Below are 72089 nucleotides of genomic sequence, written 5' to 3'. Positions count from 1 at the left end.
TGACTTATTTTGAGGCAAATCAAGTGACAATTAGTCAGACTAACTGAAATAAGCCTGGCTTATTAGGTAAACTTGTTTTATAAAACCCTCCAAATCGTGACGTAAGGGCAAACCCTCTGTTGTTGGCATACCCTAGCGAATCTGGATAAAGCAAGAATATGATTTTGAAAATGGATTTTTTTATGTACTAGCTCAGTAATACAATTTTATGAGTAAGAATGTGGGACAAAGCAAAAACAATAACCGCTAACCATAAAAAAAGTATCAGAAATTATGAAGATTTTAATGTGAACTTCATGTAAAAATGACATTAGTTTGTTTTAATAAAAGTCAAACTTTTTGTCATAAAGTCCCCATAGATAGCATCATCTTTAATTCTGCGAACGACTTTATCACTTTGATAGCTCAACAGAAAAAAACAGTGACAAACAAGTGCACTACATCACTTCTGCTGGAACGTCTGGCATTTCTATTAACATCCTCATCGTTTCACAGTTTCCCCCGATGTCCGGCCCTCTCTAATCAGGAGGGCCTCATGATCACTTGCAGTTTTGCAGTGGAACTAGCACGGGCATAAATAAGGCTATGCTAATAGAGCTCGGCAAGGCATGTCATTTATTATCAAGGATTTGTTTACAGGAGGATAATTGATGGTGCCTGCGGGACAGTGGAGAGTCGGACATGAATCACGGGCCAGACGAGGCTCTTGATAAGGCGCTGAGAGTCGCTCGTAATTAAGCGGGGCACTAGAGACCAATTGTTTGTGGAATGATTTGGCCGGGGCTAATTGACACTAATTGTTTAATCTGATTTTCTTGCCTTCCACTGTGATTCTAAGTCAGGCCCTGTAGAGCAGTCATCCACAACACTGTATTAATGAGCTCTGGGAGGATATTAGTGCCTGTATGGATGTGTGTGTGCAGTCGAGGTTCATGCATATGGAAAGGAATTAGTTCTTGGAACGTCTGACGGTTCTCGAGGGAGAATCTGGAGAAGAATATGGTAAATGCATACGGAATATTTCACGTTCGCAGTGTTTGCGTTCAAAATGAATGAATCGCTATTTGTCTTAACTACTGATCTTGGTGGGTTACTTTCTCCTCTAAGCTGTAAATGAAACTTCCAACTCTGGTCAGCCCCACACACCTTCAGTCAGGTTATCACACAGTGCTAACAGCGGGGCTGCTTCAGTCGATCTGATTTACCAGTGCTCTTCAAACCCCTCTGAGAGCAGTTCAACCCCACTCTGTTCCAGCTGACTGACACATAATGGCTTTTAATAGCCATATTACTTAAAATTACTAGGTCAACAGTAGCAAATGTGTTTCATGGCTCATTAGCCAAAAATGTTAGACAAACAGTGCCTCTATATTTAACATTAGCGAAGATGCAGGAGAAATGTTTTCATGCTGTTGATATGGAGTCTCACCGAGTCTAATTCTGGGGCTTTTTGGCAAAAGCAATGAGCTCCTGGAGAATGTGCAGGGTTAATTTTTTTTCTCATATGTCAGTGATTTTTACAATGTTATGACTGTATATTAATTTAGATCGCTGAGGTCTTCCCTTTTCTTTTCATAAATCATGTAAGAACCTGTGCAGAGTTGAAAATTTAACCATAATAATAAGTCATAGTGACAGTATCAAGGAAAAATAATGAAACTGTTTTTGTTAAATTCCTTCTGATATATGGAATAAATGCACATCATTTTTGTTTTTATGATATACTTAATTATTAACTGATATTCAGTATATCGATAATAATAGTAATGATTATTTTTTTTCATTTGCATTTTTAAATTTGTATGTATCATTTGTATTTAGATGCCAAATCTATACAGCCTTATGTTGTAGTCTGATATTAAATAATAAATATTTTGAAATTGAGATGTATTTCATCTCCCGAAAACTGAATAAATAGCTTTCCACTGATGTATGGTTTGTTAGGATATGACAGTATTTGGCGAATACAACTATTTGAAAATCTGGAATCCGAGGGTGCAAAAAAAAAAAAATCAAAAGTTGTCCAAATGAAGTTCTTGGTAATGTATATTACTAATGAAAAAATAAGTTTTGATATATTTACAGTAGAAAATTTACAAAATATCTTCATGGAACATGATCTTTACTTAATATTCTAATGATTTTTGGCATAAAAGAAAAATTGATAATTTTGACCCATACAGTGTATTTTTTGGCTATTGCTACAAATACACCCGTGCTGCCTAAGAGTGGTTTTGTGGTCCAGGGTCACATGTGTTTTTATTCCCGATGCTTTCTGGGTAGGTAACATCATTAAATGCTAAATCTAACTTTTATATTATAATTTGATGGAAAATCAGAACTGCAGTGTAGGTTAAATAATTTTCCAAAACATGTGTAGATGATAATGATGATCTTGTCCTAGCTGTTAAATTAACTGTTGTTCTTTCGTGCGTTCTTCAGCGTAGCTTAATAGTTTGTTAAAAAAAAGTTTCTAAACAAAGTCATCCTGCTTTATCTGATTACATTTGGCACATTTATAAAATCACTTAAAGATGGGACGAGCCGAACCAATGAACATTAGATCACATTTAACACTCATCAGCCTTGTAGCTTTTTTAATTAACACAAACCGTGATGAGATATTAATGATGATTAGAATGGGAGATGTAGTGTGTTATCAAGATCACTCGTGGTGCAGGGTGAAATTTCGCTGCACTCTTGCCAGAATCACAGCTCGGTAATAGTTGGCATGCATGCAGCAGTTAGAGCAGCATATTTTCATTATTTTAGGCTTAGAGTTTTGAAGTTTTCATTTTTGATCATCTGATTCATCTCATATTTGAAAATTTCTTTTTGACTCTCACTGGTCATGATGTAGCTTATCTGAAGACTGAATTATTTGCATTTCAATTAACATTTATCTTGTCAGTGTCTTTTCAATGAAGTATTTGTGATTTATCAGGCATGGCTGCCTTTACTTTGTGCTAATAATTGGATGCTATTGAAAGGATGAGTTTCATTGATTTTGTCGATGACTGCGGACATTACTGGCGCAAACCCTAGATTGTCAGCATGGTCTGTGTTGAGCCGCGATCAATGGTGGTGAATCTTCCCCCCCTGCTTTTTTATTTACTCCAGCCTGCATTGATTGAAACATGCTATAGTTCAAAGAGATATTGTCACGACACTGGAAAGTTTCAGAATCTGGGCCTCTGAAAGCTCAATTTTGATTTTTAACATCTAAAAGGTTTATATAAAGATGATGATGATGATGGCTGCACTCTGATCCTGACAATGTCAAATGCTGAAAGACCAATACAGATTGGAAAAATCTTTTTTTTTTTCACTGACAGAGTATGTGAAAAAAAATTAAGTTTTAAAAATAGTATCAGTACATAGACTATCCTAAAAAATAGAAAATAAAAGAATACCATGGTGAAACACTCAGAAATTTTACAAGTTCTTACAAAGAAATGACAAATGGGTCAATCCATGAAATCGGTGCCTTTTGCGTCCCTAAGAAATAATCAAACATACATTTAATATAACAACAAATAAATGTGCAATTTAAAAACATAACAATACTATGTATGCTTTCATCAATATTACATAAAGTCATGAAATATTATGTAAAATATTTCATATTTAAATAGCATATAAATAGCTGGTAAGTTTAAGGTTTTTGGCCTGTCCCTCACTGTGATTTTTCTTTTTCAACAGGACTTTTAATTTTCAAAATGAAGGCAGAATGATATATAAATCACATTTGCATATTGTTCTAAATATGGTCTCATTAAGCAATGTTTTTGGCATAAGTATGCATTTTTCCTATAAAATATAAATTATTTTATTGGTCATGTCAGCCCTGTTACCCTCATCAAAAATAAAAAAGTGACATTTCTAAAAACGTAAGCATGTTTTTCTCACTCCTCTATAATGTTCCATTTTTTTATGATTTATGAGGCTTGACTGAGGGGGGACATCATGCAATGTCAATACTGGTACTATTTTCAAAATGTAAATTTAAACAGTTATTTATTACATTTAATGTAATCAATATCTACAAGTAAAATCCTTTCAAAGTGTACAATGTGTGTTTTTGTGGACTTAGCAATTAGCAAATTTGTTTGAATTCATCAAACCTGTTACTGTCAACCTGTTGCATTTTAGAGGAACAGGTTTTGACGTGGGTAACAGGGATGACATTGATTTTAAAGATTGTCTGTGTAAAATTCAAACATTTTAATGGTCACCCACTTTATGTTATTGAGATAATGTCTATATCATTAAGTGGCATATCAGTTCTAATTAAACTATAGTATCTAGTAATGCTTGTGTCGGTAACAGGGTTGAAAAAATACCAAAACATGAGATAGAAAAATAGTCATAAAATAATAACATAGCCTGAGGTGGCCCAATACAATTTCCTGTCATTTAAGTGTCTTCATTTCGTGGATATTTAAATCCAGTCATCTTTGTTCTGTCAAACAAACAAAACAAAAAAGGAAGTAGAAAAAAAACATTCTAAGTAAGTTTTTTTTTTTTTTTTTTAAGAAATGAACTGTCATTCAGCAAGGATATGGTGAATTAATAAATGAAAAAATGTCTATTTCAAATAAATGCTGTTTTGAACTTTCTGTTCACCAAAGAATCCGTTTTCCTCAAAAATATCAAGAAACACAACAATTTTCAACACTGATAATAATAAGACATTTTTCTGGAGCATATTAGATCTATCATCATATTAGAGTGATTTCTGAAGGATCATGTGACACTGAAAACTGCAGTAATGATGCTGAAAATTCAGCTTTGCATCACAGGAATAAATTACATTTGAAAATATATTAAAAAAAAAAAAACAGCTATTTTAAATTGTAATAATATTTTCACCACATTTTTAATCAAATAAATGCAGCCTTTGTGAGTATAAGAGACTTCTTTTAAAAACATCAAAATATCTTACCGTCCCCAAACTTTTGTATTTTGTATTGTATTTCAAAGTTTTATTTGATAAGCAGGATATTTCTTCTGTAAAGATTTACATATATTCCAAGCACATATATCAGCAGTTTCAGCCAAACCTGAAGCATTTTAATCTAATAACAGTGAGAAAATCTTCTCAAAGAGAGTAAAAAAATGTAGAGTTTCATGTTTAAAGTCTTCCATTTTGAGCTGAGCAAAGACAATAGCATCAGTCCAGCGGATTAATCTCAGTCTAAATATCAGACAAACTCAAAACAACAAAACAGAATAGAAAACGTGTTGTGCATTCACTGCAGTCATGCAATTCATTCAAGTATTTTCAGTGGAAAAACAAAATCCTACTCCTCATTTCATCCCCAAAAAGTGGTCAAACACTGACAAATGAACAATTCCTACAATCCACCTTGTGTTTCTTGCCTTCTTCTATTACTTTACCCATAAATACCATCTCGCATTTGCTGTCTGCGCATTGACGTTTGCATATCCCATTTTTGTAGGAGCTTAGAGAAAGGTCACTTGTTGTAACCCATCTGGGACTCACCGGGTTGAATGTAATCAGTATGCACTTGTTATTCCGGGTGCCTGTGCATTCTCTTTTTATCTGCTTGTTGGAGAGAAGTTAATTTCCCTTGTGACCTTTGTGTAATAAAACAGCATTATCTGTTGCACTAGGGAAGAAGCAAATTAGCTTTCTCAGTAGTGTTTTGTCACAGAGGTGATCACTTATAAAGTTATTTACTTAATTAGATTAAGAGCGCTGTAAAGGCCCCGTCTAGAGTGAGGAGGCGTATCTTGTCTGTCCATATTATCTCATGGCCTCTCCAGCCCGGAGAGCACAACGTCTGGGCATCTCCGCTACGTTCCTCATGTTCCCGAGGAGGATTAGGATGATACCGACGGCTGGCGCTTCCTAGCGGCCGTGTCTAATTTTGATGAGTCGCACTTAGTATCTGAAGTAGGCCGCCGAAGGAGGTTGGATGACAACCATTTTAACACCCGGCTCCAATGTGGCCGCTTTGGAATCACCTGAACTGAACGGAATGACAAAAGCTCCATACTAAAAGCATTATAAGCGCCAATTCCCCTGTCTAAAGCTCTTAATGTGGCTATTTTGCACAGCGCTGCACGAACATGTGCTATTTGATAGCCTTGAGTTTCTTTCAGCCATTCATTTCGGCTAATCCTTCCCCTTGCGCTTAGACTGCGGCCTGATTTGTCGGTTAAACTGGATCTGCCACACTTTGTCCTAAACAGCATGATGGCAATCTGTCAGTGCGGAAAAGCAGTCCAAAATTTTGTTTTTCCTTTCGCAGATTGCAGGTACGTGCCGCGTGGGCTCGTCCTGCAAGTCGCTGCTTGTTTTTACTGCATTTGGTTACAGTGCAAGGAGTTCGTTCAAATAAACGTGGAAAATAAGCCAAGGAGGTGCCTCGCATGAGCATCTTTTTTGAGGGGGGAACTTTCTCACACGGCCGTTTTGTGAATGAAGAGCGGGCGCCGAGAGTCCCACAGGTATCTGCGTGCGTATCTGTGTGTGTGAACCTCTGAAGGTGAATGCAATGCTTTGCTGACCCGTGGAATCTACCTCATTATCTGGCCCATTGTGCTATTCTCCTTCCTTGGCCCCTTTCACACCCTGTCACCCAGCCACCTCCACTGCCACCGGCCTGGCCAGCTCATTCATGTCCCTTCAGCCCATTGTGAGGCCCCTGGAACCCAGGGCCCTGTAGCGAGCAGGGGGAAAGGGCGGCCCCTGCTTTGTGTTTCCCTTGCCGCTCTTCACACGCACGGCGGGGAACTTCCTTTCTCATGTCACCGAAACCGGCATGGCCTAATCCGCCTGGCCACACCACCCGCCGAGCATGCTGGGAAGGGGCATTTATAAAGCAGTCCCTAATGGTTCGTTAATAAATCGCTTCCATTTTACGCTCGACTCTTCACACCAGCGCAGAGGAGGATAACGCCGGGCCGGAGTATCCGTCGTTACGCATGTCGGCAAACAAGCTCGCCGACGCCCTTGGATGGAATCACGGAATCTCGCGTGTCAGAAGATGAACGTATGAGTTTTTTGACCTGAAATGGCTCGTAACAAGCTGTGATTGTGCCGAGGTGTGAGTTTCGCTCAAGGGTTAATGGTTAGAGCACTGCCCTGCTGACCGTTTGCAGCCCCTCACGGGTCTCTAGAGAATCTATTACCCATCATCCTCTGTCTTTAAAGAGGTGACTTTGGTTAAAGCACTCTGGCTAAGAGGTTAGACAGGAGCTCCATATTGACTTCGACGGTAACCAAGATGCGTACGCTCTGTGATCTGAATGGCCCCCGTGTGAGGCGTAGAGGGGGCTGCTTGTGTGAATGGGACCATGGGTGATTGGCTCAGCGGGAGCGGTCAGGGGTGTTAGGGGTGTCGGGAGCCCACAGGGCTAATCTTGTTAAGTGTGACACACAGCCAGGGGGAGTGGAGGGGTGGTCCCAGAAAGACAAACACACACACATACACTAACAAGTGCGTTATGCACAAAGACGAATATGATTTTTGTTGTTTGAGTATGATAAGGTATAATTAGCTTATTTAACTGTTTGATTTCAGGGTCAGTGATATGTATATTTTTTTTGGTCTGTCTGTTAATTCTTTGAATATAAAATAAGTATATTTCATATAAAGTATATATATTTCAGTGAAGCGGTTTCACTGAAATTTAAGAACATTTGAGAAACTTTTGTTAGTCAAATCAGTGTCATGTGGTTCGACCAACATGCTGAAAAAATGTAAAACTGGAAATTTGATACGATAGAGAACCTCATGACTGTGTGTCAAGGTCAGTTTGTTATCAATTTTCACATAATTTGACCATTTGAAACGCTGAAAAATGTCATGTGGTGCGACCCCTCGAATCCCGTTTCCGCCACTAAATAAAAAATTTTAAAAAAGGTAATTGCGACTTTTAATCTCACAATTTCTTACAACTTGTAATTCTGAAATTTTTTTGCAGAATTGCGAGATATAAACTCGCAGTTGCGAGTTACAAAGTCAGTGTTGCGTGATATAAACTCATTGCGAATTGTGAGAAAAAAATTTTAACTCGCAGTTCTGACCTGTGAGAAATAAACTTACAAATTGCAAATTTTCTCAGAATTGCAACTTCTGCCTAATTCTGTAATATTCGCTATTCTGTCTTTATAACACACAATTGCAAGTTATTAAGTCAGAATTGTGAGATATAAACAATTTTGAAAACATACCTGTTTTTTTTCCCCCGTCAGAACTGGACTTTATGACTTGCAATTGCATGTTTATATCTCACAATTCTAAGAAAAAGTAGTGCGAGAAAAAAATCTGAATTGCGAGCTATAAAGTTGCAACTGTGAGAAAAACTTGCAATTCTGACTTTTTTTCTCAAAAATGCAAGTTTGTATTACGCAATTCTGTAAAAAGAAGTCAGAATTGTGAGATATAAACTGGCAAATGCAAGAAAAAAGTCAGCAAATTCACATGAGAAAAAGTCAGAATTGTAAGTTTGTATTACGCAATTCTAAGAAAAAAGTCAGAATTGCGAGATGTAAACTGAAGTCAGAATTGAAATAAAAACTAGCAATTAACTTTTTTAAAAAAAATTCAGTGGCAGACATGGGCTTCCACAGTTTATATTCAATGTTTAAGGGAATTTATTTATTTTTATTTTTTATAATACTTACACCACATGACATTTTCAGAATTATTTATTTGAAATTGAAAAGTACATGAAACTAACATGAACACAAAGAGTACATATCTAAGAACTTGGCATATGTATTTTAAACTAGATTTTTAAAAGATTTATCGTTGACACTTTCATACATCAGTGACCCTTTAACCTGATGGTAGTCAGCGATATTGATTACATTGATTTGCAGTCAAGCACAAAAATATTGGCCATCAAAAAATGAGTTAATTATTTTAAAGAAGCTGAGCGCTCATTTGTGCTCATTTAGAGCTGTTGTTGCAAAACTAATCCTGCAACTTTTTTGTGTCAATGAAATTAAAGTCAAACTTCATGAGTGCGTGAGCATGGCATAAGTGGATTAAAGTAGCAATTAGTTCTTTTTTTAGGTTTCACAGTCAAAGTAGTAATTTCAGAGGCCATGGGGTCATGTTGTTTGTCACGAGAAACTGAGATTGGGTCAATTAGAGTGTAGGAGGATGTGTTCAGTTCATCTGACAGCTGCATGCGGCGCAAAACTTACCGATTAGTGAACATTTAGAAGAGAGAAAAAACAAAACTGAAAGAGCAAACGGTGTACTATAATCTGCCCACAACATCGCACCGAGAGCCGAGACATAATGGACCTTTTTCATTTTGGCCGAAAACAAATGCAATTATTACACCATCGATTCCTCATATAGACAGAGCACTTAATAATGTGCGATTTGAGATTCGAAGTGATTTGGATGATGTGTTGCAGTTTTTAATGCATGGAGGAGCAGAACCATTACAGGCACTTCTCACCTCCAGCAATCTGCGTTGAACCCTCTGTCAGTCAATCAATGCTCTCGGTTATCCAGAGAGGCATAAATTGGGTGGTTATAACAAACAAAAAGCTATCAGTGGCTATGAATAGAGAGCAACTACTGAGCAGGGTCAAGCGTCAAAAGCTCTGACTAACCGTGAGCGAGCTGCTGTCATCAATAATATGGAAAGAGAAAGAAAAACAGCCAGGAGAGTATGAGTAACTCGAGATAATGGCGGAGCAGGTCTAAATCTATAGGTTATGAAACACACTTTTTACCTGGATTGCATTTCCTGTGATTCTCTACATAATTCCTGCACAGAAATGGCAAAGAAAAAACAAAAAACAATGCTCTTTCCTGTTGTGGTATGCGTGGCGGGTTTGATGCTCTGTATATTGCATGCATTATCCTGAATGTCTCAGCGGGACGCTCGGAGAGGTTAAGGTCATGCTGGTTTACGTGGCTAGTCCTGGTAGCAAACATAATTGGCAGCATGTTTTTTCAGGTATAAACACCTCATCTTGTCAGACGGTGGCATAGCATGTAATTACCGCTCTTCCTCTTGCTAAGTGGGCTCTGTATTCGTGTTGTGGGGATTTCCACTGTCTTTCCATAACAACTCCAATCAGAGAAGAAAGTGAAGGGGTGTTTAGTTCTTCTCCAGAAGTGTTTTGCAAACTTGCCTTGTAACGTTAGACGCGGAAGTCAAGGCGAGACTTGGCGAAAAGTGCTTAGAAGGTATTAGGGTAGAGTTTTATTTAAGGGCACAGAGAATGCAAAATTATAAATGGACCAGAAAAGCACTTTTGAAAAAATGCAAAATACAGTTGTAAACGTTTTTAAGTTTCCAGTTAAATCAACTGCTAGAAAAATTTTGTGCATGAGAAGAATAAATAATACTTAAAGGATTAGTTCACTTCCAGAATAAAAAGAAATCCTGATAATTTACTCACGGCGATGCCATCCAAGATCATGTCAGCCAAGATCAACCAAGTGCATGACTCAAAGAAAGCAAAAAACATCCCAGGATTTTTCTCTATATAGGGACTTTCATGGGAATCAGCAGGTTGAAGGCCCAAATTGCAGTTTCAATGCACCTTCAAAGGGCTCTACACAATCCCAGCCGATATATATATATATATATATATAACCTCTAGCTAGTTGCACTAGCTCTGTGATGCTCGTCCATGACTTCACGCGTTATGTAATCACGTTGGAAGTGTTACACATGGTTAGTTCTTCTGTGTATTTCAGTTTAAAAAGGTAGGGAAGGTGAAGAACTCCATCTCATTTTCTACTCCAACTTCAAAATCAGACGACATCGTTGTTTTACCTTTTTTTTTAAAAATGCATTTGACTTTCTTTGCATGTGCACCGTGTAAACACTGGTTCGGTACTTCCACCTACTACATCACGTGTAGGGCTGCAACAATTCCTCGATTCTATTCAAGTATTAGATTAAAAAAAAAAATCCTCGATTGCATTTTGCATTTTTGTCGAGTAATCGCGCATTCTGAATGTAGTGAATGCAGTGATGGTGCATTCCACATATTAAACCCATTTAAAAATAATAATAAAGCATAATGGTATTAAGAAATCACAAACGCTATGATTTAGTTAAATAAATATATGCGATGCAGGTTACATGTAGGTTACCCACATGTGTCTCAGAGCAGCTGTTCACATTAACTTAAACTACATGTGGAGCGTCTCAAACTCCATCTCGGCATGCTGTTGTGAGTTTGGGTTTATAATGACATTCATCTGGGAACGCAAAGTGCACCACGTCATCAGATTTCTAAGGTAAATCATTCATAAACCTACACAAACACAAGAGAATACACAATTATCTTTCTCAATATGTTAGCAAACTGTTAAGTGATTTCAAAATAAAAGCTCAAACCCTCACTCTTTACACGTTTTGATGCCCACATATTCAGTAAATTACAGTGGTTGTAGCAATTCTGTCATAAAGAAATGGCCAAATATTAAAGATTAAGCGGACATTTGAGTTAAATGTTGTTTAGTCAATATTAAACACGCATTACATTGCACAATAACGGGTAAAAACAATCGTCAGGCGGTTGACGCCCTCCGCAGGCATTTGTTATAATGAGTAATGTTTTTAAAGGCTATTGCTTTAGCTCTATTTTTATTACTACAAAAATGAATAATAATTATCTGATTAATGGATTACCCAAAAAATTGTTAGTGACAGCCCTAGTTATGCATAACCTTTTCAACTTGATTATGTAATGCGTGAAGTTGAGCTAGTGCAAAATGCACATTTGTGGTTAAACAGTATATAATATATATATATATTTTTTTTAAATGACATATCATTTTGCTAGATAAAAATGTTATTTTTCGCCTGGGATCATGTAGAGCCCTTTGAAGCTGCATTGAAACTACAATTTGGGCCTTCAACCCGTTGGTTCCCACTATATGGAGAAAAATCCTGGAATGTTTTTCTCAAAAACCTTAATTTCTTTTCGACTGAAGAAATAAAGATATGACATCTTGGATGTTATGGGTTGAGTGAATTATCAGGAATTTTTTATTCTGGAAGTGAACTAATCCTTTAAGAGGTTTCCTCCGGCTCTTACTAGTTCTAAAGTTCCATCAAAATAAAAAGCAGAAAGAAAAATACAAGGCCATTGTCATTGTTTATCTGGCTGCCTTTTCTTGTCTCGCCATTGGTTTCCTCTTCAGAAATTGATGCCTTTTTAAATTGAAGCAGAGGAACCGACAGGTAATGGTTAGCACGATAACTACTAACTGATTTCATCAGTCAGAGCTTTTCCCCTGGCTTTCTTTACACTCTACAAGTGCAATTGTTGGAAGTTGGAGAGAGATTAACTGTCAGACACATCAGATAAACAAGCAAGAGAACACCAGCAGTTCTGATATGGCAGTCGAGGAAGTGGTGGGTGGTCAGAGAGACATTTTTCATACCCGATGTGTGTTGTCTTCTCATCTTCTCAAAGATGCTCTCAGTATTATTTTTTATTTATGTTGCGTTAGCTGATAAGATAATCACCTTGGACATTGTACTGACACCTAGTGATGTGGATGTAAATCAGTTGCTGGTGCTATTGTTGAAATACATTTGCAGTGAGGCATGATTAATTAGCTCCATGAATGAAAGTGTCCAATTACAAAAGAATATAAAGCCAGACATATGATCTCAAAATGGCCACCTCCATTAGGCAACCGGAGCTTTGTAAAATAAAACCGCTTTTTTAGGCCACTGAAGTCTTCATTTCTTGTAAGTGTACATGGAATTAAACACACTTTTAAATTTTCACTTTTTTGTGTAAAACGTTGATTAAAGGGTTAGTTCACCCAAAAATGGAAATTATGTCATTAAATACTCACACTTATGTTGTTACAAACTGGTAAGACTTTTGTTTATTTTCAGAACACAAATTAGGATATTTCCTATTAAATTTGACAGCTTTCTGACCCTGCATAGACAGCAACAGAACTGAAACGTTCAAGACCCAGAAAAGAAGTAAGGACATCATTAAAATAGTCCATGTGACGAGTGGTTCAAAAGTGGTCAGAAAGCTCTCGGATTTTATTAAAAATATATTCATTTGTGTTTCGAAGATAAGCAAAGGTCTTGGAGCGACATGAGGGTGAGTAATTAAATCCAGAATTTTCATTTTAGGGTGAACTGTCCCTTTAAGGAAAGATGACTGCACTTACATTGCATTTGTCATTTGTATTCAGTTTGTAAACGGGTTTTGAATAATCTGCACTGGATCCAGTTTGCCTAAGCCACTTTTTTTTTAAATCATAGTACTGTAGGACATTTTTTTCCTCAGAAAAACTGTTCAACACCTCTAGTATCTAGTAAGAGTGAGCAGCGAAGCTGAAATCTTTGGCACCTGCAGTGCTGTTACCGCACTATAGCATTATGACATTATAAACACCCTGTTTGAATTAAATAAAGCACACTTTGCTTTTGACAATGAGTTTCTCTCTTTCTCTCCCTTTCTCTCTCTCTCTCTCTCTCACTGTCTTTCTCTCTCTATGTCTCTGCTAAGCAAAACAGCTGTGCTGGCCTTACAATGCATTAAGTCTCTCGTTCCTTTTAGATAGTTAAATTGTGCATGAAATGTAGCTGGCGCGGAGAGCTTCGAAGCTGGACTGATTAGGCAACATCTGTTACATTGGGGAGAAATCCGTGTCTGTCCTAATTAGCTGTCAGACGGGGATACGGTGTACCGGATGGCGCAGGGGGCTGCCACAGGTTCCTCTCCCCCATCCCGTCACCTGCCCGACTGCCCGGGTCCTCCCTCCCTCCCCCTGCTACCACCACTCATCAGATGTAATTATGGAGAACGCTGACACAAAAGAGCAGAATGGAGGGGAACAAGCCATGTCCATCTGTACAGGCACATTTACACATACTAACCCTGAAACATGGGAACTGTGGGTACCGTGTTGACCCATCGCAACTTTGGAATCGTTTGATCTGAGCTGAATATATATTTTTCAGCATGTAAGAGCTGATTTGTAGGTGTGTAATTATTCTAGTCTGTTGAAAACGGCATTAGGGTCAGTGACTTTTTTTCTGCATCTATTCATTTATTAAAAAATACAAAAATACATTTAAAATGCAGTACATTTCTGATATGCATGTCTTAAAATTCTGTATTAAAGTACATTTTGATTGTTTTGGATGTGCCGGGGGGAGGGGGTGTAAAGTAAATAATGTGATGCCAATGTTCGGATATAATAAGGAAGAAAAAAGTTTCAGATTTTTTATGTTATTGAAATATAAAAAGAATTATTTTATATAGAGTATTTTGACAAAACTGCTTATTTTTTAATATTTTGTCCACAGAATCATGTGGTGCATACAACAAAATTTGCATCACCTATGATTTCTGCGATACAGAAAATGCGGATGGAATCGTACAGTCATAAAACTGTATAACACGGAATGTCACGGAATTAGCTGAATTTTGGAGGAATAAATCAAAACTAGGTCAGTACACTTAATGCATGTCTGTGAATATTAAGCCGCAAAAAGACTTTTAAATATGAAATTTGCATGTTCTATGTGTCTCTGTGTGAATGAATGGCGCAGACACGTGGTTTCGACACGTGGTTTCATTTTGTCATAAAACAGAAACTTAAAAGGTCTTCACAGCAACCTGTCAAAATAAAAGTTCGGTTTAACTTGAAACTGTGACAGAAATATATTACTTAATGTAATGATAGTACTACTACTACTAATAAGATTATATATATATATATATATATATATATAATCTTATTATTAGTAGTAGTACTATCACTTCAATATATATATATATATATATATATATATATATATTAGTAAAACAGTATTTTTTAATGAAATATTTACCATAAAAATTTAAATACCCAACACAGTATTTCTGAATAAATAAAGAAATAAATAATTCATAATTAAAATAATATTTAAAAAAATAAAATCTATTAATTTGAATTTTTTTAATTATTAATTATTAAATTATTAATCATTAATTATTAATCATTATTCATTATTTCATTAAATGTAATAAAACATTAAAATGAAATAAAAAAAAATTAAAGGAAAATGCAAACAAATTTGGTGAAAATAAAACTGAATTTTAGTAAATTGCTGTTACATTGAGTACATTTCATGATTTCAATTAATTAGACACTTTTTGATTATTTGTCTTAATTTAACCATTAAAACAAAGTCATGTACAGTCATGTCTTTTGGACAGTATAAATTTTAATGTTTTTTTTAAGAATTCTCTACTGCTCACCAAACCTGCATTTATTTGATCCAAAGTACAGCAAAAATAAAATAAAAAAATAATAATTAAGCTTTTTGAATATATTATAAAATGTAATTTATTCCTGTGATTTCAAAGCTGAATTTTTAGCATCATTACTCCAGTCACATGGTCCTTCAGAAATTATTCTAATATTCTGATTTGCTGCTCAAAAAACATTTCTTTTTATTCTTTTTATTATTAGAATTTTTCATTGATGCTGAAAATTTAGCTTTAATCACAACAATAAATTACATTTTCAAATATATTCAAATAAAAAGCAGGTATTTTAAGTAGTAAAAATATTTCACAATATTACCGCTTTTGCTGTATTTTAGATAAAAAAATGCAGGCTTGGTGAGCAGAAGAGACTTCAAAAAAACAAAAAACAAACATAAATCTTACTGTTCAAAAACTTTTGAGTGGTAGTTAAAACTGAAAAAAAAAAACATAATTTGGGAAAATGGATTTCATAGGGCCCTGCATTAGATTCACATATGAAACCAGCATGAACACAAAGAGAACATTGCGCGTTTTAAACTCTCTTTATTCCTCATCTTTATTGTGGACACTCTTATGCGTCATTGCCCAGTAACACCCCACTATAGCAGGTTTGTAGCTTCTGCCATAATTCATTATCTGAAACACACAAACATACCTCCTCCTATTGATGACTCTTGATTCTTACTGTAAATCCATATGTTTTAATCAAGGACCCTCAGTAGGCAGATTTCTGTACCAGGGCCAAGTGGACCACTAACCCCTGCAAGATACACACACTGATAATCCTCCACTAGCAGTTATTAGATTGAGAAAAAAAAAAATAAGTTGATGAAGAGAACTGTTGTTCTGTAATTGTAGCACTGCCCACGCTTGCTTTTAAATTCACCATGACACGAGTCAAGACCTCCTACTTGGCTCACGTAAGGCTCGAATCTCTAACCGCTGAAACATAATTACAGCAAAGCTATTAGGGCCATCTTAGGCATTTATGCTCTGTGCTGGCACTGTGGAGAATGTCAATAAGAACGCATTCGAAGCTTCAAGGTCCGTGTCAAGCAGACCTGACACACATGGATGAGGATATGCACATGAGTGTAAATACTCAATTTATGTCACAATATTGTGTACATCTTCACCCTAATCATTTTGAACAGGTTTTAAACTGTGGCTATGCTGCTGACGTGATGGACAGGTTTCAGTGGCACATTGCGCACTGATTGACAGACCATAATCAGTCCATGGAGATGTTAAAGATGTTACCTAAACTATGAAAAATTGACATGATGCCATCTCTGGCATCTGAAATAATGTACTTTAGAATTTGTACAAAGTCTCTTCTGTAATTGTTCCTGAGATTATGGACTGTAACAAATTAGTTGTTTTACAGTGCAACAGTTTTACTGGCCTTTTTATATTAATTAATCTTCCATAAATGTATTTATTGAAGCTTAAACATTAAGTTGCCATGATTAAATATTTGGCATCATTGTAAATGAAGTAAATGAAGATTTATTAGTTTGACTTAAAAATTAAAAGGAAAGCCGAACCATGCATTAAATGTTTGATTTTTAAAATTGTATTCCTAGTGAAAAATAAATATACTAAAATGTATTTAAAATACATTTATTTCATGCTAAGTATACTACAAATACATGTACGTATTATGTACTTAAAGGAGAAGTCCACTTCCAGAACAACAATACACAAATAATTTACTCACCCCCTTGTCATCCAAGATGTTCATGTCTTTCTGTCTTCAGTCATAAAGTAATTATAGTTTTTGAGGAAAGCATTTTAGGATTTTTCTTCATATAATGGAGTTCAATTGTGCCCCCGATTTTGAACTTCCAAAATGTAGTTTAAATGCAGCTTCAGAGGACTCTATACGATCCCAGCCGAGGAAGAAAGGTCTTATCTAGCGAAACGATTGGTCATTTTTTTCGGAAAATAAAAATTTGTATACTTTTCAAGCACAAAAGCTTGTGTAGCACAGGTTCTGGGATGCACGTTCACGTACTATTGAATCATGTCGAAAGGTCACGCTGAACGTAGGTGGAACCACAGACCCAGTGTTTACAAAGCAAACGTGCAAAGACTAAGAAAGTCAAACACTATTTACAAACAAAAAGGTACAACGTGTTGGACAATTCTGAAGTTGTAGAAGAAAATAAGATGGAGTTTTTCACCATACTCTACCTTTTTGAGCCGGAGTACACAGACGATGAACTTGATGTGATTCGTAGTAGTGATGGGAAGTTCGGATCATTTTACCGACTCAGACCTTTGAGTCTCATTCAGCAAAATGAATGAATCTTTTTTCGAGTCATTTTGTTCATTTTGTTAATATAATTAAAATGTTACGTGTTACTTCTCAAACACATCTACTGCTTACACAAACGTTGATCACACTACAAACAAGACAAAACTATAATGCTATAAGAAACAGAAAAGATTCATTCATTGTTTACCTGGGTCTTTAGTCTATGATTAGCTCACCTCACCTCTTATCTGACAAGTTTTCAGGTTTGAGTCGTTCATTCTTCACGTGACAGCACCATAAGTTGAACAAAAATCTCGAAAAACTCGAAGACTCGAAACAGGTGAACTAATTCCAGTACAGAACCTAATAGGATGTTAGGCATGCGCAACTGAACGAATCACTCCCCGAGACGACTCGTTCTTCCCGAGTCACATTAAAAATGAACGAATCGTTCAAGAGCGACCCATCACTAATTCATAGCATTGTGAACGCGCATCCTAGAGCCTGTGCTCTATGCAGGGTCTCGGATTTCATCAAAAAAAAAAATAAAAAAAACTTAATTTGTGTTCCAAAGATGAACGAAGGTCTTAAGGGTTTGGAACGACATGAGAGTAATTGATGACAGGATTTTCATTTTTTGGTGAACTATGTCTTTAACCACACATTATTTTAGGCATTTAACCAAAAAAAAAAAAATTAACTTCCAGACCACTGGAAATGCAAAAACTTGAACTCATTTTCAGGGTTTGACCTGCAGCACTCTATGCCAAAAATGCTGCTTCAAAGCTAATAGTCTTATGGTAGCTTTTTGGACGACTTGATTTTCCTATCTGAATGAATAAAAAAATCATAAAAATGCATTGTCTAAGGTGGGTTTATCACTAACATAGTAACTTCTGGTGTTTCTGCTAATCCCAAAGCTCTGTTATATCATAACGTCCTGTTGCCGTATATTCCTCTGTTAAGAATAAGATAAACTTGCAGGTGTGAACAAAACTACAATTACGCATAATAGGGAATAGAATGACATTTTAGAAGCTTAAAATAAAAATGAGCTTAAATGCTTAATCGTACAGCTCACAAGTGGCCTAGTGTCACCACTGTGATCCCTATATTTCTATGAACTAAAACCGGCAAAGATTCTGCATTGTTTCCTGAGGCACAGAAGTGCTGAAGTGTCACACGTCGCAGTGGAAGTTTTGGACATTTATAGCCACAAATGTGGGAAAGGGCTTCCGAAGCGTCCGTGCATTCACAATTATGTGGGGTAATTCTGCAGCAAAAGAAAACAGGAAAGCGTCAGCTAGAAAGACCGAACGGAAGAGAAAAAAAACGTGAGTGGCAGAGAATGACAGCCAGCGATGAGTAGAATGTCACGACAATTGCGGGCCCATCACGGCTAACCGCATGATGGGTGATTGCCTCATGTGTTTCCCGCGAGTCCATCGGAGAGGACGCGGTGCTCTCTCGTCTGTCCCTGGCCCAAACCTCCGCCACTGCCTCAGTGGCTGACATTTAAAATGTTGCTTCCTAACCACTTATGCTAATTGTTGTAATTTTCCTGATGAAGCGGCGTCCTGATACCTTGATGCAGCCAAGATAGTTTTACATTTTCTCTGCGCGCGCCGCTCGGCCATTTGGTCCGTGTAGTGTCAGCTTGGAGTGCTACTGAAAGCCGGCAAAATTGCAAGCAAATTGCATCAGATTGCCAACATTGTGAAAAGGTAAATTGCTTGCAAATCTATTTAAACCACTGGCCTATTTTCATCAGCCACAGTACTTGGTATTCATGATTGCTTAATTGGTGACCTTTTCTATTGTGTAGTGCTTTATGGTGTAATGGAAAGCGATCTTTACCAAACCAATTATGCCTTTTTTTCTCGCCCCACACCCATACATTATAGCTGTGATTGCGATGGCTAGTCCTTTGTAAATGAACTTTCAGATTCCAATTATTTCTTTATATAACTGATGGAGGATAAAGAGTCATTTGTTTGCTATGATGTTGCATTTGAAAGCTCTTTGAGGCTGAGACTGTCAAAGCAAATGGAGGCGCAAAAGCCACAAAGTCGTGCCCCGCTTTTGACTGACCCCTCATTTAGCGCCGCTTTCCCTCGCCGGGGACCAATTACGGCCTCAGCTGGTGAAATATTTTGTCAGATTCTTGAAAACAAGTATATTAGCTCGGGATTCAAATGAATGTTTTATCTATGGTAAAGCGTGCGTTTAATTTACTCTCAGACTGTTTTCTGTCTCATATTTATGTATGCTGTAAATAAAGCACTTGCTGTAAATCAAGACCCATAATTATTAAGATTTTTTAAAAGTGCAAACGTTATAAATTTATCAAAGATACATGTTATTTATGTAAACTTTAATATTTAAACACACTTTGCTAAAGTCGTGGTAAGATGCTTCTGTCCAGTCAACTCAGAGTGAGCATATATGGGCAGAATTGTGCTAATTATGTTTTATGAAATGAACAATTCTGCTTCTTGTTACTGATTGGTCAATACAGCATATAGTAACAGCTTTGACCTTTCTATTGTATCACTGCACAGCTTCCATAGCAGACTATTGTTTCAGCAACTGTATCTTCATGCAGAAAGGACAAGTGCACCTAAAAATTTGAATTCTTTACTCAGTCATGTCGTTCCAAACATTTATGCGTTTCTTTCTACTGTGGATTTCAAAAAAAGAGACTTTAAAAATGCTTCAGTGTTTTGTCTAAAAGTATTGTCGTTGGTTTTGCAGAAGAATGAACAGTGTTTGGACGAACGTAAGGAAAAAGCAAATGCTGACACTAAAAATATGATTTAAAAAAGGATGAAAATGTCTCCTTAATATACAGTAGTCAAAAGTTTACATACACCTTACAGAATCTGCAAAACGTATTTTGCCAAAATAAGATGGCTCATAAAATGTTTTTTTTATTTAGTACTGACCTGAATAAGATATTTCACATAATAAGACATTTACATATAGTCCACAAGAGAAAATAATAGCTGAATTTATAAAAAAATGTTTTGTTTAGTGATAGTTGTTGATGAGTCCCTTGTTTGTCCTGAACAGTTAAACCGCCCGCTGTTTTTCCGAAAACTCTTTCAGGTCCCACAAATACTTTGGTTTTTCAGTATTTTTGTGTATTTGAACCTTTTACAACAATGACTGCATGATTTTGAGATTCATCTTTTCACACTGAGGACAACTGAGGGACTCATACGCAACTATTACAAAAGGTTCAAACACTCACTGATCCTTGAGAAGAAAACAATGCATTAAGAGTCTTGAATTTGAAAAATCAGGGTAAATTTCACTTGTTTTGTCTTCTGGGAAACATAAATATCTTCTGGAGCTTCTGAAAGGCAGTACTACATTTAAAAAAAAAAAAAAAAAAAAAAAAGATGTTTAGGCAAAACAAGAAAAATGTACACATCTTCATTTTTTCAAAGGTTTACACCCCTGGCTGTGTATTATTTGTATGTACAACTGTATGTTTTATGGGGTAACCATTTTATGACAGCAGTAAGCCACTCAAGGTCATGTTGTGATTGTGAATATATTCACTTTTAGCATCACTTTGGGATGCCCAGCATGCAAAACGTTCCTCTAACAAGTGTAAGAAAGTAGCTTGAACAAGGAATTTTTTAGTAAGAGCCAGTTTATTTAGTTTGAACTGAACATGAATTCTCTAAACATGTTTCTAACAAAAGTTGTTTCGTTTACGTTACTTACAGTAGTAAGAAAAACTTGGCAAAATGTTGTCTCAACTTTGCAAATTGAACAATTTTACCTCACAGCAGCTTGGGAAAAAAGTAAATAAAATAAAATAAAATAATTAATTAAAAAATATGTGGTGACCATTATAAAAATATTGTAGCATTTTACTGGCTTAATTTATACTACTGCTGCTGTCATCACTAGCGGTTTCATCACCCTGTTTTTATCTTCATTTTGATGTAAATGAGTAATGGAAATGCCAAGTTTCTATTTTTTTCTTCTCGAAAAAAAATAGTTAATCCGAACAATGGGAGATGGAAACGCCTTTGCCGAATACATTCCTCTACATCAAAAAAGTAATGTGACTTTGCACTATGGGACGGCATAACCTGACTAACCAGCGGACTGATCTCATTGTACAACTTCTGAAGTGTTATGGTCGTTCTGAAATTCCCAAGCAAAGTCTGCCATCAAAGTATTTCTATATAATTGCCTCCCAGAATTGTCTTACACAACTGTGGCATCCACCTCTGAAAGCAATGACCACACGTGTTTCATCTGCTTGCTCTGATGCGCAAGTAATTTATTATATATGAAAATGATTATATTCAGCTTCTCCTTCTGTTCTTAGTGATATTTAGCGCCAGCTTATCAAGAAGTGATGATTTTGTTCTGTTTGACTCACTCGTTGGATGGAAACGGTGCTTATTCGCAAATGTTATGCAACATTCCAATTTTGTGCATAAGTTTAAGCACTAATTTGCAGCTTTAGATGGAAACCCAGCTGCTGTTAGTTATCTGTCATATGACGCAAAGTTCATATTTTTACTGAATTAACATTTGTTGATTATCACCCTGTTTGCAATATGTGTGTTGAGGTATATATGCATTACAACTGTTGAGTTTAAAATATTCGCCTATTAGGGTTAACATATTAAACCCCATAGTTATAAGAGGCATATAATCCCTATATCATGTGGTGTGGTTGGGAAACAAAATGTAAAAAGGGAAACAAAAGTTGCCCATTGCACATGCTAAGTTAGTTATATAATGTTGCATGCTGTCTATTCATAAAGTAATTTTTGTTTATGTTGCAGAAGTGTGAAGCTGAGCCAGACTGCTGTGAAAACATAATGAATTGTAAAGGGAAGAGATGAGAGCTTCAATAACTGTTCTGCAATGGCATGAACGATATGCTGTGTGTGTGTCTATTTGTGAGTTTGTGTGATTGATAGAGGGGCTGTCTGCGCATGGGTGTTTTCCTGCAGGCTGAACCCTAGAGCAACAGATTCCTTCACTCAGATTAGCTAATTTTGATTTGTTTTCAGACAGGGTGTGTGTGTATGTGTCTGGGCTTCAGGGACTAGACTGTAAATTTTGCCTGCTGCGGGGTAGAAGCTGATTGATCTCTCAGTGTAAAATCGATAAGAAGACACTGTCATTTTTGTAACGAATGAGCTGCTCTGAGGAGATAGATTAAGACTCCACAGATCTCACCCTGCCTCTCTTTCATCAATCCCAGGCCTGCCCAGGTTCGACTAGCAGAACCTGGAGCCGACTTCAATCTCTGGCATGCTGTATTAGCCCGGGCCTCTTCATTATACCGTGTATATTTCATCCGTATCAGCCGACGTGTTAAAATCAAATATTTGCCCCTTTCCCCTCTCATGTCTGATCGTTCTTGATTGATCTGTTTTATCATTTCCCGAAATACATCACACCGAGGGGTTGATTAAATCAAAAATTGAGGGCCATTGTCTTTCTCGCGCGTCCTTTATCCGAACTAATGTAACGAGCACGCTCATTTGTCTCCGGTTGTTACATGGAATAAAGTCAGCGCTGCTTTTCGGCTGTCGGCGAGGCCCGAGATTAGGAGAAGATTAATATAGTGCCTCTCGTCTCTCTCCTCTTCCGCTCTCTGTCTGCTCTGTCGCCTCTTGTATCGCTGCGTCGGAGGTGCGCCGCGCTCCCTCGTGGGCCCCTGTTTAACCTTCACCGGCTCATCTATTATAGCGCACCTCCACCCGGGACGCACGTGCTAAACGCGCTCGTCATGCCTTCGCTGGATTGATGGTGGGAGAAAACCATTGCATAATCTCAACTTTTTCCGAGCCATTTTTCACCCATTGCCTCTGCTGGTTCTTCTGATGTGGACTCATCTTGGGAGTGTGTTTGTGTGGGAGTGTGTGCTCGGAAGAGCGTCGCTCATTTATCAAATATTAATACACGCATGCTTATGCAATATACAGTGACAAGTGAATGAATAAATCTCCCTGACATTCCACATGGATGAGCTTTCACTTCTATTAGTTCAGGATTTTTTGTAATTCATGGAATTTATTCAACAAAATCATGAATACACACAATTGTTATTGCTTAATTAACTTTGTTTAAACTTTATTAGTATTATTTTTTATGTGTGGCCTATTTTTCCACTCTTTTCCATTTGTTTTAAGAATTATGGAGCTGTTTTTCAAGGGACTAATGTGGCCCTGGACCACAAAACCAGTCATAAGGGTCACTTTTTTGAAATTGAAATTTATACATATTGAATAATTAAGCTTTCCATTGATTTGTGGTTTGTTAGGATATACAACTATTTAAAAATCTGGAACCTAAGGGTGCAGAAAAATCTAAATATTGAGAAAATCGCCTTTAAAGTTGTCAAAATGAAGTTTTTAACAATACATATTACTAATCAGAAATTAAGTTTTGATATACTTACAGTAGGAATTTTACAAAATATCTTCATGGAACATGATCTTTACTTAATATCCTAATGATTTTTGGTATAAAAGAAAAAACGATAATTTTGACCCATACAATGTATTGTTGGCTATTGCTACAATTATTCCCGTGCTACTTAGGACTGGTTTTGTGGCCCAGGGTCACAAATTTTTCTCTGGGTACTTTATGTTATGTATGGAAGCCCGTTTCCTCCACTGAATAAAAAATTAAAAAGCTAATTGCTTTTTATCTTACAATTCTGACTTTTTCTCAAAATTTTGCAATTTTGACTACTTTTCTCAGAATTGTGAGTTATAAAGTCAAAATTGTGAGATATAAACTAGCAAATATGACTTTTTTTTTACTCAGAATTTTGAGACATAAACTCGCAATTCTGAGAAATAAACTCATATAATCATATCTGTCTTTTTTGTCTTAAAATTGGACTTCATAACTCACAGCGGCGAGTTTATATCTCACAATTCTGAGAAAAAAAGTCAGAATTGTGGGATATATTCTGATATAATATCTTGTAATTGTGAGTTTATATCTTGCAATTCCGGCTTCAGTTCTCAGAATTGCGAGTTTGTATCACTCAATTCTCAATTTTTTAATCAGTGGCTTTCATACTTTTGAATCATGAAAACTTCTTAAATATACAGGCATTCTTCAGGGTAGCTTAACAGTTCAGGACCCCAAAAAATACTGATCGACTGCAGATGTTTTCGAAAAAAAAAAAAAATATATATATATATATAGAGAGAGAGAGAGAGAGAGAGAGAGAGAGAGTTCACTGTATTAATTACAGATTTTGTTTTAACCTTGTCCCAGATGCAGACTTTCAGTCTCAAGAAAAGTATAAGCCCATCATAAAGATATGAACTTAAAAAGTCAAAAATTCCAACTCTCCTATTAAGTAATTTAACAGAATGTTTGCATTTTGCTTCATTTTCAGTAAAGTCAAAATATACAAAAATTGTATTATTAAAAATCATAAAATTAATTGTGTATTCAGGATATACAAAATCCAAGCTATTAAGTTAATTCTCAGCATTGTTAATTGATAAATTAGACACATTAGTGGCAGGGCGAAGTGTTTGTTTTCAGTTTCAGAATGTTTGCCCTTGATATTTAATACCTGGTATATACACTACAAAAATGATCCTCTTTGAATGGAACTGTATGAAAAGTTTTGTGCTTTTGTACTTTTGACATTGAGTCTCCGGGGAGTGCAGATCAAATACAAATGTAATTCCCTCTTGTACTCTCTCATAATCTTGTAACAATTGGTGCTTGTGTTCAGTAGATTATTTATGACCATCACCAGCATGTGTTAATCACAAGGACAAGCCCCCTCAAGAGTTTGTGGAGAGAGAGAGAGGGATGCGGATAAACGGCGAGTGAGCAAGAGTTGCGGCGTGTAATACTTGTTTAATTCCCATTGGGTGTGCTTCTTATCAAATTAAAGTGGGGGGGGTTCTGTCAGGACTGATGGCCGTTCCTTTTGGACTGGGCAGCATGTGTAAAATCGGCCAACAAGAGATTTGGGGTGGTGCTGGTTAGGGATAGCACCGCACGCCCCTGTCACTTCACTCCCCCTTTCCCGACGCGCCGTTCCCTCCCCGGGGTCAGCTGTCCCAGAGCGCCGGCTACAAGGACTGGCGCAGGGAGACGGGGGCCCACTACATCACCTCCAGCTGGGAGACTTATTACTCCCACCCCTCCTCACCTGGCCCAGCCATTCATAACATCATCAGCCTATTAAATATTCATGAGGTTCAGGACAGGAGGGAGGGGGATTGGCTGGTGGGGTGAGGAGGGGTGGCGTACAAGGGGTTTTGATTCTGCAGGTGGCTGTTAGGTCTGTAATTGGTCCCCACTTGCCTCAGCAGCGTAAAATTGTTTTCATTATGCGTTCACACGCAGGCCGTGCGGGGACTTCCCACAGGATCCAAAAAGAGAAATTTTACTTAAACAAGCCTGCAAAATGAGAGAAAAACAAGAGAAAGAGATGGTTTCCAGAGAGAAAACATGACGGGAAGGCTAATAATTAACTAGCTTTGTGCGAACAATAGCAGAGAGTGGGATGAAGAGAAAGAAAGACAGAGGAAAACAGAATGAGATTACTCCGAAATAGAAAAAAAAATCAATCCGGCAGTTGGGGGGACGTTACCCCCTCACCCTTGTGGCCCTTGAGAACATCCATAGTCACCAGGGGAGGAGGGGAGGGATGTCGGGGGGAGAGAAAAAGCGAGAAAGAGAGAAAAGTTTCCACCTGACTGGAGTTCCCATGGTTTGCCATGCAGGAGGGTAAGCAGGTTTCTGCAATAAACTCAGCCCATTGTCCCCCTAGAAAGGCCAGTCAGGTCCCTCCATTTGGATTCAAGAGTGTCTCTTTCTGTGCTCCTTGTGCTGAACTAATCACCACCGTACTTTGTTTAATTGCAGCCAAAGGGAGAGATGCGTTCAAGAAGTCATTCTGATCCCACACACCCCCTCGAGTCCATTTCCTACACCCCCGTTCCTCTCTCGCTCAGCCTCCTTTTCCTTTTATTGAGTTGCACAGTTATGCAAAGACAACAAACAGGGTTGCGCATTCAATGCGGTTTTGGTTGAGGAGGTGGAGTAGGTAAATGCTGGAGGCGACGCATGGAGAAACGCTTCCGACCTGGGAGAAAGCAACAGGTCTTGCTGGGAAGGACGACTGGAGTAGTCAAACGGCCAGTAAGCCTATTGGGCGGGAAGCTCACTATAATCAGGTGCATGTCAAAGCCACTATAATGGACTCAAATTCACTGCTCCTCATTTTAAAATGGACATTCGGAGGGAGAAGGTGCAGGGCTTTGTGTGTGATGACTCTGGGGTCAGTTGCTTTGTGCAGGATGGGGGTGTAGGGTGTTCGGATTTATGGGACAGGACCTCCACTTCAACACACACTTATATCCCATCCTAGTGCGTGAAGAAACCAAGCAGTTGTCTTTCCACTCAGGCTTTTCATCTTCATTAGATCCACATTTGTCTTCCTTTCCCTTGTTCCCCTTTTAGAGGATGCAAGCACACCTGAACCATACCAAAACTATGTAGCTGAGACCAAATAAATTAGAGCAGGGGTCTTCAAATTTAGTCCTGTAGATTAAACACACCTGAACCAGCCAATGAAGGTCTTACTAGGCATGCTAGAAACTTCCAGAGAAGTTGGAGGTAAACTCTGCAGAACACCGGCCCTCCAGGACCAAGTTTGGAGACCCCTGAATTAGAGACTTTCGAAAAAACGATAGGATCACACATGAGAATGGAGACCAATAATGATCGGAGATCATTTACAATTGCCCATAAGTTGTCTTAAGTCGCCCCGCATGACATTTACTCAGGACTTAACATCGCCCATCACAGCGGGAGTTTACCGGACAAGCTTGTCCGCAGCAGTGCTGATGGGGAATCACCCTCCTCATCATCCCAGCGTGAAGGAGACCTTTACAGGCTGAGGTGCTCAAATCCTATCCTGCTAAAAGACTCCCCGAGTGACCCCGGGCCACTCATTTAACCCCTCACTGTGCCTGCAAGCCCTACTAACACAGGGGATTTCAACGCTTGATGCACTTTTGGGGTCCCACCCGGACCAGTTCATTGAGCGCCGTAGGTGGGAAGAGCTGGAATATCTGAGCTGGGAAATCCCTCATGAAAGGCATCTCTCGGGAATGACAAATGAGGGTTGTATAGCTGTGGTTTGCGTATGTGTTAGGGGAATTCTGAGTTGATAAAAAGCTCACTTTTTTTAGTAGTTAAGTTAATGACATGAAACTCCTTGTGTCTTTGTTTGTTCCTGGATGTTAAAAATGCATTTAAACACAGTTCGGGTTGTATAATGTCATTTGGTGTGGCTTCCCAAAAACTAACTGAACTAAGATATTCATTAATAAATGATGGTATATTTTGTTTTCCCCAAAGCCTGCACTTTGAAAAATATTCTCAAGTTGCGTTGCAATTTTATTTGCTTTCGTAGTTCAACCACTCTTCATAAATGTTGTCATGACGTGATTCTAGATAAGATATGAAACATTTCCTCTCATTGTTGAGAGGTTTTTAAAAACAAGGGATTAATGGGACACAATTGCCATTCATGATGCTCTCTCTCTTAAGAGATGGGGGGATTTTGCTCTCTCTCTAAAGAGATAGGGGGATTTGGTATTGTGTGGGCAATTGGGCTGTCCCTCCCTCACTCTCTTGACTTCTGTGGGGGCTGACCGGAGGTCGGGACGAGCCAATGAGGGCTCTCCGCTGGCCTGTGAAATACGGCATTCTGGTCCCATCACTCTCTCGCTCCCTCTCTGGGACTCAAAGACTGTTTAAATGGTTGTGGTTTATTATTGCCCACTGAGGGCTAAAGTGATCCTCTGTTAGGCCTGTGGGAGAGGAGGGGCCGTAGGACCTGGCTTTCTCTGCGGGTGCTTTTGCCGGACAGCTGTTCAGGCCTTGCCTGACTTTTCATATGGATATGTATGGTAATGGAAGGCAATGGAGTGGGGATGAAGAGGAGGCAGCGTTAGAGCCCTCACTCTCTTCAGCACGCCTCTAAAAGCTCCACAAAAGGAGCAGTAAAAGGGGGCCGCGCCGGTGAAGCTCCCACTTTTTGTGGGCCTGAATTAGTTCTGCAAAAGCAATGAAAGTGATCTTTAGCCGCGAGACAGGGGAAGTCTGCCCACGGGACCCGGCGAGCTCATTAGCACAAAAACGTCTAGCGCCGACAGATAATTGACTGAGGCAGATTCAACTATCACTCCCCCAGAGTCTGTCACAACAGTTCCTTGAGCGCGGCACACACACGGTACACCCCATCCCCACCCCTCCACCTTCAATGACATGATACAAACACATCCCATCACATTCCATTAACAGTTTGCGCTCTTTCCTCCGTTCGCTCGCGGCTTTTCCTCCCACATCCTGATCTGAGTGCCTCGTCACCCTGTGGCGTTTTAACCAGTGGCGGTGGATTGAGATCTTTTTGAACGCACAAATGCATGTTTATTCCATTAACCATCTCAGAATGAGACTTCTTTGACCATGTGGCTGTGCGTCTGTGGAGTTTTATCACCGTCCTTCTCCCTGATCTCCGAATTGGGTAATTAAAACAAAAAAGTGGGAAAATATCCCGTCTAATGATTTTCTGCAAGTGTTGAGAGCTTGTTTTTTGTTCTGCTGAGCACAAATGACTGTGGCACACATGTTCAAACCCTGCAGAGGCCTCTGCCTGTGCTCATCATAATGGCAGCCTAACTGCTTCGAGGTTAAATTGACTGGAAAATGCTGTTTTAATTTTCATGTTAATTGAAATGGACTAATTGTTAATATATTCACAAGGCGAAAGTACCAAACTAAAATGGGATTTTGATTTCTGTCGAAATCATATTGGCTCTACATGGCAAATAACAATCAGTAAATGACAAAAAAATCACCAGTTTTATTAGTTTTATTTTTGACGCTGATTAAAATTTGAATATTAGCACTGCCCAGCTGTTGAGGTGACTGCAACACATATTCCACGATTTCTGATAAATATTGTTAAGAAATATCTGAAATGATGGATTCATGATCTTTTTAGCTCCGATGAAGGCTTTTGATAATGGAAAGAACACCTTTTAATACATTTAATCTAATTCTATTGCCAAAAGTCCCAAAAAGGAATTACGAGATACGGACGGTGGGGGGTGAATCCGCATCTAACAATCACACTGCATTTGCAAGAGAGAGAGAGAAAAAGAAAAAAAGAATTTTGTCAAGCAGCTAAACAGGCCTATTCTCCAATGGCAGCCCCCTTCCTTCACGGGCAACTATAGAAATTAGCCCTTGCCTTCTCTGCGCTCTCACACTTGGCTACACACGCTTGCATGGACACAAGGAAAAGTAGAAAAAAACTCTTTTCTTTCTGTCAGCATTCCTGGCCAACAATGGCTAGATTAGGCAACGTGAGGGCCCCCCTTGGGGGGGGCGTATTGAGCGGCCAATGGCCCCAGCAGGAACAGCTGGTGGGGGTTAATGGCGACTGAACTCCGCAGTCGGGACCCTTTCTCTATTGTGTGGGCCACTCATGGGAAGGGAAGGGGGCCGCTGACAGATTCTGGGTTGCGAGGGACCCTCGGTACAGTGTGCAGGGGTCATCCGAGCGGTGCGTGTGTGTGGTGCATCGTGTGGACTGAGGAATCAAAACCGGTTTCCGGGAACATTAGCATTTAGCTTCAGCATTGAGTGGTGAGAGAAAGACAGAGGGGAAACACTGCACACGTTAGCGTATTTTAGCAGGAGGGAGGTGAAAGTGAAGACGGGAAGGGAGGAATTCCCTGCGAAAAGAGCATTTTCACTTCCTCTTGCTTCACTTTTCACCCTCTAATCAAGTCAATACAGGTGAGGTACTTCAGGATAAGTCAATTAAATTCAATTACTTTTACTCATTTGATTAATTAAATGTTCTTGATCTCAAGTGCAATTTTTTACCCACTGTAATCTTTTCTAATTTGAGGTTTCTGTGCTGCAGGAAGCTGCAGTCCTGTGTTTACTGGCACGTTAGATACACGCATCAGGTGCTCCTGCTATGATTATGAGTGTCCAATCTACATCTGTATGTAAATATATGTTGCTTCTTGCATTCTAAAGATGGAATAATTATTGGATCCAGAAGCCTCTTCTGATTTTAGAGCCGTGCGGATTTTTAGTGCAACTTGAATGCAGTATATTTTTTTAAATAAATTACGAAATATATTTAATAAATTATATATATATATATATATATATATATATATTATTTAACTAAAAAGTTAGAATTTGGAATATATTTATTTATTAAATTTCAAATTAAGTTGTCAGTGCCAATAGCCTAGTGGGAAGTGTGTCGGTATATAATGGTGTTGCGTTATGTGCGTCCCAAGTTCGAATCACGGTTTGAAGACCTGTCCCGATCTTGTCCCTCACTCTCCCATTTTGCTTCCTGTCTGCTCTACACTGTCCAGTCCTAATAAAAGGCAAAAACACCAAAAATAAATCTTAGAAAAAAATCAAAATTGAGTTTAAATTCAATTTAAATTTAAATTTCAAAGCAACTTAAGACATAAATAATAAATAAGTTAAATAAGTAAATAAATATATATAATATATTTATGTATTTACATATTTTCTACATTTTTACTAGTTTGAACACAAGTCTACGTCTTGAATTACAGCAGCACCACTATACCGAACTACAATTTCTTCATATTTCGACACCAAGTGAGCCAAGCCCACTCAAAAAAATAATACATTAAATAAAAATAATAGATGCATCACGCCACTGCCTCCACCAATACTGTAATAAACACATTCTGATTCGTCGTTATACACACAAAATTGTGTATACAAGAATGACTGTCACAAGTCTTAGTGTTTTGCAGTTTGTTTGTGAAAATTATGCCCCAAGATCGCCATCATGATAGGATATGGTTCCTTATCAAATGAGGAAGCTTCCTGGTGAGAGCAGAAAGGGTTTAATCCTAAACTCCATCTAATGTCAAGCCACTGTGCTTCACGTCGCTCATTAGTTGGCTGATTATGATAGCACACCGGTGTAACATTTAATCGAGGCTGACACCAGATTTGCCCCTGCTACAAATCCCCCTCTGCCATGCAAATTGAGTCGTTTGAGTGTGTATGTGTGTGTGTGTATGTAAGGGGGGTGTTTGATATGGTGCAGCAGGCTCGGAAATGAAAGATTAGTGTGGAGATGAGACACAGGGGACGTCTGGCCTCTGCTCTCGGTACTGTGATTACAAAGACGCCTTTGGAGCGTTTGGTGTTTTCCACGCAGTGCAGTGCCACTAGGTTGAGGGAGATGAAATTAACATCACTTTTCTCACCCAGTCCCCAGTGAGTATTGAAGAGAGGCTTGAGAAAATCATGTATTTCTCTTGACACTCAAGTTTTCTGTTACTGAAAACTGACAAAGTTTGGTTTTACTGAATATTTACTGAGATTTTGGTTTTAGAATTGCTCCAGAACTCATATTTCTTCAAGGAAAGTCTTGAATGCGAGACTTTTCCTTCAGTCTACCCTTTTTGTCCTGTGAGATTAATGGATAGGTGCTTGATGGATAGGTTTGAGGATGACATATTATGGGTTGCCTGTACAAAGATGTGATCTCCAGTGTTGACAACCAATCTTGTCTTGATATTTTGAGGATGTTAAGGCATCTGCACTTTTTTCTTTCAAGACACGTTCTTTGATTCACATCAGGTAGAAAGCAAGGATTCAAACAGACCTTGAGGTAAACCACAAGAACTGATTGTTTTGTCTGTTGGTCTTTAAAGGAGAACTCCACTTCCAGAACAACAGTTTACAAATAATTTACTCACCCCCTTGTCATCCAAGATGTTCATGTCTTTCTGTCTTCAGTCGTAAAGAAATTATGGTTTTTGAGGAAAACATTTCAGATTATTTTTTCGTATAATGGACTTCAATTGTGCCCCTGATTTTGAACCTAAATGTAGTTTAAATGCAGCTTCAAAGGACTCTAAACGATCCCAGCCGAAGAAGAAAAATCGTATCTAGCAAAACGATCTGTTGTTTTTGTGGAAAAATAAAAATTTTTAAGCACAAAAGCTTATGTACCACAGGCTCTCGGATGCGTGTTCTTGAATGATTCATTTATTTTGAACGGATCTTTAATGTGACTCAGGAAGAACGAGTCATCTCGGGAAGTGATTTGTTCAGTCGTGCATGCGCAACATCCTATTAGGTTCTGTACTGGAATTAGTTCACCTGTTTCAAGTCTTCGGGTTTTTCGAGTCGCTCGACAAACACCTCAAAATCGAAAACTTGTCAGATAAGAGGTGAGGTGAGCTAATCATAGACTAAAGACCCAGGTAAATAATGAATTAATCTTTTCTGTTTCTTATAGCATTATAGTTTTGTCTTGTTTGTAGTGTGATCAACGTTTGTGTAAGCAGTAGATGTGTTAGGGAAGTAACACATAACATTTTCATTATATTTTGGTAAAATGAACAAAATGATTAGAAAAAATATTTGTTCATTTTGCTGAACAAGACTCAAAGGTCCGAGTCAGTAAAATGATCCAAACTTCCCATCACTACTACGAATCACGTCTAAGTTCATCGTCTGTGTACTCCGGCTCAAAAAGGTAGAGAATGGCAAAAAACTCCATCTTATTTTCTCCTACAACTTCAGAATCGTCCTACATCGTCGTAGCTTTTTGTTTGTAAACAGTGTTTGACTTGCACTTTGTTAGTCTTTGCGCATTCGCTTTGTAAACACTGGCTCTGTAGTTCCGCGTGACCTTTTGACGTGATTCAATAGTACGTAGTGTCGTGAACGCGCATCCCAGAGCCTGTGCTACACAAGCTTTTGTGCTTAAAAAGTACAATTTTTATTTTTCGAAAAAAATGACCGATCGTTTCGCTAGATAAGACCCTTCTTCCTCGGCTGGGATCGTTTAAAGCCTTAGTGTCACCTACTTCTGTGACAATCATAATGAAAGATATATGTGCATGGACTCTTATTGACTCCATCATGAACATTAATTTATGCAGGTTTAATGTCTCTCACACACTGTGTAGGACACTTCACCATTTAAAAAGATGCAGTCAAGTAATTCTTCCTCATTTAAAAAAGTTTTTAGGTTAAAAAATTTAATACATACAGTACATTCTACATGGAGTGGGTCACCTCGTGAAGGCACCTATATTGGCCAGCCAAGTAGTACTTTTCAAAAGCAAAATGCAAAGCGAAAACAATAGGCGAAGAGTACCTGGATGACCTGTTTTTCCCACCTATTTTTTTTTAGCCAAGTCTCTGAAGTACACATCCATTTGACTACTATCCTATGAGGCCACAGGAGAGCAATTGTGAATGATAGTGAAGTGACGCAACTAACACTGTAAGTCACATGTTAGTTACAACATAAAGGATGTAGTACATCCCTATTCAGTCATACTACACACACTGATACTTTATAGAGAGTAGTTTTGCTATGGTTGCAAACGCGGACTCACATGCGTCATGGTACTCTCGTGAACTTGCATCGAAGACAGATACAGAAGGGAAGAAATTGTTCATTAAAGTCGTCATTTTTGGTTTCTTTGCGCACAAAGCGTATTTGCGTAGCTTCGTAAAGCTTCACATACAGTTGAACCACTGATGTCACATGGACTATTTTAATGATGTCCTTACTACCTTTCTGGGCCATGAATGTATCAGTTGCATTGCAGTCTATGCAGGGTCAGAAAGCTCTCGGATTTAATCAAAAATATCTTAATTTGTGTTCTGGAGATGAACTAAAGTCTTACGGGTTTGGAATGACATGAGGGTGAGTAATTAATGAGAGAATTTTTATTTTTAGGTGAACTAACCCTTTAAATTCAATAGATTTCAACTTAACTGAAAATGTAATGAAGCATTTTCGATCACCAAAAATGTGAAATGTCAGTATTGAGTATACTTAAACTACACTTAAAAAGACAATAGGAATAATTATGAAATTATCGTACATATAAAGATGTAAGTAAGTCTTGGGTAAAGTATATTTTAAGTCAAAACTTTTTAATTACATTTAATACAAATACAAACTATTATACATGTTCATTTAATTGCAATTAATAGAATTTGCACAGATGAGGTCAAAAGTTTACATACACCTTGCAGAATTAGCAAAATGTTCATTGTTTTCCCAAAAATAAGAGGGATTATACAAAATGCATGTTATTTTTTATTTAGTACTGACCTGAATAAGATATTTCACATAAAAGATGTTTACATATAGTCCACAAGAGAAAATAATAGTTGAATTTATAAATATGACCCTGTTCAAAAGTTTACATACACTTGATTCTTAATACTGTGTTGTTACCTTAAGTATCCATGGCTGTGTTTTTTTGTTTAGTCATAGTTGTTCATGAATCCTTTGTTTGTTTGTCTGAACAGTTAAACCGCCTTCAGGTTCCACAAATTTTTTGGTTTTTAAGCATTTTTATGTATTTGAACCCTTTTCAACAATGACTGTATGATTTCGAGATCCATCTTTTCACACTGAGGACAAATGAGAGACTCATATGCAACTATTACATAAGGTTCAAACACTCACTGATCCTCCAGAAGAAAAAACTATGCATTAAGAGCCAGGGGGTGAAAACTTTTTAAATTTAAAGATCAGGGTAAATTTAACTTATATTGTCTTCTGGGAAACATGCAACTATCTTCTGTAGCTTCTGAAGGACACTACAAAATAAAACAAAAATATGATATTTAGGCAAAATAAGAAAAATGTACTCATCTTCATTCTATTCAAAAGTTTTCACCCCTGGCTTTTAATGCATTGTGTTTCCTTTTGAAGCATCAGTGAGCGTTTGAACCTTCTGTAATAGCTGCATATGAGTCCCTCAGTTGTCCTCAGTGTGGAAAGATGGATCTCAAAATCATACAGTCATTGTTGGAAATGGTTCAAATACACAAAAATGCTGAAAAACCAAAGAATTTGCTGGGCCTTAAGGATTTTTCTGAAGAACAGCAGGCAGTTTAACTGTTCAGGACAAAAAAGTGACTCATGAACAACTATTACTAAAAAAAAACCCCACACACTCAGCTGTGAATCATTCAGGTAACAACACAGTATTAAGAATCAAGTGTATGTAAACTTGTGAATGGGGTCGTTTTTATAAATTCAACTATTATTTTCTCTTGTGGACCAAATTAACTTGCATTTTGTATGATCCCTCTTATTTTGGTAAAATAATTAACATTGTTGTTTGTAAACCTTTGACCTCAACTGTATATTAATTCCATACTAAGTATGCTGTTCTTTTTTTACAAGGGTAATGCTGTTTAAAGTGATTATTTAAACCATTTTGTTTTTTTTATTGCCAATTTGTTTTACTTAATTGAGTGTTTTCAGCTCTTCACTCTTCTTCTGGCCAAGATGTCATTAAAGAGTCATTAAATGGGCCGATTTCAGGAATCTTGTACTTAAAACAGCCCCCCGCTCTTCCTGTAACACCTGTTTTCATCACTCCCCCCCTCTTCTCCACTCTTTCTCATTCTGTAATGATACCAGAGGGCTTGAGCACAGCCAGAGCCGGGACGTGTGTCGTCCTCACCCCCCCTCCCATCAGTAAACATTTCATTTCCTTGTCCTGTCAGTAGTGTCTTTGCCCTGCGCTTGTTGGCAGGGCCCCTAATCTGAAACACAAACTCACTTTTGTAGATTAGCCACTTCATCTTCCTTTTCTCATTGAGGACACTGTTGTCGCCCCCGCCTCCGCATCCCGGCGAGTTATGCCGTTCCTATTCGCCAAGCTCGGCTGAGCCACTCCAGTCCAGCCCTGCTGTGTTTGTCGTCCTCCCAGTTCGTTTGCCCAAGTCATTGTCTTTTAAAATGGCTTTTAAGAAAACATCTCATTGGAAGTGGCATATGATTCCCCGGTTGCCTTCCTGCCAATGTTTATCACTGAAGCCTGAGCGAAGCGCATCAGTCTCCACTGTCCCTCTGTGCTGATGATGGAGGGAAATCACATTTGCATACTGTAACTCAACATAGCTCGGCAGAACTAAATTACAATCCCTTACAACTGCAATTACCCTGGGAAAACAGCCAGCGCCGAGCTCTCTTGGAAGAGCTGTTTTTCTCTTCTCTTTTTTTCTCCCTCTCTTTTATGAGAGACAATGAATCCTGGTGCAGATACGCAGCTACCTGTTTTTACACGTCCCCTCCTTCTTCGAAACACCTGTGCGCAGTGGTTGTCTCATTGTTTTTCTCATCCTTCGATCATAAAGATTGAGAGACCAAAGAAACGACAGCAGGAGGCTCTCACTGACTCATTCCTCCTTTCTGGCGCCAGCTCGCTGACGGTATGCTTCCTGCCACCACTTAAAAAAGCTGGTCATGTGATGCAGAGGACTTGAGTTTCCAGATGCTAATCGTACCTGTCACCATAAATTCAACAGCTTTGGCTCAGGGCGACCGCAAATATGTGCAACTGCACTTCAGTTACACAAACCGACAGGTTTCTGACATTAATGCAACATCTCAAGCATTGCAATTTGCAAGTTGTACAGTTTTACTATACTGGTTTTTCTTTTTGGTGGTGAATGATGTCTGACATTTTTAATGCATGATATTTTTGGCTTCATTCTTTAATTAAAAACAAAAAATAAAAGAACTATTTTATTGAGCAAAAATGAAGAAAACTAATCTTAATAATATACAAATAGCATGAGAGAGATTTATCTTCATTGTTAAACGCTTATTTTCATTTAGTGTTATGTATTTAATATGAAACTATAATTAACATCATTTTTTTCCCATGACTTGTTGGACAATTTTTGAAGACAAACTTTGACAAAAAGACAAACTGTCATCCATTCAAAACTGCTGAAAATTATACCATTTTAAGATGAGTGAGATTTATATCTCCTCTATTGCAATTCTCAACTGTTTTTTCATATGTTTTATGTGTGTCACACCATAGGACATTATGCCACACCATAAGACATTACATCACACTAAAGGACATAAATGGTGGTATTTAATTTTGAACATGTCAATGGAGAATTTACATATATATATATATATATATATATATATATAAACAATATCAACATGTTTTTTTAAAAAAAAAAAAAAATCATCAACAAAATTCAGTCTTGTACACTGTAAAAAACAATTTGTTGAGTCAACTTAAAATAATTTGTAACCTGACTGCCTTAAAAGTTTAAGTTCAGTCGACTCAAAAAAAGTTTATTCAACTTGAAATGTTAAATTATTCTAAGTGACAACTTAGATATTTGAGTTGAATCAACTTAAAATTTTAAGGCAGCTGGGTTACTTACCCATCCGTTAAGTTTAGCAAACACAAATATCTAAGTTGTTACTTAGTACAACTTAACATTTCAAGTTGACTAAACTTATTTTAGTTGACTGAACTTAAAATCTTAAGGCAGCAGGGTAACAAATTATTTTAAGCTGACTCAACAAATTGCGTTTGTTTTTTTGTTTTTTTACAGTGTAGTCAGTGTGTTACTGAAACTCTTCAAATGCTTTAAGCAAATCTTAACTGCTTCTTAAAGAGACCTTGTCCTCTGGTGTAACGTCTTTGTCCTATGGAGGATATTACCTGTCACACCATAGGATGTTTCACTTTTTTGTGTCAATTAATCACCTTGCTATTCTGAACAAACCTGTCATTAGTGGTTAGCAAGACACATGATGATTATCATAATAATCCATGATTATGTAGTTTTTAATTAAAAATATGGTTTAGGGGTGTCACACCTAAGGACAGCAAAACAACACTTTTTGTAGTGGTTCCAAAAAAGTTAAATATTTAAAAAATTCTGAGACAAAAATGTACCATGTACACGTCATGGGCTTTACATGAGGCTTTAGTAACATGATCATGAATGCGGTCCTTTAACTAATTAAAGTTTTTTTTTTGGAATTAAAATCTGAATATGGTGTCACACCAGAGGACTTGGTTTTCAGAGACAAAATATATCAAGTTCCTACACTTTGAGAAATATATGCATGGAAAAAAATGGTTGCCATTTACTATATATATATATATATATATATATATATATATACATATATATACATATATATACATATATATATATATATATACACACACACACACACACACGAGCTTACAAGAGCTTATAATTATGTAAGTATACATAGCTTATTAAAGCTACATCAAGTTATTAAAGAAGTCCACTTCTAAAACAAAGATTCACATATAATGTACTCACCCCCTTGTCATCCAAGATGTTCATCAGTCGTAAAGAAATTATGTTTTTTGTGGAAAACATTTCAGCATTTTTCTCCATATAATGGACTGATATGGTGCCCCGATTATGAACTTCCAAAATGCAGTTTAAATGCAGCTTCAAACGATCCCAAATGCAGTTGTAAATGATCCCAGCCGAGGAAGAAGGGTCTTATCTAGCGAAACGATTGGTTATTTTCATAAAAATAATACAATTTATATACTTTTTAATGTCAAATGCTCGTCTTGTCTTACTCTGCCTGGACTGTTTTTTTTCAGGTTCATGACAGTTAGGGTATGTCAAAAAACTCCCATCTCATGTTTTCCCTCAACTTCAAAATCGTCCTGTATTGCTGTTTTACCTTTTTTGTTAAGGGTGTTTGATCGTCTTTGCATGTTCACTTTGCAAAGACTAGGTTGGTACTTCTGCAGCGATGTGGGATGGTTTTGAAATGATTTTTGAAGTTGAGGGAGAAAATACAATTGGAGTTTTTTGACATACCATAACATAATGTCTTGAGTCAGAATACAGTTCACGGAGGGCAAGGCAAGACGAGTGTTTGAGATTGAAAAGTATTTAAATTGCATTTTTTAAAATAAAAATAACCAATCGTTTCACTAGATAAGACCCTTCTTCCTCAGCTATGATCATTTACAAACGCATTTGGGATGGGCTGAAGCCAAATATTTAAGATGTATAATAGATATGTGTGTATATAATACATAAAAATCTTTATATTTTATTACACTTTATATTTTAGATTGCATATTATATATATAGTAATAGTTACTTGTAGACTTTATACATACAAACACACACACACATAAAACCATGTTAAATTGTTTTCTCAAACAGTATGTTACAAATAATATCTGACCACAGATCATTTCAACTTTAAACCAGACATCCTTTCTAGATCCATAAGCACAGAATCTTTACTAGAGAAATATAAATGTTACTGTTTTCCTAAAGTGCCAGGAATATTGTAGCATTATGGATTAGTTGTCATGTCCAGCGTCCTCTTATTGATGGCAGAAGAATGTGAAAGTAGCTAGCAACCTGGACGTAAAAGATCAGGATTTATAGCCCGGAATCTCTTGAACAATTTTATCAAAAGCCCATTCCAGCGTGGCATTTTTCTTTGCCTCATAAATCAGTGTTGTGAAGCCCCTTTGGTGGACAGTAAGAGGAGATAGATGAGCCGGGGGAGAGGTCAGCGCTGATTTTTCACCTCAGCATCCTGTCATGGGCCTTAGGCAGCTGCTGTGCCTTTATGAATTGGTCTTTTACTGACTTGTTGTGTTTTTAATTTGTTTTACTCGGTTTGAGCAAAAGGAAAGGGGGGAAAAAACATGGGTATTAGGACCTTGCTTATCAAAGCCTGGCTGGAGATAATGTATTGATCGTTGAAAGACTTGTGCGTGCCGGCTGGCCTCTTGTGCAGTAGAAAAATTGAACAAACTTTTGACAAATGACAGAGCAAGACTTCAATTTGTCCATCTCTGAATTGATAAGTAGCACAAGATTGTCTTATTTTTCTGTTCGATATGTATATCGCTCTGGAAGTTATGCCGTAGATTGTATTAGACAGTTCCCAGGTGCATGTGTGCGAGAATCAGAATATCACTTTTAATAAACGTTATGGCTGCAATATGTTAATGAAATACTGTATGCAAAGGACTTTACGTGGCAAGTGTGAATGTGACAGCTTGCAGCCTCTCTCAAAGCTTAACTGATTTATCCTTTCATCCGTCATGGCGGGCCTGTTTGTGATCAGGCACACACTTTCCTGTCTGATTGAAAGGCCTTCATTTGCTATGCGGGTATGTAAAGCAGAGGACTCTCGCTGACCTTGGCTCTTTGAATGATGTCGGTGAGTGAAGCATCCACAGATGTGACAGTAAAGCGGACGCCTAAACCGTCTCGACAACCTGCATTTGAGTGAGTTCAACTGTAAGAGGTGCTGGTCATGTAGTCGCATCTTTTTATCCACGGCAGAGTGCTCTTTAGAGATATCAAAACAGTCTGTAATAATGGCTCCGCTGTTAGAAATATGAGCTTATTTTCTGAAATTATCAAAGGACGAGACTGTGTACACTGTAAACAAATACGATCAGACACAGTAAATGCCAAAAAAGAGCCAAAGTAATTTACTGTAGTAAAATATTCGGAATGTAACAAATTTTCAGTGAAAAAAAAAACACATGGAATAAGTCGTCATTATTGTGATCAGTGTTGTTCAGTGATCTGTGGTTTTTCTGCGGAATTGGGCTACTTTAACCCTTTGAGCGGTACGGTCCCACATATGGGATTCTATTTTCTGTACCCCTGGGAGTACGGTCCCACATATGGGATTTAGAACGTTCGGTGACGTCACGCAACTGCCAAATTCAAACTGTGTTTTCGCACGTTGGCTGGCGCTGAGCCAGAGAGAGACGCTTGCTGTGCTGTCATATAATCACAATTGAGCAGCGTTTTCAACGACTTAACGTTTATTTTAGGTTTCAGGAATTTAAATACACATAATTACTAGTAAAACAATACATTTAGAGTTTGTTAAATACCCACGGAGGTCTATGGAAGCAGCAATAACAATCCATTCAAGTATAATTTGCCGACGTGTTTGATTTATATCAGATATACATAATGTAAGTAATGATATAATTCACTCCATTCCTTTCCCACTTCACCAGCCACTTACTTGCATGTATTTCGGGAGAAACTGGTGAATTTACGTGCTGTAAATCCGGTTGACTGGAGTCTCTGAACGGCAGCGTGAACAAACATGGCGGCGCCCATCTCACGATATAGATCACGATCCAGATCATTTATAAAGGGTTTAAAACGGCAAAATACACTCATTTACACGTATTTGTGAATCGGAATATCAGATAGTTGAAGACATGGTAAGCAAGTGTGTGAATATTTTGAATAAAAAAGGAAAAACGAAATAAAAGCGACACGTCTGTCATACAGCGCTATAGTGGCTGCGGTGTCAATCATGACGCGTCACCATGGAAACAATAAAGCGAACGTTCTAAAATAACGGTCGCCTAAAAAAAATTCACTCTGGGGGGTCCGATAGAATATTTTAAACTCACCAGTGAAAGGGTTAACACTGTTGCTGCAGATTGTTTTTCATGTCTGAGGGTTAAAGTGACCCCAAAAATGTGATATCTATCCCCTAAAATGCTAATTTTAACAGGGGACCCCCTTGAAATGCGATTGGACTAGTTTGGGGCTAGTTTTGAGTAGCAATTGGGCAGGTTTTGTTGTGAAAACCTGGCAACCCTGATTGTGATCAGCCTTTTGGCAGTTGGGAACTTGGACTTCTTTAACTTAGGAGTAGTTCACCCAAAAATGAAAATTTGCTGATGACTCACCCTTAGGTCCATCCAAGATGTAGATGAGTTTGTTCTTTCATTGGAACAGATTTGGAAAAATTTTGTATTACACCACTTGGATCCTCTGCAGTGAATGGGTGCCATTAGAATGAGAGTCCAAACAGCTGATAAAAACATCACAATAATCCAGTTTGAAAGTAATCATCATGACTCCAGTCCATCAGTTAAAGTGCCCCTGTTATGCCATTTCGAATACTGCCTTTCATGCAGTGTGCAATGTAGCTGTATGTGAATGCAGTCTGCAAAGTTGTAAATCCAAAAGTGCACGATAAATAAAGTCACTGAAAGAATCGACTCCAAACATGTAAACGAGTCGTTAGTGATTCAAATCCCACTTTTTGGGGTAACACATTTGCATAATGCACACCTATTTTCTACATTGGCTAGCTGCAAACAACTTGACCCACCCTCAAACACGTCATTTTGCTGACGACTGCTTCTCTAATCTCAGGTAGTTCAATGCAGGATTCACAAAAAGCTTGCTCTTGAAAGATGCCTCAGTTCCAAATTTATTTAGACCAGCTGTCTCCACTGAATCTCAAACTGTAAGTATGATAAATAATAGATGTTTGTATTTTCAATTGAGCATTCAAAATATGGAACTCTGGCAATGGGTGTACCGTTTCTGACATGCGCTGTTCGTGGTAGACCAATCACAACGGACTGGGCCATCTGACCAATCAGAGCAGAGTAGGCTCACGGAAAGGAGGGGTTTAGCAAGACTGAATCTTTCAAGTGCTTCGAACGAATTGTTTGAGAATCGCTGGAAAATGTGATATTCAATGCATATTTTAGAAAACAAAAACGTTGTTTGGTCTTGCATGCATGTAAATCTATTGTAGGAGACTCCCAAAACTATTAGGAACCTTAAAAATGGCATAATAGGGGCACTTTAATGTCTTATAAAGTGTCAAATCCATCTTTAAAGCATTCAACTTTAAATAGAGGACTTGTAGTTTAGGTACATTTGGTTTGAAATTGACAACATCTTTATGATGAATTTGTTTCTTAAAAACAGCTTTTCATTAATTGATGATTGGAGTCGTAGATTGCTTGTGGATTTTTATGGTGTTTTTTTCAGCTGTTTGGATTGTCATTCTGACGGCACCCATTCACTGCAGTGGATCCATTGGTGAGAAAGTGATATAATGCTAAATTATTACAAATCTTTTGGATGAAGAAATAAACTCATCTACATCTCTGATGGCCTGAGAGTGAGTAAATTTCATTTTTGCATGAACTATTCCTTTAACAATTTACTTTGTGTTTATTTATTCCAAGCCATTATAATAATTTTCCAGAGCACAAATGCTAAGGTTAAACTGGGATGATCATTAGCTGCACAAAATGTCATTCTGTTCCTAAGAAAAAGCAAATTACAATGCTTTTTATTGTTATACTTCACATTCCCTCATGTATATATAGAATATACACTACCAGTCAAGTTTTTGAACAGTAAGATTTTTAATGTTTTTAAAGAAGTCTCTTCTGCTTACGAAGCCTGCATTATATTTGATCCAAAGTTTGACATATTTTACTATTTAAAATAACTGTTTTCTATTTAATAATGTTTTAAAATGTAATTTATTCCTGTGATTTCAAAGCTGAATTTTTAGCTTCATTACTACCGCCCCCCCAAAAAATAAAAAATACTCCAAGCTTTTGCATGGTATAGTGTGTAATGTTACAAAAGCTTGTAATTTAAGATAAATGCTGATCTTTGGATTTTTCTATTCATCAAAGAATCCTAAAAAACTCAAGTACTTAACTGTTTTAAATATTGATAATAATAATAACAACAACAATAATAATAAATCTTTCTTGTACAGCAAATCAGCATATTAGAATGATTTCTGAAGGATAATGTGACACTGAAGACTGGAGTAATGACTCCAGCTAAATGAAAAATTTAGCTTTGAACACAGGAAGAAATTATATTTTAAAATATATTCAAATAGAAAGCAGTTATTTTAAAGAGTAAAAATATTTTACAATATTTCTGCTTTTACTGTATTTTGGATCAAATAAATGCAGGCTTGGTGAGCAGAAAAGACTTCTTTAAAAAGCTTTTGATTGATAGTGTAACAATGATTGTTAAAATCTGAAATTTGATTGTCAATAGTTGAAGAGAAACAGAAAATAATCAGAAATAAAAATATTTTTTGCAAATATTACATACTAGTTCACTTCAATGATTTGGCTAGTGCTCCTGGTGTCAGAGCTAAACAGGAAATTCAATTTAATCATATAGGTTAGGCAAAATCACATAAGAAATTCCAATTACAGGTCCTTTTGACTTTAAGCTATAAACATAAAACGTAACTAGTGGTTAGTAAGCAGGGAAATAAAAGGGAGTCTATAATTTCTACCAGTTCAAACTGCAGAAGCTAGCTAATGTGATTAGATGTGGAGGACATTCAGAGCCTAAATTGTCTTGTAGGAGTATGTGCTTCTGATCATAAACTACCTTTAAAAGTTTGGGGTTAGTCTTTTATTCAACAAACATGAATTCAACATCTTTCAAAATTGACAGTAAAAAATATTTATTACATAAGCATTCAGATAAATGCTGTTCTTTTGACTTCTTTTGAACTGTTTTCAACACTGATAATAACGGAAAATGTTTCCTAAGCACATATATATATATATATATATATGCTTAGGAATCTCAACAAGATAAAATTAGTACACATACAAGAGATTACAGTAACACAGATACAGATAATAATGGTAATTTTACAACACCACAGTCATTTCCTTCTCCTGTTCATTGTAAAATCACATATACATTTGTCACTTGTTTTTAATAAAGTGCAGAACTACTACTGTAACATATGAAGACAATAGCTAATAGACTATAATTCACTCTCAAAGTGTGTACAGTTTCTCTCTGGTCTCTCACCTGAGGCTCTGTTGAGGTAGTCGGTTAACATTACTGGCATTCTTGTACGCTTGGCCTGAGGGGAATTGGCTGCTCAGTGGGAATGTTTAAGGGCATCTGCCATGGCGTGATTTACTGTCACTCTCCGTTTGAAGTTGGGGTCAGAGGTCTGTGTGTACCGGCGGCCCCTGTGATCATCCTCAACAGGTTATGACCAAAGTCAAAGAGTCTGAGAGAGAGACAATGATGCATCACCTGTAGGAAGTACCTGTCTGAGCACCGTTTTCACACAAGAGTTTTATTTTCAAGTATGTTCATTTTATCCATCGTGGTCTTCCAACTAGTTGGCATTTTTTCTGCGGCTTTCAACTGAAAAGCAAGGCGTCAAAGATCCGTCTCTCCCAAATGTAGCGTACCGCATCTCCACACGCCACAGACACATGCCAAAACATGCTCCTCTGCTTCATTTGTCTTTTTTCCTTTCCTGTAATTTTTCATGCTAGCTACCTACCACTTACAGCCCAGTAAATTTCCTCCTGGTGAAGCAGAGTGACTCAGAATAAGGCCTTCAAAAAGGAACTTTGTAAAATGGCACACCCATGAAAACATGTTAAACATGTCTAAGCGCTTTTAACTCTGTGGACATTTTTTGAGAGGGCAACAGGCAATCCTGGCTCACTTGGTGTAATAAATGAAATAACTAATGGATAATATAAATGGACAAAATAAAATAAAATAATAAAGTAAAATAAAATAAATGTTTACTACATGTGTATTTATTCATTAAATTGATCAAAAGTGATAGTGAATAAATAAATACAGTTGAGGTCAAAAGTTTACATACACATTGCAGAATCTGCAAAATTTTACCTAAATAAGGGATCATACAAAATGAATGTTATTTTTTATGTAGTACTGAAATGAATAAGATATTTCACATAAAAGACATTTACATATAGTCCACAATAAAAACCTAAATGTTATCTGAATGAACTTCTTCAGAAAAATCCTTCAATTCTTTGGTTTTTCAGCATTTTTGTGTGTTTGAACCCTTTCCAAAAATTACTGTATGATTTTGAGATCCATCTTTTCACACTGAGGACAACTGAAGGACTCATATGCAACTTTTACAGAAGGTTCAAACATCCACTGATGCTCCAGAAAGAAAAACAATGCATTAAGAGCCAGGGGGTGAAAACTTTTGAACATATGTACATTTTTCTTATTTTGCTTAAATATAATATTTTTTCATTTAGTACTGCCATTCTGAAGCTACAGAAGATACTTACATGTTTCCCAGAAGACAAAATAAGTTAAATTTACCCAGATCTTCAAATTCAAAAAGTTTTCACCCCTTGGCTCTTAATGAATCGTGTTTTCTTCTGGAGCATCAGTGAGCGTTTGAAGCTTCTGTAATAGTCAAAATCATACAGTCATAGTTGGAAAGGGTTCAAATACACAAATATGCTGAAAAACAAAGAATTTGTGGGTCCTGAAGGATTTTTCTGAAGAACAGCATGCAGTTTAACTGCACTAAACAAAAAACACAGCTGTGGATCATTCAGGTAACAACACATTATTAAGAATTAAGTGTATGTTTTATATGGGGTCATTTTTATAAATTCAGCTATTATTTTCTCTTGTGGACTATTTTAAACATCTTTTATGTGAAATATCTTATTCAGGATAGTGCTAAATAAAAAAATAGCATGCATTTTGTATGATCCCTCTTATTTTGGTAAAATAATTAACATTTTGCAGATTCTGCGAGGTGTATTTAAACTTTTGACCTCAACTGTCAATAAATAAATTCTGTCACACTGTTTTAGACGACCATTGTTTACCTAAAATAATTATTTAACCATGAAAATTGAACTACAAAAGCATTTCGCATTTATTTGGCTTGAAAATCTGAGACGGCACAATACTTCTTAACAGAAAACAATATCGGATCCAAGTTTACATCTATTGTAAAACGTTGTATAAAATCACAAGAAGCTACAAGCTACAAGAAGGTGTTTCTGTCAAATAGCTGGCCCATAAAATATGCTGTAAATGTCTGTGTATCATCAACTCACTCAGACCACTTCAGCGAATCACAAGATTTCCTTCTCTGCTTTGAATGTCCTAATGATTTCTTTCTCCCATCAAATCAATCAATAGCAAACAAGTCCCAGCAGACAGCTAGATAACTGTTGGGATTTGATGAGTCAATCAACAGGGGGAAAGAAAAGCACTCCAGTCTCCAATGTACCTCCAGACCACCTTCACACGCGTCTGCCCGGTCTGGTTTAGCACAGGCTGGCCACTGCAAAAACTGAATTTTCATAAGGCGAGTAAAAGGCTGTGATTGCAGCAAACGTCTTCATCCCAGCCGGAGCTCAAGGCCTCATCTGCCATCATCAGACAGGACAGACGTAAATACTGAGCGCAATCAACAAACAATCTTCATCTGGGCAGCAGGAGAATAATCACCAAGCTGAACTTTACGAAAAATTAGGATATCATGGAACAAATGTTCACATGATTTGCGAGAGATGCAAATTAGGATTTGCATCAGAACAGAAACATTTATACTATGCAAATGACAATGCATTTGTTGTATATTTTTGTTTTGTATAGGATAATGTCCTTGCAATTGAGATGACACAATAAATCCAAGACACAAACTGCAGTATACACTCTTAGACATAAATGTTCCAAAAGCAAAAATTACCTTTTTTTCATTTTGTGAAATGGAAATCTTCCATGGATGTTAAACATACTTCACGAAAAAAGGTTCAATGGATGTTTAAAGTTCTTCATGGAACCATAGATGTTAATAAAGAACCTTTTTTTAAGTATATTAAAACGTATGAAGCATGTTTGAATATTCTAATGAACCTTTTGTGGAATGGAAAGGTTGCAAAGGTTCTTCAAAGTGTATATTGGAATGTGTGAAGAATGTTTTAATAATCTTATGAACCTTTTTCCACTCTTAAGAACCTTTTGTGGAATGGACGGGTTCATGGATGTTGAAGTTTCTTAATGAAACCATAGATGCCAATAAAGAGCATTTACTTTTAGTGTATATTGGAATATGTGAAGAATGTTTTAATAATCTATTGAAACTTTTAGCGACTGCCCCCTAACAGTTGACTAACCGAATGACAGATGGAGGCACCGATGCGGTCACTTGCTTTTAAAATACTCTGTCATTTTTTTAATGCAGCTTCACAGGGCACTAAACGATCCCAGCTGAGGAAGAAGGCTCTTATCTAGCAAAACAATCTGTCATTTTTCGATGTATACTTTTTAAGCACAAAAGCTGGTGTAGCACAGACTCAGGGATGCGCGTTCATGACACTACGTACTATTGAATCACGTCGAAAGGTCACGCAGAACGTATGCGGAACTACAGACCCCGTGTTTACAAAGCGAATGCGCAAACACTAAGAAAGTGCAAGTAAGTTTGTAAATGCTGTTTACAAACAAAAAGGTACAACGATGTCCTCCTCTCAAGTTGTAGGAGAAAATAAGATGGAGTTTTTTCGCCATACTCAGAACACAGACGATGAACTTACACGTGATTCGTAGTATTGATGGGAAGTTCGGATCATTTTACAGGAGTCAGACCTTTGAGTCTCTTTCAGCAAAATGAACAAATCTATGTTCGAGTCATTTTGTTCATTTTAGCAAAATATAATTAAAATGTTACATGTTACTTCCCTAACACATCTACTGCTTACACAAACGTTGATCACACTACAAACAAGAAAACTATAATGCTGTAAGAAACAGAAAAGATTAATTCATTGTTTACCTGGGTCTTTAGTCTATGATTAGCTCACCTCACCTCTTATCTGACAAGTTTTTGGGTTTGAGTCATTCGTTCATCACATGACAGCCCCATAAGATGAACGAACAACTCGAAAAACCCAAAGGCTCGAAACAGGTGAACTAATTTCAGTACAGAACCTAATAGGATGTTGCGTGTGCGCGACTGAACGAATCACTCCCTGAGACGACTCGTTCTTCCTGAGTCACATTAAAGATTCGTTCAAAATGAAAGAATCGTTCAAGAACGACCCATTACTAATTCGTAGCATCGTGGACGCGCATCCCAGAGCCTGTGCTACACAAGCTTTGATGCTTAAAAAGTATACAAATCTTTATTTTTCGAAAAAAAAAGACTGATTGTTTTGCTAGATAAGACCCTTCTTCCTTGGCTGGGATCATTTAGAGCCCTTTGAAGCTGCATTTAAACTACATTTTGGAAGTTCAAAATCGGGGCACCCATGAAGTCCATTATATGGAGAAAAATCCTGAAATGCTTTCCTCAAAAACCATAATTTCTTTACGACTGAAGACAGAAAGACATGAACATCTTGGATGACAAGGGGGTGAGTAAATTATTTGTGAATTGTTGTTCTGGAAGTGGAGTTCTCCTTTAATGTGTGCGCTTGAGCGCTTATTAGGCCATGTAGGCAATTAAAGACTCATAATTATGATTTAAATGGTTTACTAATAAACATGCGATTAGTCGGATAATGCTTAAAATGAATGACTACTAGTCAACCAGAAAAATCTTTAGTCGAGGGCAGCCCTAGAAACTTTTTCCACTATAAACAACCTTTTGTGGTATGAAAAGATTCCATGAATGTTGCCATCTGGTTCCATGAAGAACCTTTATTTTGTGTGTATACTGGAACATATGAAGAACTTTTTAATATTCTAATGAACATTTTTCCACTATAAATAATTTTTTGTGGAATGAAAAGATTCCCTGGATGTCCACACTATATGGAGATAATTCCTGAAATGTTTTCCTCAAGAAAGATAATTTCTAATCGACTGAAGACAGAAAGACATGAACATCTTGGATGACAAGGGGGTGAGTAAATTATCTGTAAATTTTTGTTCTGAAAGTGATCTTTTTTTTTTACGTTTTGTGGAAAGGTTCCATGGATCTTTACGGTTCTTCATGGAATGCCAATAAAGAACTTTCATTTTTACTGTGCTGAACCTTTATTGAAATGCTTATCATAATGTGTAAAAAATGGCAAATTAATAAAAACTGTTAAGGTATCAGATTGGTAAATGTGACCATCAATACCCATCTTTCTGTTATTCAGCACATGAACCTCTTTCAGCCTGATCACCAACTGAACACTTTCTATAGACAGCGGTGGTAAATTGGGGTGCGGGGATGGTCTAATTGCGGAAAACTCCGGCTAGCTGATTGTGATTTCAGTGTGCCCACAAAGTGTTAAATTACAGGCATCCTCAACCCAAAGCAATGGACCTTTTGATGCTGGTTGCTTGGCAACAACTAATTTAAGCTGGCTTTGTGTGATATGGTACTTTTTTTATTTGGCTGGAAAAAAGGAAAATTGTTTTGCACATCCGCATCCCTGGGGAGAACTCACAGGGGATTTGGGAAGCCGGAGGGGTTAGAAATTAGCCAGTCTTTAGATATTAAGAGTGTGAAAAAAGAAATTCGGAGGCCAAGAATGAATCTTAAAAGCTCTGTAAAAATAGGAAGTGTAATTGTAAAGCACTGAATGTTAGAACTTAGATTGCAAACTGCTTTAAAAACAACTTGAGTACCTTTGACTTGCTAATATAATTGAGAAGATACTGAGATAATGGTTGATGAATGACTTCATTCATGTCAGAGCGCCAAGCGCTCATTTAGATAGACCATTGATGCATTTTCGGTTTGATTTTTCACAATATAAAAACGCAAGAAACTGCTTAAGAAGGGAGGACTCTTTGAGTAACGCTTTTATATGGTTAAACGAGAGATGTTTGTAAAATGACAGCAGATGAAACCTTGTAAAGAAAGAGAAGAGTGCCGTTTCTCCCATGCAGCAAAGCTGAGAAGACTGTCATTAAGAGCAGTGCCCTATTGAAATCTAAATTCACTGGAATCATTAGAGGCTTGGACCTCCTTCTTCCTCTCTTGTCATTCATTGGGCAGGAAACCAGATGACTGCTGGGAAATAAACAGCACATCAGTGACTCGGCATTAATGTAAGACAGATAAGAGACTTTCAAGCGTCTTAGAACTATATAATTAGCCATTGCTTTCTTAGCATTTGAATGGGCACTTAAACTTTGAAAGCTCTCATTGTCTTCAGTTACTGCCCTATACTCTTAGCATCAGTTAAGCCTTCCATTCAAGAGGAAATCAAAGGTCCCAACATTAAAATTAAGGACAAGAAGCCTCGCTTTTGTAAATCAAAGACATTTGCCTCTTTTTTGTTTTGTTTTTGCATCCGTTTATTGTTATTTTAATGGATTACTTTCAAAGGTGTCAAAGTGAAGATAACGGAGATGCTGTCTCGCTGACTAGCGGGCACGCTACGTTTTGCCAAATGACAGGAAGACCTGTGTACATAGTTTGTGAGAACAATTGCTGAGGAAATATCACAGGAGAAAACTCAAAGCTAGTTTTATGCCTGTTTTATTTTATATAACTAATTTTATTTATTTTATTTGATTTGTTCATTTGAAACAAATTATCAAAATTGTGCTTAAGAATGAAAACTGATTCAAATGAATGAAAAAAAAAACAAAAAGAACAATCATATGCCAAGCTAATACATGTTGGTTTTATATGGTTCTGAATTTTTTTGTTTCAATTTACTGACTCTAAAAAAGTCATGTGGTGTAACCATCAAGTAAAAAGTAATCTTTGGTAACACTTTAGTTGACCAAATTCTACATATTCTTTGACCTAATCCTACCCAGTATCTGAACTTTTATTAATAAGCAGCAAATTAGGAGTTTATTGAGGTAAAAACTGTAGTTAATGGTTTATTAATAGCGAGAACTGGACCTTAAAATAAAGTATGGATGTTGGTTGCACCATATGACTCTGTTTTGAACATAACTGTTTCATTGACTAATAATATTTTTAAAATTTTGTTAATATTGAATATTACTGAATAAAAGATTGTGCCAAACTACTTATATTTTCTCTGTTCCTTGAATACATGTGAGTACACGTGTTAATCATTATTTTTCTACGTTTTAAAATAGTTGTTTTTTTTCTTTTAGGTAGAAACTTTATTTTTTTTAAAGAAATATTGTGAATTATTAATTCATAACTATTTTAAATACTTTTAAGGCAGTGATACTATATGACTATTATTTTAACCTGAACATCATAACTTGACATAATTTCCTTTTTCTCTGCTTGTTGGTTGCACCACATGACTGATTTGAATTAATATTCGAACAATATTCAATATTAACAACATTTTTCAAATTATTAGTCAATGAAATTTTTTGTTAATATTGACTATTACTGAATGAAAGATTACGCCAAACTACTTACATTTTCTCTATTCCTTGAATACATGTGAGTACAAGCGCCAATCATTATTTTTTGAAGTTTTAAAATAGTTTTTTTTATTTTTCCAGGCAGAATGTATTTTTTAATAAATATTGTTAATTATTAATTCATAAATATCACTGCACTTTAAAGTCAATTATACCACATGATTTTTATTTTAACCTGAACATCATAACTTGACATAATTCCTGATTCATTTTTTTTTCTTCTTGTTGGTCGCACCACATGACATTTGAATTTTCTGATTTGAGTTATTATTTGAACAATATTCAATATTAACCATTTTTTTTAAATATTACTAGTCAATAAAACAGTAATAATAAAATTGAGTAAAAACAGTAAAAACAAAATACTGACCCTAAAAAAGTCATGTGGTGTAACCATCAAGTAAAAAGTATATTATATTTTCTCTATTTCTTGAATACATGCGAGGCAAAGTGTAATAATATTTACTGTTAAGTTGTCTGCTTTTTGGTCGCACCACATGACTTTGATTGGAACAAATTTTCAAACTATATTTAAAATTAACATTTTTTTTTAATTTTATTAGTCAATAAAACAGTATTAATAAAAGATTGTGCCAAACTGCTTAATACGGCTTTCATTCCTTCATTATGATATCAGCACAATTGTATCAAGGGTCGACCGACATGTGTTTTTTAGGGCTGATGCAGATACCGATTATTACAGATAAAGTAGTCTGGTGTAAAAATTAAAATTTAATGTCAAAATTAAGAATAACTAGGGCTCTGACAAAAACTTTCTTTAAATGCTTTTAAATTGTTTTATCAAATCAGATTTGAAAATGGCCGATACCAATAACCATAAAGAATGCTTAATATCGGCACCGATAATCAGCCAGGCCAATTATCGGTCGACCCCAATTGTATCAACCTAGTAAATAAATAAATAAATAGATAAATATTCAAGTATTCAAGTCATTGTGTGTATGAATTGCAGGCGGGATTTATTGAAGGGAAAGAAAAATGTGCAGTTGTGTATTTTTATTTGAAAGAATGTGAAATATAGTTGTATATAATAGATTTTGGATTATAGATGCTTGACCATAATAGCACGTTGTACATTACATCTAACTCATGTGATCAGGTGGTCAGTGCTGATGAGCTACAACATTAAGCAAACACAGCAACAGAGTCCCTTCACTGCCATTCCTACAGCAAGAGGTGCTGGCAGTACCATCTGCGTGCCCCGCTACCCAGCTACCGGCACCCACACAGCACTAATGATAGAGGACAACTTGTCATTGTGTCCCGAATATGACTCCCGTCGCTATTTATCACGACCTCCCGCAGCCCTGCTCTCGTCAAGACCAGACACGGCTGAGAGCTGCATTTCCTGCGCCGTGGTTTGGCCAACTCAGTGAAGGACTGGATTATTAGGGCCTAATGATGGGGTCAGCTACAGGACAAAATCTGCTTAGGAAAGCTGGCGCTCCTGTCTCAAACCTGCTGCTGATGGCAGAACTAATCATGTGTGAAAAGCCACCATGGTATGGTGGCATCGTTGTGATCCCATATTGCTTTAGGGGTCCACAGGATAGGGGAGCACAAGGCAGTGTTGGAAAGCGGATGTCAAAATGTGAATGAGACTGAAGCTTGTTACTAACCTCATTGCTCTGGATGGAAAAATAGATGTTTAGGGTGTTTAAACTTACATTAGTTTAAAAATCTGGGTACAGTCAAATTTGATATAACAAAAAATCACACCATGAAAAACAAGAAATGTGACCCTGGACCACAAAACCAGTCACAAAGGTCAAATTTTTGAAATCGAGATTTATACATCATCTGAAAGCTCAATAAATAAGCTTTCAATTGATGTATTGTTTGTTAGGATATACAACAATTTGAAAATCTGGAATCTGAGGGTGCAAAAAAATCAAAATATTGAGAAAATCACCTTTAAAGTTGTTGAAATGAAGCACTTAGCAATGCATATTACTTTTCAAAATTTACGTTTTGATATATTTATGGTATGAAATTTACAAAATATCTTCATGGAACATGATCTTTACTTAATATCCTAATGATTTTTGGCATAAAAGAAAAATCATTTTAACCCATACAATATATTTTTGGCTATGCTACAAATATACCTGTGCTACTTATGACTGGTTTTGTGGTCCAGGGCTGGGTAATTCAACATTACAGCATTGAGAGCTATCAATTTTAACATTTATTAGACATTTATTAGAAAAATAACAACTTCTAATTTAAGTGAACCTAAAACAATCTTCACATAAACCCATTATTTACCTGCATTCTTCAGCAAGTAATACACAGAAACTGAATAAAGTGATCAAACACTAATTACTAAGTTAAATACAGATGAAACCTTAAAGCTACAAAAGTTATTGATTTCCTCTTTTTTTGGATTAATAGACATCACAGCAGCTGGGTTATTAGCTTTTTTGGCTGCTATTACTTTAAGAGCTACCACTGCTGAACATGATGCCGATCTGACACGCATGCCTGCAGTTTCATTTGCGCAGTAGTATGAAATAATACAGGCTACAACGTGCCGCCACATTTGTGCGTGGAATTGAAGAGCACACACTAAAAATACAGTATAATGGCTGACAGGACAAAAAAATTGTTTTGTTTTTTTTACTCACGTATGGCCTGACAACATCTCATCTGACCGCAGTTCACTGTCGTTCTACTGAAGCTCCTTGTCACCTGTACCTTTCCCCCACTCGTTTGACTAGCGCCTGAGGTGAAGTTGGAGTGCACATCTAATAAGTTTCCTGTTTGATATGGACCTAAAGATGTTCTGCGACTAAAAAAAACAGGAAAAGAGATTCAAAAGACAGGAGCAGCAACTTGTGAGTGGGGTGGCCAACCCTAGCCCTGCCCCTGTGTTAAATATTTTGAATGCTGTTTTAGTGGAAAAAGTAATCGCCTGCGTTAACATGCTAATTTTGACAGTACTAATATTAAAAAAAAAAAATAATAGATTTTTGTGTCCGTACTAATGACCTGAAATGAGAAAAAGTCTCAAAATTTTAAAATGCAACGCACATACACACACACACATATATATATACCGATATATATATGTGAAATATAACGGTATTGGCGATATCTGAATTGCACACATAGCACAATATGACATAATAATCCAGTGCCAACATCATTATGGAGCGTTAAACTCTCACCTGTGATTTGTTTCATTCATACTCGTCACTGGAGGGCCTTTGTACAGAAAGTCCACAAGTGAAATTCACAGGAGTAATAAAACAAATGACTTTTCAGAAATTTATTTATATGGACAAAGGCATCCCAAAGCCACTAGAAAGCAAGCCTGCAACCTTTAATCAAAAAACGTAATGGCTAATGCTAATGGAAAGGAGACCAGAGGCCGTTTTTTTATTTATGGATGTCAATGGAGAAGAGGATTCACTGTGCTAAATAAACAGCTTTTTAGAGGAAACAGCTCAAAATTTAATTAATTCACAGCCTATCTGATAATCTTCAACATGTTTTACACTAAACAATACTGTTGGATTGAGGAAAACATTTCAGGATTTTTCTTCATATAATGGACTTCAATTGTGCCCCCGTTTTTGAACTTTCACGTAGTTCCACGACACTACGTACTATTGAATCACGTCGAAAGGTCACGTGGAACTACAGACCCAGTGTTTACAAAGCAAACGTGCAAAGACTAATAAAGTGCAAGTAAGTCAAACACTGTTTACAAACAAAAAGCTACAACGATGTTGGACGATTCTGAAGTTGTAGGAGAAAATAAGATGGAGTTTTTCGCCATACTCTACCTTTTTGAGCCGGAGTACACAGACGATGAACTAAGACATGATTCGTAGTAGTGATGGAAAGTTCTGATCATTTGAGTCTCGTTCAGCAAAATGAACGAATCCTTTTTGAGTTACCGCTTACACTACAAACAAGACAAAACTGTAATGCTATAAGATACAGAAAAGATTAATTCATTGGGTCTTTAGTCTATGATTAGCTCACCTCACCTCTTATCTGACAAGTTTTCAGGTTTGAGTCGTTTGTTCTTCACGTGACAGCCCCATAAGATAAACGAACTACTCAAAAAAACCTGAAGACTCGAAACAGGTGAATTAATTCCAGTACAGAACCTAACAGGATGTTGCACATGCGCGACTAAAGGAATCACTACCCGAGACGACTCGTTCTTCCCGAGTCACAATAAAGATCTGTTCAAAATAAACGGATTCAAGACCGCGCATCCCAGAGCCTGTGCTACACGAGCCTTTGTGCTTAAAAAGTATACAAAAAAATTATTTTTCGAAAAAAATGACCAGTCATTTCGCTAGATAAGAACCTTATTCCTCGGCTACTACTATGAAAAATAATAATACTAAACTCCGTAAAACACCATAAAGTTTTATTCTGAAAAAACTTCTATATGCATTTATCTCACTGTATGACAAGAGCTATATATATTAGGGCTATCAAACGATTAATCGTGATTAGTTGCATACAAAATAAGTTTGCCTAATATATGTGTGTGTAATGTGTGTAATTATTACATATATATAAATACACACAAATTAATATTACATATTTAATATAATATATATAGTATATATTTAAGAGAAATATGAAGAGTTCAGATGCAAAACCAGCTAAAAGCCATCTCTGTCAAAAATGAGATAATGATACTGAGCGAATGCCCCTGACACATATCATACGTCCATCAAATATTTTTACTTCAAACTTGCAAAATTCCAGCCTCAGCCCAATCAGAAGTGCCAGTCCTTACATAGAAACCTATACAAAGTAGCCAGAAAGAAATGCTCATTTTAAAGAAAAACATCAGATGGATTTAGAGGCTTTTGCATCTGAACTCTTCATATATTATTTATGTACAATATATATAAACTGTGTCTCACAGAAAAGTTAACACCTTACAAGTTTGTAATTTGAGCATGAGTAAATAATGAATTTTTATTTTATTTTTTGGGTTAACTTTCTTTCAGATTGCAATACCAGCCATGGGCAAATATCTCTGTAACAAGGTGCTGAAATACAAAGTGATAAAACGTGTTGAACACTTCACTCGGCATTTGATTTGCAGCGTTGCTTAATGACGTGACACTCGACAATCTGATTTCATCAGCACTTAAGGTCCCACTGAGCATGAGATTACAGCACACTGATAAACATGCAGGGAGGATGCCGCGAGTGACCGGGGGGCTTCAAATTAAATTACATGCACATTTCAAACTCTCAATGGGAGGCCATCGGGAATTAGAGCATGTGATGGATGACACTGCCTCCCAAAATCTGCCGAAAGACACCGGCTGTAGCTCCTCCTGGTCTTTGGAAAATGTCCTCTTAGCTTTTGGTGCTACTGAAATGCTTAAATGAACCATTTTGCTTTGTTTTAGTTTGTGCTTTGTCAAGGCATCACAGGAATGTTCTCGGGTAGTGCGCTAATAATTTCCCATTGCTCTAGAAACACCTTCACAATCCTCAGATCCCATTCAGTGAAGTTAAATTAATGACTTTGAAGTGCGATGCTGACATACATTACAAACAATTGATTCAAGTTCCAATTACCCTGAGCCGCGAGAAGCTTTCTTTGACCCATTTAAAAACACACTATCAAAGCAACCTTTCATAAGCTCTTTGGGTAATCACTGTATAATGGCTTGAGAACTTACCTAATGGCACACATTTTCTCTCTTTCTCTCTCTTTCTCTGTCACACACATTGAGTGTTGTTTTAGACAATAGAAAACGCAAATATTCCAAGGCATTCGGGACTACAATGTTAAAGAGTAAATAACTAGTGATGCATTTAATTTTATTCGATTTTTCAGCAGCTACTTTCAAAACACCAGAGCTTTTAAGTATGCCACAGTGTAGGCCTACTGTAATCAACATGCTTTCAATTATTCTGCATTCAGTTTAATTTAATAAAGGTTTCAAGAAAATTGGAGTACAGTATTAGCAAAGCATAGTATCTATTGCTGTATATAGTAGTGAAGTCTGATTCAGCAAATCATTTAGCTTTGGATGGTGTTTTAAACATCAAGATACATTCAGGTCATTTAAGTGAACCAGGGAATCCCTTTATACTAACAGACATGTATGTCATTTTACATCATCTTTTTATGTAGCAAAATAAATACTTAGTTAAGCACTGCTCTTTATCACTTTGATTTAGTGGTTTTATTTATTTATTTCATGTAGTGTAAATGTATATGTTCATGTTGTCATCCTAAATTATATATATATTATGTATTTATTTATTTATTTTTACAGAAAAATACTTTTAGTTTTTTTTAACAGTTTACAAAATTCCCTGTCTTTGATTCATTATTATGTATGTATGTATTTATTTAATTATTTATTTTCTGAAATGTCTGTGTTCAAGTTGTCATCCTGTTTTTTTTGTTGTTGTTGTTGTTGTTTTTTTGACAGAAAAATATTCCTGCTTTTTGCAATTTACTGTCATTGGTTCAGTAGTTTTATTTATTTATTTAAAATTTATTCAAAAATTCACTGTCTTTTTCATTTAATGAAAATGTACATCTTCCAGTTGTCATCCTAAATTATATATATTTATTTATTTTTCTATTTTGTGTAAATGTATGTGTACAAGTTGTCAAATTATATATAATAATTTACAATTTATTTAACAATTTACTGTATTTAATTCAGTAGTTTTATTTATTTAATTATTTATTTTTTGTTTCATATATATATATATATATATATATATATATATATATATATGATTCAGTGGTTTTATTTATTTCTTTTTTTTTCATTTAGTGTAAGTGTTCAAGTTGTCATCCTAAATCATATATTATTATTATTATTTATTTATTTATTTATTTAAACAGAAAAATACTCTTTAATTTTTTTTTTCTTTTTTACAATTGACAAAATTCACTGTCTTTGATTCAGTAGTTTTATTTATTAAAATAATATCATACATATAACATACATCTATATAAATGTATAATATATAATTTATATATATATATATATATATATATATATTTATTTTTGACAGAAAATATATATACTGCTTCTTACAGTTTACTGTCTTTAATTCAGCAGTTTTTTTTTTCTTTTTTTTTCATTTATTGAAAATGTATCTGTTTCAGTTGTCATCCTAAATTTTATATATAAAAAAATACTCCCTGTGTTTTTTTTTTTTTTTTTTTTTTTTTTTACAATTTACTGTCTTTGATTCAGAAATTGTATTTATTTATTTTTTATTGTGTGTGTGTGTGTGTGTGTGTATTTGAAATGTAAAATTTATTTATTATTTATTTATTTGGACAGAATTTTTTTTTTTTTTTACAATTTAACAAATTCACATTCTCATAATTATTTAGAAGAGATCATGCCTTTAAATGTAGTTATTAAAAGGTTTAGGTTGACTGTTTTAAATTATACATCATAAATAGCTTTCATAAAAACAAGAAAAACAACTATATCTTTGAGTATAAACAGAAAATACTTAATTGCAGTGTATTGAAGTAGCTTGCAGCTTAAACTTTTTTTCATATTGCAAATATGTTATAGAGTCATAGAATGATCAAAATATAAATTTTAGACTTAATTCATAAGATAGACAATAGGAATAAGGATGTGGGCCAAGAACGACAGCAGATTTTGCGGCCAGCAGTAGCAGGTTCAAAAGGCATTGTGTGATTCTTTGGCAGCTTGGCTAATTAGCATTAGCATTGCATCACAATGAAAGGACAAACTTTTGTTGTCAGCACTATTGATCTTTTAGGAGTTTCATGCGATATTGCTAATATTATTCTTGAAACTACATATGAAGATGCTAAAGTAGTGCTTGTGACATAAAGTTTACATCAAATGAGATCCTATGACTAAAAAGAACTAAACTCTATCTCTGTCATTCACAAAACATATCGACGGAAACACTGTGGTCATCAAACTCCATCTCAGCCATGTTTAACTGCCACCTGATACAGTTGACGATCTGGGAAGGTCCAGTCTGCCTCTGGCCACACTGGTCACACAGCAGCTGCCCGGGACTGGGGCAATTTGCCCATTTTAGCTCCCCGCGAGTTTGTGCCTGTCAGTGGGTTAGTTTTGTTCCCCAGGCCAATTAGCGAGCCCTACCTTAGCCTGCAGCTAAAAGGCTACTAATGGGAGGATGTAGGGCACTGGGGGAATTCACCTGAGAGGTGTGGAGAGATCCCCACTGAGCTTTAATTTGAGAGGAAAGGGGAGGTGGGGATATGGTGGATGGGGGGGGATGGAGGACCTTAGAAGTTTTTGCACTGGGCTTCATTGTTACTGCTGGTCGTTTGATCTTAAAATAATTTACTTAATAATCTCACAGCGGGATCAATAGGTGCTGCTCAATTAGGCTGCCAGGTCTGCGAGAGAGCGTTTAAAGGGGGAGCAGGGGAGAAATACACAGGGTACAGGGGGATTAAACAGTTTGGGCTGGTTCCTATGGGAACAAAAATCCCAACATCATGGCTTTTAGAGAGTGTTCAGTGTTTCAGGCCACAAAATACATTAAGAGTAACATATTATAAAAGAAGACCTTTTTCAACTGAAAATTATTGGCTACAATATTTCCTCTATTTTTCTGTGGTAAATATAACAAAGTGTTTGCTTTTTTAAATAACATAAACTATGTATGGAAGATACATACATGTATTAATATGTATTAAATGCATTGATACACATATTTTTAAACCATAATTAATTGTGATTCCAGTGAAGTCAGGATTCTGACTCTACTAGCTACTGAGAGAAAAAAAAAGTATTTGTTTACATATTTTTTTAGCCATTTTTAGGCATTTAAATATATTTATATATTAAAAATGTTCATTTAAATATTTTTAAGTCCCCCTGGAAGTTTGCTGAGGCCCCCCAGTGGGCCCCAGACTCCTTCTTAAGAAAACTAGCTAATTTTATTTATTTATTTATTTATTTTTATAATATATTCATATATGAAGATGTTTTTGTTTAAAATGTATTCTATGTATTTTATTTGTAACCAAATATTTTAACACACTGAAATAAAAATATTATTTAATACACAGTTATATATTTTATCATTAATTATAACAAATTAATATAATAAATTAATAAGAAAAAAAAAACAACCTCAAAAAGTATTATGTTTTCCTCACCCAAACTGACCCGATGAAATATCAGTACTATGGTGCATGGTTTATAAATATGATTTTATCATTTACATATTTTTCACATTTTTTATGATTTTATATGATCATTAACAAAATATTGTAAAGATTGACAAATACATTTATTATATTATATTAAACATATAATTTTATATATTTTATTTCTAGCCAAATATAATACAACAAATTATTAAATAAATAAATAACACAAATATGTATCATGTTTTTCAAACCTACCCAATGAAATATGGTGCTTTGTTTATAAATGTAATTATGATTTTATCATTTAAATATTGGAAAATATATTTTTATATAATTTTATTAACAAAATGTTGTAAAGATTGATAAACATATTTATTATGTTACTTAAAAAAAAGTATCATGTTCTCCCCACCCAAACTGACCGAAATGAAGAATATCAGTACTATGGTACTTTGTTTATAAATGAAAATATGATCTTATTATGAAAATATTTCAAAATATATTTTATCAAACATTATTTTAACAAAAATGTTGTAAAGATTGATAAACAAATTTATTGTATTATATCAAACATATAATTTTAAATATTTTAGTTTTAACCAAACATACAACAAATTAATGAGAAAATAAATAAATAAATAACAAAAAAAAGTGTCATGTTATCCTCACCCAATCTGACCCAATGAAATAATATAATATAAACGTAAGCTTGATCTTATTATGAAAATATTTCAAAATAAATTAAAGTTATAATATAAACAAAAATGTACAAAGATTGATAAATTATGTAATATAATGATTTATTATATTATATTAAACACATAATTGTATATATTTTATTTTAAACCAAATATAATACAGCAAATTAATAAGGAATAAGTAAATAAATAAATAACAAAAAGTGTTTTCCTCACCCAAACTGACCCAATGAAATATCCGTACTACAGTGCTTTGTTAATAGTCTGCGGCGTCTGTCCTGCAAACACAGGGTAATCGCGGTAATGATGGGGCCCTATAAGCAAACTCCTGCCCCATCATTTAGTTCAACCCAAATCTTAACCACAGGCCTCTTTTCATCATTAGTTTTTATGAAACTAGATGAACTGCAATTATATTTAATGGGAAAAGTTAAAAACTCATTTTAATTTCATAGAGGAAATTGAATGAAATGCAGGTTATTGATTTGACTCATGCTTGCAGTGTCTTGCGGTTTTAGTTTCATGTCAGCTGTATATGGCAGCTGTTTGAAAAAAAAAAACAAAACACGATTGTCTTTTCTTTAGGTTAGCTTAACCGTTACAAATATGTAGAAATGCACATTTTTGAGTATTCATCCGAATGGGAGATTTTTTTGTAATTGTTACCAACAATATAAGGCAGCACAATTACATACATATCCATGATGAATATGCATAACAAAGACCAGCTGTGTGTATTGCATTAGAATACAGAAAAATGCAAATGCGTCTCAATTCAGTGGCTCCAAAAGGGAGAGAAGCCCCGGTAAAGAGACGGTGACCTTAGGCAGTTTGGTCACCAAGGCCAACTAGGAGAAAAAGTCCAAGGTTGCTGAGGTCATTAGCCTAGAAAGGCTGTTTCCCATAATTGGCATAAATGCCTTCAATCAAGTGCACGGAGTAGAGAGCTGACCTCTGTCCCTTATGATAGGCACGGGATGGGGGGCTGGAGCAGTAATGCGCCCATTACATGCTACTGAAGTCCAGGTGAATTGGTGTTGCCATTTACTGCACACCCCCTGGCATACAGACAGAAATAGAGGGAAAAAAGAGGGAGGATTGAGGGGAGGGAAAGGGGAAGACAAGCTCTGATATCACTGTTACTAAATCAGAGCGAGGGGCTGTGAATGCAAATCACACTGTTTGGATCACATCATGACAGTGTGGTGAAAACATTGATTTGGGAGGCTTTCAGTCGTGTGAAACGTAAAACTATAAACTATGCAGGCGGCAGCTATCTATCTATCTATCTATCTATATATCTCAGTAGTGCTCTGAAATGAGGAGGCAATGTTGTTGTTTTTTTAATCAAATGCAAATTCAAACAATGTAATCAATATTCTGTTTGTTAAAGCCAAGTATGAATCTCATCAGGTTAGTGTTTTTTTTTTAAACATTTTGCATTTATTCCATAATAATAACTCAAGATAGTAACAATTTAAACAACTTATTTTATTTGTGAACTTATGTTAACTATTTTTTGAATTTTTCGGACCATCAGTCATCAAGCTGATTACTCACTAAAAACTCCCACAAATCACAGATGTTCCCACAGATGTTTTTCTGCCATTTTCAGTCTTATTTTGATGCAACAAAGTGGTTGTATCTAAGATCTAAGTGTGTGAGTTGTTTACTTACTTTTTACTAGTCTTCCCATTAACACCATTATATTGTTCATTCAGACTAATTTGTGAATGCAAACAATCACAAGAGGCAGAATTTATCACATGAACCAATCACAGCCAAACATAACCATTAATATCCAATCATATTGCAGTGAAGGCATTGCCTCCAAACTCACAGCAAGTTTTAGGGGGTCTGTTAAAACTCAATGGGCTTAGGGGAGGCAATATATATATATATATATATATATATATATATATATATATAGCTAGTGCTGTGCAAGGATAGCCATTATCTGTTTCTGTATCCCAACAATCGTGGTATATAGAAATGGTGTGTCAAGACATCGACCATTTACAGTTTCCGTTTTCCATTTAGCAAATTTACTTTGTATAATTCAGAAAATTACTTCTTTTTTATTGCAACCTTTATGTGAAATAAAGATAAAATATGCTTTGATTAATCTCAGTGACTCGACTCTTTTGAATCAGTTCATCAAAAAGATTCATTCAAATTTATTCGCATCCTTATGCTAGTAGGTGGTGACAAGTGAAGTTTTTGGATAATTTACTCAACCGATTTGGGACAAAAACATTTACATTCAAAATAAGTCTTCCTATCCTTTAATAAGATTTATTAAGAGACTACTAAGAAAAATGTTTCCAGCTACAAAAATTAGGTTCGAAGGGTAGATTTCAGGAACAAAAATGTAATAAAACTTTAAAACTGGTCCAAAAATACATTAGTAACATCTCAAAATCCTCAAACAGCTGTCAGTATCAAACAAAAATATTATATTTATATCACTATTTGTACTACATTGGCACAATCATCAGAGATGAACCAGAAAAATTATTTGTGTAATTGCAATGCAAAACTTTTCTGAGAGAATTCAAAAGCATTGGCATATTTTGTGTTTTTGTTATAATTTTTTTTTTTTTTTTTTTTTTTTTCCCCTATTACAGTGTCCCTTTAGGGGCTCCATAGAGCACTAGTAATCCAGATTTGGTTATCTGAAAAAGTGTGCATCAGGATCAGCAGAAAAGTAAAATGGATTACCTGATCCTGGATAGCAAAACATGGGATTTCCAAATCCAGATCATTCTGATCCAGATTAAGCTTTTTGAACAACTGGCACTAGATGAACGCCTAACTAAAACATTGCAGGAAAAAAAAAGGTTTTGTGCTAACGTTTTTGTGTGAATGTTTTTAAGGACCAGATCACTTTGAATGAACATTCTATTAACGTTACTGAAAGAACATTTGTTCATAACTTTAAGAGAAGTTTTGTTGGAACGTTAATCAAAGTTCTAAGAATGTTCATTGTTAGCTGGGTTGTCATATATATCTCATTTTGAAAGTTTAAAATGTAAACAACGACATTTCAAAAAGTAAAAAAAAAAAAAGAGAGAATAAAATAATGGTTTACTCTACTCTTACGCTAACAGTTAGGCTTTCTGAGATGCACACAATAAAAGAACATTCAATATTGCTATTTGATTTGAACTTGAAATTACACCGTAAGCATTTTCATACATAAGGTTAGTGATATTAACTTAGTAATATTGGCTTCACAGACACACCATGTACTGTAATTCTAAACAACAACAACATAAAAAACCACTTTGTGCTTGTTGGTTATTTGGCCAAATTAATAGGTCAGTTGGTTTTATTATAGTTAAAGTCATTATTTGTGTCTTTCCGAGTAAGGTGTTAGATTTACTTTTAATATGGTATAACCCTATGATATGTATATAACATGTATGAATTTAAATAATATACTCTATAAATACTTAGAATAACAGCATTGTTCTATGCATCTATGAGAAAACATTCTACTCATTGTCTGCCTGTGGCAATACAAACATAACCTGTTGTTTTTTTTAAGGTAGGGAGGAGATTTACAGATTAGTTTATGTTAAGATGAGATTTATGTATATTCATGTACAGACAAAACTTCTTTAGAATGTAGTCATAGATGCCAAAGATTTTCATTCACAAGCCTTCTGGCAAATCTTACACAACTACGTGGCTACGGCTATAAAAACACAATGACATCTTCACTCCACAATCCACAGGCAGAACTTTAAGATGCTCCTGGCAAAGTCTCGCTTTACGCTCACAAAAGATGTGCACTTGAGTCTTTAGTTCCCATAAAGTGGACACCATTGCGGGAAGCGCATACTGAAGAGGAAAGCAAACAGTCAACAGCATTAAATTACCATTCAGATGAACTCATAAATGTGAAAGACTAAGGCTTGGTTTGTCAAATTTTACTCTGTTGACATTCTTTAAAAAAATAAAATGATAAAACAAACAATCTTGTTAAGCACTTGATGACTGAGATGATTAGAAACCTGTTATTGTACTAGAGAATGTTAGAGTTAAAATGAATCATAACAATGATTCACATCACGCATCAGAAAAACATGTCCAAGCCAGAAGGGTTATCTGAGTACATGTTTTTCATTCAACAAACACTTAGAGTAAGCTTTCCTTTAGAAACACTCTTTATAAAACAGGAAAATGATTTTAGATTTTAGCTGTGGTTGGATAGCAGAGTCTACTTTGCAGTCTTGGATGAATTTTTTAAACATTTATTGACCCGTCCTCTTTGGGCAGTAAAGCCAGAGTGCAGAATGTGTGTCGGGATCACGGGGTGTGCATATTAAAACTTTTATACTGGCCTCAGAAGCACCTGTGATCTCTCTGTACTAAGTGCCGGGCTGCAAGGTCGTAAATCACGCGCTGTGAGGGGAATATCTCATCGGCTGCCAGCGTTAGGCCGCCTGCGCTGGGATTAAGGAATCAAAAGGCCACGTATAGACTAATGCCACACAGGCCCCTGAGAAATCTGAGACAAAACGGTTCAACGCCACAGACCCTGCACCCCACACTCCGTCATCCCAAAGGGGGAAGCTGGCAGTGGGGTCTATAGGGCATCTGCATGCAATAAAAAACAAATTAGGAAATAAATAATTGTTACATTTGTGGTGTTCCCTTTCAAAAATGTCCATCCTGCAAATAATTGTTTAGAAACCTCTTATTACACAATATTATCATAAAGTGTTGAATTAAAAAAGCCACATTTGTTCATGCAAAAACTGAGGTGCATAATCTCAGATCAGTGAGGCCAATAATAATTTAGTTCCAAAAAGAAATGCAAAAACAAGTTAATAAAAAAGACTGAATCCAATATTTGATAATATAGCATAATGATAAATTTAAATTTGTAGGATGGTCATTTTTGATAGGAAACGCAAGTGTAAAATGCTGGGAAAATGCCCGAAAAGTGTGTGTACTTGTTTTTGCTACATAGTGGGGACCAAATGTCCCCACAAGGATAGTAAAACCTGAAATTTTTGACAATGTTAAAAAATTATTAAAAATAGTAAATGATGTTTATCTGAAAGTGTAACGATGCAAACATGTTTCCTGTAAGGGTTAGGTTTAGGGTTAGGGTTGGGTTAGGGGATAGACAATATCGTTTTGTCAGTATAAAAACTATAGAAGTCTATGGAAAGTTTTGTGAATTGTGTCCCCACAATTCACAAAAACTAGTCCCCACAATTCACAAAAACGGCCTGCTGTCCCCACAATGTTAAAAAATTATTAAAAATAGTAAATGATGTTTATCTGAAAGTGTAACGATGCAAACATGTTTTCTGTGAGGGCTAGGTTTAGACAATATCGTTTGGTCAGTATAAAATCTATAGTCTATGGAAAGTCCCTACAATTCACAAAAACAAACGTGTGTGTTTGTGTATGTGTGTATATACTTTTCCCCCTCATTTTAATTTGATATATATATATATAAATGCATGTACTCTGTATTTATCTATGTTTAGTGTGTAGTAGGAACAATAATAATATATAATACAAATTATATTCACATTCATTAATTCATATGACTAATATTTAATCATTCGGTTAAAAACAATCATGTAAAATGTCAGAATGAGTTGAAAGGTTGAATAGTACTTCATATTACATGTGTAATAATGCACTTGGTTTTTGAGGAACGGTATCCTGTTTTAATCTTCTTTAAGGTCAATAGGGTGGAACCAGTCTTTTGGAGGGTTTATTAAAAAGGATAAAGCTTCCCACTAGACACATGCGGCCAATGTTTTCCCTGTGGGAATGCTTAAAAATCCTTGTATCTGTCTCTTCATCTATTCTCTAGGCATACAAATACTAATATTTGCCCTGTGGAATTAATAAAGACAATTATGGTTTATGCTAGCATGTGCTATTTTAACAACATGCTCCTGCATTTTTATTCCTTATGACGTTTTAAAACTCTCGGAATTTCTTTCCAGCCTCAAGGAAATAGAAATGATCATACAGCATAGGCTATAGAACAGCAGACGGTTCCTTAGTAAAGGAAGGAATACGTTGGAACTCGCCGTCCGAAGAAATGAAAAAAGGCGTTTATTACCTTCCAAGTGGAGCACTTCAGTCTGTCATATCTTAAGTGAGGAACACTTAAAACAAGCAAAGCAAGATAAGCGGAGGTTGTTGAATGGTTACTTCCTCTCGACCCCTGGGAGGACGTATCCATCAACAGATGCCCTCGGGTGGAGGATAACAAATTTGTTCCTTTATGAAGCTTGCATAACACCGCAGGGGCACTCATAGGAAGGCCGCATGTGGCCGGATATCGCATTCTGTTCAGTTCGAACGACATTCCCATGGTTTCCAACAAGAGTGTTAACGCCAGGAGCGAGTGAGTTCGATTGGAAGTATGTGACGTGCTTCGGCACGAAGTTTCAAAGCACTTGCTACAAACTCTGTCTCAAATCATTGGAAATCGCTCACTAGTTCATTGCATACGGAATAGTACTCCATATGGCAATGAGTGAGCAAAAATGATTGCATAATAACATGAACTGATATTTTAATTATTCATTTTAATTACTTAGTATAGATTAGTTTACTAAGTATAGTTTGTTGGCACTGTAAAACTATTATTGATTTATTCATTTATATTATGTATATTTAAAAAAAGAAAACAAGGTTTATAAATGTTTGTATTTAAATTGCAATCTTTCTGACATTATAAGAGACGCGGAAGTGCCGGATATAGGCTATATTGACTTTTTATATTGAATCTTCATGCTTAAATATGTACCTTAGATTTAGTAAACTATCAGTTATGTGGGAAACAGTTCCCAGAGGAGGGCAGAATTGTAAGGACCCTACAGTGCTCATCAAGCAGTGTGATCAGGCACAGCACGTCTGGTTTGTCGGCAGCAGCCAGCGCTTATTAGTGTGTTTCAATAGTGCAGGCCCCTAGAGGGCATTATTGGTGCACTCACGTGAAAGTCAGCAGAGACCTTCTGATGAATTCATTTTAACACACCTCACAGTTACACAACCTGTGAACTCTTCAGTTGTGCAACAGCCTGTGAGTGAGACATACAGTGGCCTAATTATTCAAGAATTTCAAAACATCAAATGTCTAATCCTTAGTTGTACAGTTTTATTTATGACAAAAGATTTTTTTAATGCTATTCTTTCAATTCTTGACAATATCAGTTAGAATTTTTTAAGAATGTTACATTTCAAATTCTCAAGAATCTTACAATAAACATGCATTCTGGTTGCGCAGTACAACTTAATGTGTTGGATGAAATAAGAAAAACAAACTTTAAAGATATAAATCATATTAGTTAATTTTCTTCACAGTAGCAATTAACTTGAAATGTATTCACTGCTTTAGTGATTTGACATACAGTAGATGTTGGCATTCTTTCCATATCATTAAGAACTTCATGAAAAACTCAATATTTAAGAAATATTGTCAATATCTAAGAAATATTACAGACATCTCTTAATTCTATGATGTGTCTGTGTATGTGTGTGTGTGTGTTTAATAATTTTCTTAGGGAAAATTACAGCACGAACATTACTGTGAGCGGTGGATTTTGTGATGTGATGTTTGGTAGGTTTGTCTCTCACGCCGATCTGTTAAAAATATATATGAAAACACCAAAATAAAAAAAAAAAAAAAAAAATCTCATTTCCTCACTCCCTTTCTCCTGTAACAGACGTTTTATTTATTTATTTATTTATTTAAACAAATTTAAATAATAAAACTAAATAATAATGTTATAATAATAAAGTCTGATATAGAAACAATTCAGTTTTATATGTTTTTGGCATGGTCCTGCATTAAATAAATTATCCATATGTGGAATGGTGGAAGTGTGTGAATCAGTGAAATCTTAAGAATGTTCACTACCAGTCAAAAGTTTCTTCTGCTCATCCAACCTGCATTTATTTGAAACAAAGTACAGCAAAAACAGTACAATTTTGAAATATGTTTACTATTTAAAGTAACTCTTTTCTATTTGAATATATTTTAAAATGTAATTTATTCCTGTGATTTCAAAGCTGAATTTTTTTGCATCATTACTTTGGTCTTCAGTGTTACATGATCCTTCAGAAATCACTCTAATATTCTGATTTGCTGCTAAAATGTATTATTATTATTTTTATTATGTTGAAAGCAGCTTTTTTCAGGTTTCTTTGATGAATAGAAATTTCAGAAGAACCACATTTATCATCCCTTTTGATCAATTTAAAGCATCCCTGCTAAATAAAAGTATTAATTTCTATAATTTAAAAAAAAAGCTTTTGAATGGTATAGTGTATAATGTTACAAACATTTTTTTTTATTTCATCAAAGAATCCTGAAAAAAAAAAAGATGATCAACTAGAATGATTTCTGAAGGATCATGTGACACTGAAGACTGGAGTAATGATGCTGAAAACTTAGCTTTGATCACAGGAATAAATTACATTTTAAAAATATATTCGAATAGAAAGCAGTTATTTTAAATAGTATTTAAAATAACTGCTTATAATAACTTTAAAATTTTACTGTTTTTGCTGTACTTTGGATCAAATAAATGCAGGCTGAGTGAGCAGAAGAGACTTAAAAAAAAACTAAAAATTTGATTATTAAAAATTAGATTTTTTTTTAAAGAACTGTACAATTATTGGAAATTGATGCTGGCAAACATTTTGGTCATGACTGACGTGTGGCCTGGGTGGAGGGGTACATGTAGCATGTTGGATGGTAACCAAAGCAACCGGACGCTGTACCGCCCCTTTTTGCACTTTCTCTGAATGAAATCTCTTCAGCGTGCAAGAAGCTGAAAGCGCGATATGTAAACACGTGACACTGATTGCGTGGCACCTGTTTTAGAAAATACACGTCAACATTTTGTTTTGAGTTTTGGACTGTTTACAAACATGTCGGAAGAGGAAGAAACAGCGTTTTCCGAAGACCCCAGAGTGCAGTATTTAGGCGAGATACTCTGCCGGATGCTCAAACTCAAAACTGATGCGTGGGAAAAATTTGTCAATGTTGAAAAAAATGAAATACTTTTTACAACGTTTTTCGAAACGCGTATTAGACTGTTGTTTTTCAGCGTGACAGCGTCCAGTGCTCTGACTGTTTCTACAGAGGTAAGTGAGCAAAAAGGCCTTGTGTTTACATTTCTGTTTAATATAGGCCTGTTCAGTGCATGCAAAAGCACAGATGTTTTCCTTTAATATTAGGCTATACAGTAACAATTACCCGTTGTTTTATGTGTACCCTGTAGGTTTGTCATCTCTCTAAAGAAAAGAAAGTTTACATTCTCAAAAAAGGAAATGCCCCCATCCTGCCAGAAACCTGTAGGAGTTCTTTACTCTTCGGGGTGCTGTCACCCTCCTTTCTGCCACAGCTGTCAGACACCATGGAGAAGGTAATGAACACTTATAGACTCCAATGTCCACAACTGTTTGATTTGCTGTCAAAGAAGTAAATAAATACACAATGAAACTGAATATTAGCAGAAACGCCCACCACCAAAATCAGTTGTTTTTTTCCCTTTCTTTTCTTTTTTGAACAGAAGTGAATAGTAGTATACAATATAAATGCATAATTTCCACATAAATTAAAAAATTCTGTGATGCATGCAGTCATGGTCATCAGCCTGTAAAATTTGTCAATATTTTGCATCAAGGTCTGTCTGCCGCTACTGTCTAACAAGAAGAATCACCAAATGTGGCCGAATGTAATATCACAGGATGTGAGGCAACACACAGAGAACTTGCAAAGCAAGGTCGCCGTGGTGAGGGGACAGTATTATGGCAAAACCGTCCTTCCAGTTCCTGCCGTCAGAGAATGGATAGAGC

The 72089-nt window shown here is 36.0% G+C and overlaps 1 protein-coding gene across 1 annotated transcript in view; it reads left to right on the top strand.

The window, feature by feature from the left end:
- The first annotated feature begins 71108 nt into the window (after positions 1–71108).
- Positions 71109–72089, top strand: part of LOC127178502 (dynein axonemal heavy chain 11) — an 87917-nt gene continuing 86936 nt past the window's right edge. The window contains exons 1-3 of the mRNA XM_051131412.1: positions 71109–71375; positions 71513–71656; positions 71918–72089. The exon at positions 71918–72089 is cut by the window's right edge and continues 25 nt beyond it. Coding sequence (XP_050987369.1) covers positions 71160–71375; positions 71513–71656; positions 71918–72089 — 532 coding nt within the window. The 5' untranslated portion in view covers positions 71109–71159. The remainder of the gene's footprint in view (positions 71376–71512; positions 71657–71917) is intronic.

Source organism: Labeo rohita, chromosome 16, assembly GCF_022985175.1.
Source record: "Labeo rohita strain BAU-BD-2019 chromosome 16, IGBB_LRoh.1.0, whole genome shotgun sequence".
In the NCBI taxonomy this organism is placed as follows: Eukaryota; Metazoa; Chordata; class Actinopteri; order Cypriniformes; family Cyprinidae; genus Labeo; species Labeo rohita.
The sequence above is the reverse complement of the archived record's forward strand: the minus strand, read 5'-3'. Positions and strand labels throughout refer to the sequence as shown.